General features: G+C 38.7%; 4 protein-coding genes and 1 pseudogene across 4 annotated transcripts; 4 read left to right on the top strand and 1 right to left on the bottom strand.

Annotated features, from left to right (window-relative positions):
- The first annotated feature begins 7,007 nt into the window (after positions 1-7,007).
- Positions 7,008-9,928, top strand: LOC134317988 (macrophage-expressed gene 1 protein-like). Its single transcript, XM_062998734.1, has 2 exons — positions 7,008-7,457; positions 7,964-9,928. The coding sequence occupies exons 1-2, from the start codon at positions 7,008-7,010 to the stop codon at positions 9,653-9,655; spliced, it is 2,142 nt and encodes a 713-aa protein (XP_062854804.1). The 3' UTR covers positions 9,656-9,928.
- A 9,262-nt stretch (positions 9,929-19,190) lies between these two features.
- Positions 19,191-23,616, top strand: LOC134317611 (macrophage-expressed gene 1 protein-like). The gene is made up of 3 exons (XM_062998323.1): positions 19,191-19,607; positions 20,707-20,748; positions 21,779-23,616. The coding sequence occupies exons 1-3, from the start codon at positions 19,191-19,193 to the stop codon at positions 23,465-23,467; spliced, it is 2,148 nt and encodes a 715-aa protein (XP_062854393.1). The 3' UTR covers positions 23,468-23,616.
- A 12,195-nt stretch (positions 23,617-35,811) lies between these two features.
- LOC134317987 (macrophage-expressed gene 1 protein-like) lies at positions 35,812-38,419 on the top strand (annotated as a pseudogene).
- A 2,771-nt stretch (positions 38,420-41,190) lies between these two features.
- On the top strand, positions 41,191-45,724 carry LOC134317986 (perforin-1-like). Its single transcript, XM_062998733.1, has 2 exons — positions 41,191-41,726; positions 44,701-45,724. The coding sequence occupies exons 1-2, from the start codon at positions 41,191-41,193 to the stop codon at positions 45,722-45,724; spliced, it is 1,560 nt and encodes a 519-aa protein (XP_062854803.1).
- A 3,369-nt stretch (positions 45,725-49,093) lies between these two features.
- smarcad1a (SWI/SNF-related, matrix-associated actin-dependent regulator of chromatin, subfamily a, containing DEAD/H box 1 a) lies at positions 49,094-69,080 on the bottom strand. Its single transcript, XM_062998322.1, has 23 exons — positions 68,945-69,080; positions 67,296-67,398; positions 66,940-67,066; positions 66,193-66,259; positions 65,787-65,908; positions 65,245-65,355; positions 65,074-65,155; positions 61,878-62,347; positions 61,255-61,451; positions 59,419-59,509; positions 58,240-58,339; positions 58,101-58,160; positions 57,390-57,465; positions 57,152-57,287; positions 56,886-57,017; positions 55,874-55,969; positions 55,670-55,787; positions 55,419-55,534; positions 54,453-54,641; positions 53,640-53,758; positions 53,340-53,522; positions 49,622-49,728; positions 49,094-49,541 (listed from the first exon to the last, which is right to left on the bottom strand). Exons 1-23 carry the CDS (start codon positions 69,078-69,080, stop codon positions 49,480-49,482), a joined length of 3,000 nt encoding a protein of 999 aa, XP_062854392.1. The 3' UTR covers positions 49,094-49,479.
- Between the last annotated feature and the right edge of the window lie 3,009 nt (positions 69,081-72,089).

The following is a 72,089-nucleotide window of genomic DNA, read 5'->3' as shown; positions in this document are numbered from 1 at the left end:
TAGGTGAAATTATTCATAAACATGGCATAAAATTTCACTGCTATGCAGATGACACACAGCTGTATATATCAGCCAAACCAAATGATACTGACACAATCAGTAAGATAGAAGATTGTGTAAACGACATAAAAAACTGGATGTCGTGTAATTTTATTTTACTTAATTCAGATAAAACTGAGGTTTTACTTGTTGGCTCTAAAGCTGCAAGAGACAAGTTGTCTAACCTGGTGCTAAACCTAAACACTTTCTCTGTTACTCCCAGCCCAGATGTAAAAAACTTGGGTGTCACACTAGATTCAGATCTTTCCTTTGATACACACGTCAATAATATTACTAGAGTTGCTTTCTATCATTTGCGTAATATTTCTAAAATAAGAAATATACTATCTGTTATTGGCGCTGAAAAACTGATCCATGCGTTTATAACTTCTCGTTTAGATTATTGTAATGCTCTTCTAACTGGATGCTCTGGTAGATCCATACACAAACTCCAGTTAGTTCAAAATGCAGCAGCTCGAGTGCTAACTAGAACTAAAAAATTTGATCATATCAGTCCTGTTCTATCCTCTCTTCACTGGCTGCCAGTTAAATTCCGCATTGATTACAAAATACTTTTACTAACCTATAAAGCGCTACATGGTCTGGCTCCACAGTATCTGAGTGAACTTATTAATCACTACAACCCAGCGCGTCCACTTCGCTCACAAGATGCAGGGTTACTCATAGTTCCTAGAATTAAAAAGATCATGGCTGGTGGAAGAGCATTTTCTTACAAAGCTCCACAACTTTGGAATAATCTTCCTGCCTCTGTTCGGGATTCGGACACAGTCTCAATGTTTAAGTCTAGACTGAAAACATATTTATTTTCTCAGGCTTTTGATTAGTATAGACAAAGGCGCAGAGCTGGGGGGTTCTTGGTCATAGAAACTTGTGGTGATCAGGGATGTTGGGTTGCTGTCGTTCTGCCTCTCCTGTCCGATCATTCAGGTTTGGGAAGGGGAGGTGGACGCTGATGTCCTGTGAAAGCCTTCATGACCTTGTTACCTGCTCGCTCTCCATTTTAGTTATGCTGTAATAATTAGGGCTGCCGGAGTCTAAAACTCTCTGTAAAACTGTTTTACTCAACTAGCATTGTACATTATTAACTACATTCTCTATTGTTTTATCTCGAGGGCATTCTGATGGAAACCTGTTTACCCGCCGAAGTTAAGGATTGAAGTCGAGACTGCAGACTTTATTGAAGACTAGACCGAATAACAACTCTATTATTATTATTTATTTATTTATTTATTTATTGCCAGTTATAAGTTTTAGTTCTGCATGCTTTGTTAGCCCCCTTTCATGCTGTTCTTCAATGGTCAGGACTCTCCCAGGACCACTACAGAGTAGGTATTACTTGGGTGGTGGGTCATTCTCAGCACTGCAGTGACACTGACATGGTGGTGGTGGTGTTAGTGTGTGTTGTGCTGGTATGAGTGGATAAGACACAGCAATGCTGATGGAGTTTTTAAACACCTCACTGTCACTGCTGGACTGAGAATATTCCACCAACCAAAAACATCCAGCCAACAGCGCCCCATGGGCAGCGTCCTGTGACCACTGATGAAGGTCTAGAAGATGACCAACTCAAACAGCAGCAATAGATGAGCGATCATCTCTGACTTTACATCTACAAGGTGGACCAACTAGGTAAGAGTGTCTAATAGAGTGGACAGTGAGTGGAAACTGTATTTAAAAACTCCAGCAGCGCTGCTGTGTCTGATCCACTCATACCAGCACAACACACTCTAACACACCACCACCATGTCAGTGTCACTGCAGTGCTGAGAATCATCCACCACCTAAATAATACCTGCTCTGTGGTGGTCCTGTGGGGGTCCTGACCATTAAAGAACAGGGTGAAAGCAGGCTTAAAAGGTATGTAGAAAAACAGATGGACTACAGTCAGTAATTGTAGAACTACAAAGTGCTTCTATATGGTAAGTGGTTAACAAGGTTTCTTCCTGTAATTTTCAGGGAGTTTTTCCTTGCCACAGTCGCCCTCGGCTTGCTCAACAGGGGGTTTTGTATCTGTTGGTCCTGGATTTTGTAAAGTTGCTTTGAGACAATGTCTATTGTAAAAAGCGCTATATAAATAAAGTTGACGACTTGACAAAGGTTTTATAAAGACATGGTTGGGTGAGTTTTGTGTGGAAGAAATTAGTAGGTGTAATGTGTAGGTGTTCAGATACTTTTTAGATTAAAAATATATATTAAAATGGTTAAATAATTGGCTGTCCTATTAACTGCGCCCCAACGAAACAGGTATAAAAAAGATTTAAAAAGTTGGTAGGTAAAATGTATTTATTTGAAACCTCAGTTTGCTATTAAGATGGTTGTCAAATTGTGCATCCTTTACAACATTTGCCTGGCCACAGTTAACATACTGGAGGAAGAAAATCATCCACCGCATGACGAGAAAGCAGAAGATGATCACACAGTTTGTAATTGCTTTATATGCATTAATTTTAGTTTATAACTTTCTATGCGGTTTCTATACTTTGTAAAGCTAAATCATATTGTTAATCTTTAAAATCCTTTGTAACAGTTAAATAAATAGTAAATCCATTATTTAAACAAAAAAAAAGTTCCACTGGCGGGCCCATGTTGGCCAGCAGTAGGATTAACTAAAAGTGCAGTTCTCCTTAAACTCAGTGTTGGGTTCTTTGCTTGTTGGCTGCTTGTTTTTCTGCATGTCTCTGTGTTGCTTTGTTATGCTGCTATTCCTGTTATTAACAGGTTCTGGGAACTTTTTTGATCTAAGATAAGAAAAAAACTGGTGAAGCCAGACAGCATGAGGATAACTGGACTAAATGGTAAATACAATTAAAAAATAAACTAATTAAATTAAAAAAAGGTAAAAATAGAAGAACCAGATAGCAAGATTGTGTAGAAGCAGACGGTAAAAAAAAGTTCTTATGGTGAATCTTAATGCTTCACCATACCAAGACATTGCAGACAACTGTGAGCTTTTAGCATGAGGGGAACAGTATAGGGAAGTCCTTTACTCTTCTAGCATGACTGTATCACAGTGCACAAAGGTTTTATAAAGACATGGTTAGGTGAGTTTGATGTGAAAGAATTTGACTGTAGGTGTTCAGATACTTTTGTCCAAATAGTGTACATAAAATTTTATATAATTACATATAATTCATTATATGCTTATATGATTTCATATGATTTGAACAAATAAAGCTATTTTGGATTTAAATCTTGGTATACTACTCTTTTTATAATCCGATAATCAAACTTCCTAAGTGAACTGGAAAGTGCACGTCACATATATCACCAGTACTTGACGAGAGGAACTGTGTAATAGCACATGCTTTGTTTTAGACTTGCCTTTCTTAGCAATAAAATAACCTGTTTACCAGTAACAGTTCCTCATTTGATAACCTTAAAAAATCTATATAACTGATGCTGTGTTTAAACAAACTCACATGTAGTTTTATCATTCAGGTTAGGAATGTGATGATTTAGTGCTTTAAAATGCCTTTTTAATCCTCCAACTTTAATCTTTTAATTAGATATTAATCAGAAAACTGTATGCAAGTAAAAACAATATTAGTAATACCAGTAATAACAATGATGACAGAAATAACAACTAAAACTGAACTGTTAACAATTAATATGCATTTACACCACTTACAGCTCCACTTACCATATAGAAGCACTTTGTAGTTCTACAATTACTGACTGTAGTCCATCTGTTTTTCTACATACCTTTTAAGCCTGCTTTCACCCTGTTCTTTAATGGTCAGGACCCCCACAGGACCACCACAGAGCAGGTATTATTTAGGTGGTGGATGATTCTCAGCACTGCAGTGACACTGACATGGTGGTGGTGTGTTAGAGTGTGTTGTGCTGGTATGAGTGGATCAGACACAGCAGCGCTGCTGGAGTTTTTAAATACAGTTTCCACTCACTGTCCACTCTATTAGACACTCTTACCTAGTTGGTCCACCTTGTAGATGTAAAGTCAGAGATGATCGCTCATCTATTGCTGCTGTTTGAGTTGGTCATCTTCTAGACCTTCATCAGTGGTCACAGGACGCTGCCCATGGGGCGCTGTTGGCTGGATGTTTTTGGTTGGTGGAATATTCTCAGTCCAGCAGTGACAGTGAGGTGTTTAAAAACTCCATCAGCATTGCTGTGTCTTATCCACTCATACCAGCACAACACACACTAACACCACCACCACCATGTCAGTGTCACTGCAGTGCTGAGAATGACCCACCACCCAAGTAATACCTACTCTGTAGTGGTCCTGGGAGAGTCCTGACCATTGAAGAACAGCATGAAAGGGGGCTAACAAAGCATGCAGAGAAACAGATAGACTACAGTCAGTAATTGTAGAACTACAAAGTGTGCAACATGACAATGATCCAAAACACCCACTTCTCAAATTCTTGACTTGAACCCCATTAAGATGTTGTTGCAGGACCTTAATCTGGCAGTAAATGACCCTGAATAAATCTAAAAGCTGATGCTTCTTGAATAAATTTTACAGTGCAGTGTACATTTTGTAAGTTGTTTCAGGGCCGGAGTGGGCCCCTTTTTCAGCCCGGGAGTTTCATTCCCAAACCCGGCCCACTTTTTCCATGGAGGAGGAATTTGAATAAATAAAACAGCAGCTAGCTCTTACAATGCCTTTTTATTGGGTATAAGTTCAGGTATATGTTGGTAAGTTAACAGAAAACACTTGACTTAAACATGTTTAATTTAAATCAGATAAAGATTTAAAAGGTAAAAAATGTTATAAAGATGAAAACGTATTTACATTTGTACAAATTTGTAAAAATTATTTGAAATTAAAATTGCATGTCTTCCCCACAGAGAGGTTCTCTATTGTTAGGTTTACACCAAACTCTCTTAAGTAGCTTCACTACTCGCATATTTAGTAGGCTACCTACAGCATCAAAAGCCTCCTAAGCAGTGCACTGGTTTCTGCAACTTTATTAATAACGGTGTGATTGTCTATAGACATGAGAATTTCCTTCTCTGTGTACATTAACATGAAGGCCTCCAAGAGTTCCTGTTTATCTATTTCATTTGGGCTGATTTTAATGCATTTTCAGCATTCTGAATATCTGGGTACTGGGTATCATTTAGAATCTATCCATCACATCTGTTCTGTGTGCAACTTGTTACATAAAATAGTTTTTTTAGTTCATTATTATCTACCTGTCTCTGTAGTCCTGGCCTCTCCATGCCTACTCGGTTCACCAGCAGGATCAGACTGGCTTATCTGCTGCTCTGAGGCTAAAAAACATTTCATTAAGGGTTAGCTTATTTTGCTGAATAACATAACATGCTTGAATTTTTTTTTTTTTTTTTTGCCTATACTATGATGGTGTAAAATTGATAGTGATTTAGGCTATTTGTCTCCATTTGTTAAAATAAATTAGGCTATCATGCTGACATCTTTCTGAATGTCTGAACAATTTAACATATATCATGTATATTCTCTACGTTATATTTTACATTACAAATAACTATGTTAGTTTAAATAACTCTGTTAGACTACCTGTCCCTTCAGTAGTCATGGATCATCAGTACAGCAGCGTCGAAACAAAAACATTCCATTAATGAGTTAGGCTATTTAATATATCACACTTCAAATTATGTTTATTATTTTCAGCTTGAAACTGGATATTTGTGATTAATGCTGTGTATTGGGTTCTAAAAAAACCACCGACTGATGATTTGCGAAAATCACCACTGACTGTTGGTTTGCGCTATTCTGTTGTAAGTTTACTTTTACAGGTGTTACGGAGAATTCAGTTCCCCCTGTTTCCCCTTTAACGCGCATGTGCAAAAATCATGACTTTTTTTTCAGTCGTTTCGTTGAGCGTCGGTTTATTTGGAATATGTGTTTAAAGCGGTATGTTCTTTTTAAATTTCATGTTGTATGTTAGGTAGTTTGTGATTAAATACATACTTTAAAGAAGACAGAACAACTAGAATTAACGTGTCAGATTTATTTGTAAATAAATCCTAATACAGGACATGCTCTTATTCACACACTAGTTTGTTTCTTCTCGTTTTGTGGCACAAGATAAAGTTTTGGTGCAGATACAAATAAACTATATCGTACAGGACAATAAGCAGTGTGTTATTATTTAAGGTTACTCATCTCAGCTGCACTACGATTTACTTTCAAAAATAGTTTCATTCATGGTGATCTCTCTTGTTCATTTAAACTTCACAAACTGCATCCATGTGATTTTAAAATTAACAAACAGTATGTAGAACAAGTTTAACCTATAGATCAGTCCATTACACTAACAACACAGGGGGGAACAGATTTACCTGGAGACCATATGTTTCCCCACATGTATATTACTGTGTGATGATTCTTTTTTTTTTTTAATTGCAAACTACAGGCACACACACATTTTAAGAACAAAATATCTGTATTAGAAATTAGTGTTAAACTAAATTATGCATATATTACAATTAGTAGTACCTCTTCATTAAAAATACTCTTGATAAACCTAAAACAAAATACTAGCTATTTATGATAAAGTATTAAAGGTCATAACAACTCTGTGTGGCTGCCTTATATGTTCACTTCCCTGTTCTTATCAGTTACTGGCAACGCCTAATAGCACAAATCAGTGCATGTTTAGACCACACAATGAAGTCAACAGTTTAAAAAATGTGACTATTTTAGGTTTTTTTTATGGTTCAATGGTTAATCTCTACTCCATGATTGATTTTATTCATGGACATTTAGTCTATCACACACTTTAACCATCTTTTCAAAGTTGTGAAACATCTACACGTGAGGGGAATTTTCTAACCCGCTACAAAGAGGAAGTATTTTAAGATTGCCTGCCTAGAGTTACAGTGAAACTAAAAGTGACAAGCAAAAATTTCCAGCCTCCAAGATCCACCCATCACATGATAACAACAGGTTATAATATCTGTGCAGCTCAGAATCTGATCATTGTGGCCTAGGCATCATGGGCTTGAAAACAATCTGTCTGTGGGCTCTCATTGTTTTTACCAGAACCGCAGACCTACACCTGTTCACTCATCCAAGCAATGGACTCCGCCAGTGTCGCAAAAATCTTAGTATACCAGCGCTGGAGGTTCTTCCAGGTGGAGGTTGGGACAACCTGCGCAATTTGGACATGGGTCGAGTGATGAACCTGAGCTATTCGCAGTGCCAGACCACAGAGGACGGTGTTTACCTCATTCCAGATGAGATATTTGTTGTTCCTCAGAAGGTGAGCAAAGTAGAGATGAACTCTGAGATAATCAGCTCATGGCTTGAACAGAAAAGTTCCACTTCAAACTCTATCAATGTGGAAGCTTCCTTCTTCTCTGTGGTCAATGGCAAGTTTTCCAGTGAAAACCAGCGCATGAAGACCCATCAAGTAACAGAAAAATCTGTCATGGCTCGAGTCCAGGTAAGACTTCTAAATATATTAAACACATAACAATATAGTATATTAATTAAATGCATATAGCACAAAACTGTTTTGTAGTTTTTGAAAGATTCAGTTTTAAATTTTACAAACCTTTTATTAAAACAAAAAAAAATTTCCCCCTTTTTATGTCTTCATGTAACACAGAAAAAAGTGTGAGAGCGCCACAGCTCCAGGGTCTTGGGGACCCGGGTTTTAGGATTTCATCCTCATATCCGTATATCTGTAATTTTAGCTTCCTTCCACCTTCAACATTCTAGTATGAGGACTGGCAACTCAAAAGTGCTTGAAGTATAAATTGTTAAGTGTCAGATACTGGTTCATGCCGAATTCCCTTTTTGTGCAGTGTTTAAGCTTGGCCCCAGACCTGAATCATATTTAGACAGTTACTAATATTCAGTGACATTTAAAATGAATGCTAAGAAAAGTCAACAGTTTGTATTATAAGGTTTGTATTATTATAATAACTGTGATGATTGTTTTTGCAGGTGCGCAACCACTTGTACACAGTAAAGGCTTTTCCTGATTTCACCCTGGATGCACGTTTTGCCCGTCAAGCAGAGGAAATCGCAGATGCTATTGAGAACAATCAAACTCGCCAGGCAGACTTCCTGTCTGAGAAGATGGTGCTTGATTATGGCACACATGTTATCACTAGTGTGGATGCTGGTGCTGTTTTGGTAGAGGAGGACTATCTAAAATCGTCATACATTTCTGACGCACAATCCTCCTCGTCTTCTGTTTCAACATCAGCTGGAATCAATTTTTTTAACAAAGTTAAATTTGATTTTGGCAGTAAAGATTCACAACAATCATCAGAAACAGCTGCCTACCAGAATAGCATTACATACTCCCTCACAATGAGTCATGGTGGAGCTTTGTTTTATCATGGCATCACTTTACAGAAATGGCAGGAAAGCACACTCAACAATCTAATAGCTATTGACCGTAGTGGACTACCCCTGCACTATTTCCTCAATTCAGCTACGTTTCCAGACCTTCCACTTCCAACAGTAAATAAAGTAGCAAAGTCTGTGAGCCAGGCTATAGAGCGATACTACAATATTAACACCATTCCAGGGTGTGTTAATCAAGACTCTAAAAATTTCAACTTCCAAGCCAATGTAGATGATGCTTCTTGTGAAGGTCCTAACACCAACCTTAGCTTTGGTGGTGTTTACCAAATGTGCACCCCACTGTCTTCTGATGGAGGTCCAATCTGCCAGGAACTTTCTGAGAAAAATCCAGCAACTGGTTTATATTCTTGTCAGCAGCCATACACGCCTACTCTGTTGCGCACTGAAGTGATAGAAAGGCCATACAACAACTATGAATGCCAACCGAAATGTCATTCATGCGGGTTTTTATGGTTGGACAATTGTTGTGATCAAGTGTGTAATAATGTGTATCGTGTTAGAAGTGCACAAGTCAAGACATATTGGTGTTCCACTAATACAGTTGCCCCAGAATTTTCTGGGTATCTCTTTGGGGGTCTGTTTGGCCCTAATTTACAAAATCCTCTGACCAGATCTAGATCTTGTCCTGCAAATTTCTTTGCTCTAAAATTTTTGTCTAGTGGCACTATGATCTGTTTGAGCAGTGACTATGAGGCAGGAACAAAGTTCGCTGTACCTTTTGGAGGCTTTTTTAGCTGTGAGGCTACAAACCCACTTGCAAAAAGCCAATTGCGCTGCCCACCCAAGTTTAGTCAACATCTTTTTGCCATAAGCGATGGATGCCAGGTACTGTACTGTGTTCAGTCAGGTATTTTTACTGGTGGTGAGTTACTCCCTGTCAAATTACCACCATTCACAAGACCTCCAGTGATTAGCATGTTAGCCACCAACACTGTAGCTGTGATGACGCAAGGAGACAAAGCTTGGGTAAGAATCAAAGATACAAAAATGTGGAAGGTGGCAAAGCCTGAGGACATTGCCAGAGTGTCCCAGATGTTTGATGATGACTCCGCTCATGCAAAAGGTGTTACAGTTGGCATAGTCATTGGTGTTCTAGGGTTGATTGTTGTTGTGGTGCCAATCATAGTGATAGTGTTGCGAAAAAGGAAGAGAACCAGGGGCTATGAGAGGATTCAAAGTGCTGGACAGTGTGAGACTAGTGTGGAGATAGAACAACAACCTGACAATCAGACTAACAATCCTAGTCAGAGTCTCTTAGCTTAATGTTCCTCTGTTTTATTTCAATTGTTGATTTCCAGTTTATTTTTTTATTAAACTGTTTTATTTCAGAGTATTTACCTATAAATTACTTCAGTATTTTATAAAGAATCTGAATCCATTTATATGTTGTGGTTACTGATTCGAATCAATTGTCAATGTAGCATATTTGTATTACTTTTTATTTTTAATAAATTAATTCGCTAGATTGTCAGTGTAGCATATTTGCATTACATTTTTCTTTTAATAAATTAATTCACTAGATTGTCTAGATTCACTAGATTTGTATGACGTTTTGCTTTTATTAAACATGTTCACAGTATAATATAAAGCTTTGTGTCTTTCTTTATGTATTACAGAAAATGTATGGATCATTTCAACATTGATAGAAAACATTTTGCATTGTAATTTTTTCCACTAGACATGAAGCCCCCTGGTTACAATTAGCAAGGGTCAGATACTGCCTTTCAGTAAATATTTTCTACCCTTTTAATTGGTTACCATCTAATTATAAGTCTCATCTTAAATTAATACTTAAGATGTTTTCTTTAAGTATTAAAAATCCAAATACCCCTTACTCCAATGCTATATTAGCAGTGTTGGGGGTAATGCGGTACAATGTAATGCATTCCAGTCAAATATTTTGTAATGACATTACAGTTACTAACTTAAAAAAAATTACTTTACTTGCGTTACTCACTTTTTTATATAAAATATTGTGGCGACCGGCTGCTGTGGACGAGAAGGGGGCGGAGCTTTACCCAGAAAGACTTGCGGCCGCGGTGTCAAGATCTACCGTGACCGTGTTATTCAGCACTGGGAATGGGTTGGCTGTGCTGAATCAGTTGTGGCTAATTGGCTTAAGGCTGTACGGCTCTATGGGCTATACGGTTAAAGTCTGTGTGGCCGTGTGATTGTGGTATGAAAGTCTATGTGTGTGATTGGATGATTGTCCACATATTCACAGAAAGAGCAAATTCCCATCCCACTTAGTCTACCACCCTGAGGAAACGCCAAAATATTAAATTTTAAAACCCATAGTATAAAACAAAGCTGTTCTCGGCGTCATTTGTGCAGGCACACCTTGCCACAGCTGGTCATGTGACTGAGTGATGAGTCGTTCGTGAACGATCCGATTCTATTGAACGACTCTTTAAAAAGAATGGCGTCAGATTAGTGCCAAAAGTCGAGAGCACATTTTATTTGTGCGCGAGCAGGATTTTCTCTGCTCTCGCACGGATTCATCCCGCTCGTTCACGAATAAGTTGTGCTCGCGCACGAAATTGAATGCGCACGCTCGAAACGCTGCTCTCGTGCTCAAATCGTATGCGCGCACTCAAAGCAAACTGCGCACGCGCTCAAATATTTCTTGCTCACTCTCATAACTTCACTTGCCCTCGCGCTCGGAGTTTGCACGTTAAAACCAGAGCGGTAGAGAGAACAGAGTGGCGACACTCCCATAGGGAACCGTTGGAAAGGGGGCGGGACATATTTTCTGTGCAGCTTCCGGGTTGTGGAGCTCTGTATAGTTCCAAACAACCCATAGAGCCCCATTCATTTCCACTACTTATCAAACATTTTTAGCTGTATGTTGCTTTGTTTTAAAAAAATTATGAATTTAATGTCATTAATATACTTAATACTGTTATTGTTTAGCATTTTCTCAGCACTAAATGTTACATGTTTATCTTAATTAATAGGTATAACCGAATTTAGCTTAGCCAGTTAGCTAGCTATCGAGGTTGTTTCACTGCTGAGTTTCAGTCAAATCACTCTTAGTTGTTGACGTAGGGTAAAGTTACATTTTAAATTGTTCTGGTTATCAACTGGTTTATGTTTACACTTAATGTTAGCTGCACTACTGCCGTTTTAGTGCATGGTTGTGTTAAAATGAATGAAAATTGATTTGGGTAACCTGACATTAGCTGGCTAGCTTGCTGGTTTTAGACAACCTCTTAGGAAAAACGAGTGAGGACACAGTGAGAGAAGCTGCTCCATGTGTATTTTCACAAGTATGTTAAATGAAAATTGTACTCTTCACCTCAAAAGAATATACTTTAAGTGCTCTTAAGTGTACTTCCTTTTCACAAGGGATATTTTTGTATTAACAGTATTAATGATTGACGATGGAACAATATTAGATTAATGATAGAAAACAATTAATAAAACAATTAATAAAAATATTAGAACATTATCATAAAGGCTCAAAAATAAAACACACATGAAACCAAAGGGATGAAGAAGCTGACATAACAATGTTTGTTTGTTTATTAGGATTTTTAACATTTTTTTTTTTCAGATCTCCAAACAGAAAGGACCCGGACCGCCCCACCTGGGGATCGAACCCAGGACCTTTTTGCTGTGAGGCGACAGTGCTACCACTTAGCCACCGTGCCACCCGGCATAACAACGACTAGGCTGGCATGACTTATGAGGTTATATGAGTGTTGATGAGGCTGTTGGAGCAACCAGGCTTCCAGTTCCTCCACAGCTTGAAACTGCAGCTGCAGGTTCACAACTAATGTTTATGGCATTGATCAAGGTACTTGACAGTGATGTAATTGTCATAGTTGTTGGTGCTGAAGAATATTTGGTCTTCTTTGCCCTTCGGCTCTGACTCTTACTTCCAAGATGCCCATCATCAATTTGCTTTTCCCTCCTTGCAGCTCTGATACACCTAGACTCTATTCGTAACCTCAGCCTGATGTACCTGGTGATAATTTTTTTTTTTAGATCATGGCATAAGGGAAGCTTGCTTTCCAGGAGCATGGCCTCTCTTTCCAGCAATGTCACTGCATCATGGAGCTCCATGATGGAAACACTTGTTCTCACCCGGAACAGCTGCTCAGCTCTACAGATGAGATCAAATGCTTCATCTGATGGCTGGTAAAGAGCACCCCTCTTGAACTCTTTCAGTCGTAGTAAAATGCTGCATTCTCCATCAGGACTCTCATTGTTGCCTGTAATTGCAGCTTTGCATTTCTCACAAACTGTAGAGTTAGTGATTACCTTCTTAACAATGTAGCCTGCAAGATGGTATAAAACACATGTGTCTGTTTTTGTTAGTTCAGGTGCTGCTCTTGAATCCAGTAGCTCCTCCACCCTCAGACCAGGACTACAGAAGCTGTCAGTTGTCTCCAGGAAGTCTGCTAAATGGTCACTTTCATCCTCCTGGTAGCTTCCAGTTTTCACTGTTGACAGAAACTGTCCAACTGTAATTGCTCGCAGTGCATAACTAAACTCCACTGGAGTTGGGACAGGATTCCTCTGTCTAATACAGCTGAAGGTGTTTTCCAGGCAGTCTTGTGTGAATCTGCTTGTCAACACAAACTTGTGTCCCTGGCTCAGCATGTCTTGCTGGATTTCCAGTATTGTTGATGTAGCCATCACAACTCCGGTTTGTACTGGTTTCCAGGTTCCCTTACAACCGATCTTCAGACCACGAAATAGATGGATCATGTCCTGTAGGAAGCTAATGGCTTTTTGATACTCATCTGGTTTGAATTGGCTCAAGGCTGTGATGACATGGCGTGAGGACATAAGATCAAACCAGTGGTCAACTTGCTCTAGAAACCAAGATGTTGTGAGATAAAATTTGGGCCGTTGTTCCTCTTCCACCAGGTACTTGAGGCCAGCACTTGTTGCCTTGCTGAAGACATGCATCGCAGAGCTCACCTTCATTTTTTCGAAGTGGCTGGGTTGAAGTGTTTTTCTGGAAAGATTTGGAACAATTTTTAAAGGCATCCCCTCTTGAAATATTACCAGATCTTGTAATGGACCAATGGAAACCTCATTAGATGAAAGTTTTTCCTTTCCAACCACATCTGGTGGAATGATAAACGTCTGTCCACGGACCAGAGCACTTTTCAGGTTCTTTACCAGATGTGGAACATCTGGCATGAAGTAAAGCCTCCTTTGCGACTGGACTGGATGTGGGACCGATGTTTGATTGTGGTGAACTCCAAAGGACTTCCACATTGCTCGGTTAGGGCTGCCCATGTCTGTTGTGACATTCACCACATGAAGCCCTATAGAGGCTGCCATTTCTGTTATGGTAAGGATGATTGGCCGGTATACTGCCCCATCAGTGGAATTACCACTGTAGTGGTATGCCACTATCTGTTTCCATCGTGTGGTGATTCCTGCCAACATAAAAACACAGGCATGTGTTGCAGCTCCTGTGTGATTGGGTAGCGTCACATCCCCATACACCTTGCCTGTCCCCATATGCAGCTCCACACTCGGAGTGATGGCCATCTCGTCCAAAGTAAGCACACACTCCCTCTCAAACTTTGTGAGGCCATCAGCTTTCAGTTTTAGCATCTCAAATACCTCCCCTAATACTCCTGGCTCCAGCTTAATGTGCTGCATCCTTCTTTGTATGGTTCTTATGTCCGGTAGTGGAATTTGCATTTCCTGGAGCATTTTGTAGCCAGTGGTACCTGCAGTGAAGCGGATTTTTATTGCTTTTTTTACAGTTTCATTTCCCCACCGCATCCCTCTTTTGTTCTTTAGTCCAATTGCTGTAATTTGATCTTTTGTTAAAAATGCTGCAAATTTCTTCTGAATCATAATGTTTTTCTGCCTCAGTGCTGCATTTATTTTTTTCTGCTGTTTCAGTGCGCTCTCTGCTCTTCTTCTCATTGCTCTTTCAGTTTTCAGTTCCTCTTTCAGATCTTGCTGACTGAATTCTGGCTGATTGGCTCCTGGTTCACTGCCTGGATGCTCACTGCCTGGATGCTCACTGCCTAGATGCTCACTCACTGGATGCTGACTGCCTAGATGCTCACTCACTGGATGCTCACTCACTGGATGCTGACTGCCTAGATGCTCACTCACTGGATGCTGACTGCCTAGATGCTCACTCACTGGATGCTCACTCACTGGATGCTGACTGCCTAGATGCTCACTCACTGGATGCTGACTGCCTAGATGCTCACTCACTGGATGCATTTGATGTACTGGAATATCCATCTCATTCACCTCACATTTGCCACAATCTGCACCCTCTCTTTCCTCAAATTCTCCCTCAATTTCTTTAAAAACAATAATGTGCTGATTAACAACATGGCAGGAATGTAGGCTAGACATGAACTGATGTGAAACGAGGAATATTATTAGAAACCCAAATCAGAAAAGGTTAGGATGGTATGGTGAATGTAAATGAAGAAATGAATTATTTGTAAAAGTACTTTTAGTTGGATTTAATTTCATTGCAGACAGTATGCATATGGAATATTTCATGTACAATGGTACAACCCAAATGCCTCCACTCCCACAGGTTTTTAACAGTGTTCTTACACATTTGCTGATAAAGTGATTATCTTCCCCCTATCTTTGCTTCCAAAAAACTTTCCTGGATGCATGCCTTTGTACATGCCTTTAGCGAATGAAATAAATGGAATAAAGCTGTAAAAGATAAAATATCCTTTGTTCATACTGTTTGCAATTCAATACAACTACATACATTTCTAAATCACTGCTTTATTTATTTGCATTTTCCATACCATCCCAACTTTTTCAGATTTAGAGTAGTATATATTACTGAGAGTTCACATGTACAATATCATACCACATGTATTTGTAGCATAGTAGTTGTGGTCACTGGTCACTGCAGTAACTGTTAGCAGTTCTTCTGGAAGTCTCAGTGAAGGGGCCTTCCTCCTCTTAGGCCTAGAGCGATGTACAAATACGGTGGGAATGGCATCAGCCCTCAACTTCATTTGGCCTTTTTTTGTGGAAATGAATTGATCCTCCTCAAAATGTGCCTGCAGAAAGGCTTGCAAGTTCAGCTTCCACACATGCTTTAGACATACCCCATAATGGTCAGTTGGATTTCTAATGTGCTCTTTGTTTAAAAACAAATCACTTTGAAATGTTTACCACAGATAATTTTCTATTTCACTTTACATATAACTTACTTGACATAGTTTTCTGTTATTGTAGTTTTGTGTGATTGTCATGTTGCTTCTGCTGACCATTGCTAACCATTTTTTTCTTCTGTCTCTTTCCTTTGGAAAGCCATACATCTGCATTCCTTTCTCTGACCGATTGGTGCATCCAAATGCTGCACAGCCAACCATGGTACGACAGTGAATCTACAAAATGTTACATGTAGTCATTTTTTTTATTTGCACACATACATTTTTGCTCATACTTCACCATTTTGTCTTGTCTTGTTGTTTCCTCTTACATTGAGGAATTCTTAAATAAATCCCTATATTTGAAACCTAAATTTGTCATTCTCTCTTCTCATGCTATGATCTCATCAACCAGGCAAAACATTGCCGTTTGTTGAGATTGTCATGATACATGCTTATGTTGTACTGTATGTCAGTGTCTTAAAATATAAAGGCTGTGTGGTTGAGCAAGGGTTAACTATTTTCTCACTGAACAGATTTTACATTAGACCTAAGTTACATGGAGAAATCCTGCTTTGTGAACACATATCTCAGAAAATACTGAGGAAAAAATAGTGTCAGATTAATTAATGCCACTAGAGTCTTTTCACCTAAAATGAGTTGATTAATCAAGAGTCTTGTTACAGAAATGATAATAAAACATTAGGACCACAATAAATCATGCTACTTTTACTTTCATACTTAAGTACATTTGAAGGTAAATGCTTTAGTACTTTTACACAAGTGGAGGTAAAGAGTATTTTACTTTCACTACTACTTTTACTGGAGTAATATTTTACCTTCGATATCTCTACTTGAACTCAACTACATGGTTTGTGTACCTTGTCCACCACTTACATTAGACAAAATGAACTTGTGCATATTCATAATGAATTCATTAATGTATTACATGTAGGAATCAATTATTAATCACTCATGAAATAAGAGATGAATTAATGCTATTTCCTGTACCTGCACTATAATGTTAAAGGTTACGGTAGTGTGTTTATCAATCTGTTCATTCAGTGCAGGTAAACCTTATGAATCCAGCCACATGGCTTAGTGTTTAACCAAAATTATTATTATTATGAATCCTCAGGAGAGTGAAGGGAGATTAGTTTATGCAAAAAAAAAACCCCAAAAACTTTAATCTCTGTACTGTATATTGTCTCTAATACTTAATGATATGGCATTATGTAATGTATGCTAATATAATGTACTGTGTGCTAACAAGAACGACCTATTACCAAGTCATTATAAACATCAATCTTCCACTTTATATACCTTCCACTTTATATTGACATTAAAGCAGATGCAGTAAATGTAAAGACAGGTGAAAATACCCAGAAACTGTACAATATTTTATTATTTACCGTTTAATATGTCAGTTACTGCTGCCTGTCCCATATGATAACATGACAGCGCCGGGTTTGTTTGGAACTATTGGAGGATACATGAACCACGTGACCGCGTAGCGGCGAGATCAAGGAGTGTCGCAACTCTCTCTATCTACGGCTCTGGTTAAAACGATGCCAAAAGTCGTCGACCAATCAAAATGTGTTTTCGGCTTCGACCAATGAAATCGCTCCAACTTTCTCTGCATTTTCATTGGTCGGACCCGTTGTAAAGAGAGTAATGGACAATCAACGACCTCAGGTAAGATTATTAATTATTTTAATTTTAGACTTTTTTAGAGTACATAAAATCATCATTTTAAAAGGGTAGAATTTGTTAAAGCTTTAACATTCAGGCATATTCTGACTATACTCATCTTTTAACCTGTATGTCTAATTATATGTCTTGTTGTCTAGGCCTTACTATACATTTTAACCGAATTCTGCTACATATGAATAAACATGCACACAAAAAGAAATAAAATACATGAATAACTAAGTAAACATATAAGCTGCCTTATACAATCCCAATTCCAGTGAAGTTGGGACTTTGTGTAAAACATAAATAAAAACAGAATACGATGATTTGCAAATCCTTTTCAACCCATATTCAATTGAATACACTACAAAGACAAGATATTTAATGTTCAAACGGATAAACTTTATTGTTTTTTGCAAATATTCACTCATTTTGAATTTGTTGCCTGCAACACGTTCCAAAGAAGTTGGGACAGGGGCATGTTTACCACTGTGTTACATCACCTTTCTTTTTAACAAAACTCAATAAGCGTTTGGGAACTGAGGACACTAATTGCTGAAGCTTTGTAGGTGGAATTCTTTCCCATTCTTGCTTGATGTACAACTTCAGTTGCTCAACAGTCCGGGGTCTCCGTTGTCGTATTTTGCGCTTCATAATGCGCCACACATTTTCAATGGGAGACAGGTCTGGACTGCAGGCAGGCCAGTCTAGTACCTGCACTCTTGTACTACGAAGCCACGCTGTGGTAACATGTGCAGAATGTGGCTTGGCATTGTCTTGCTGAAATAAGCATGGACATCCCTGAAAAAGATGTTGCTTGAATGGCAGCATATAATGCTCCAAAACCTGTATGTACCTTTCAGCATTAATGGTGCCTTCACAGATGGGCAAGTTACCCATGCCATGGGCACTAACACACCCCCATACCATCAGAGATGCTGGCTTTTGAACTTTGCGCTGCTAACAATCCGGACAGTCCTTTTCCTCTTTGGCCCGGAGGACACGACATCCATGATTTCCAAAAACAATTTGAAATGTGGACTCGTCAGACCACAGGACACTTTTCCACTTTGCGTCAGTCCATCTCAGATGAGCTCGGGCCCAGAGAAGCCGGCGGCGTTTCTGGGTGTTGTTGATATATGGCTTTCGCTTTGCATGGTAGAGTTTTAACTTGCACTTGTAGATGAAGCGACGAACTGTGTTCACTGACAATGGTTTTCTGAAGTGTTCCTGAGCCCATGTGGTAATATCCGTTACAGAATGATGTCGGTTTTTAATGCAGTGCCGCCTGAGGGATCGAAGGTCACGGGCATTCAATGTTGGTTTTCGGCCTTGCCGCTTACTTGCACAGATTTCTCCAGATTCTCTGAATCTTTTGATGATATTATGGACTGTAGATGATGAAATCCCTAAATTCCTTGCAATTGCATGTTGAGAAACGTTGTTCTTAAACTGTTGGACTATTTGCTCACGCAGTTGTTCACAAAGTGGTGAACCTTGCTTGTGAACGACTGAGCCATTCGGGGACGCTCCCTTTATACCCAATCATGACATTTACCTGTTTCCAATTAACCTGTTCACCTGTGGAATGTTCCAAACAGGTGTTTTTTGAGTATTCCTCAACTTTCCCAGTCTTTTGTTGCCCCTGTCCCAGCTTCTTTGGAACGTGTTGCAGGCATCAAATTCAAAATGAGTGAATATTTGCAAAAAAACAATAAAGCTTATCCGTTTGAACATTAAATATCTTGTCTTTGTAGTGTATTCAGCTAAATATGGGTTGAAAAGGATTTGCAAATCATCGTATTCTGTTTTTATTTGTTTTACACAACGTCCCAAGTTCATTGGAATTGGGGTTGTATGTTTACTTTCCTCTCATTGTCAGTTAGTGACAACGCCTATTTGCATTAAACAAGATCCACCCATCATGTGGTAACAACAGGTTATAATATTTGTGCATCTCAAAATTTGATCATTCTGTCCTAGGCATTATGGGCTTGAAAACAATCTGTCTGTGGGCTCTCTTTATCTTTATCAGAACCGCAGACCTACACCCTTTCACTCATCCAAGCAATGGACTCCGCCAGTGCCGCAAAAATCTTAGTATACCAGCGCTGGAGGTTCTTCCAGGTGGAGGTTGGGACAACCTGCGCAATTTGGACATGGGTCGAGTGATTAACCTGAGCTATTCGCAGTGCCAGACCACAGAGGACGGTGTTTACCTCATTCCAGATGAGATATTTGTTGTTCCGCTGAAGATGAGCAAAGTAGAGATGAACTCTGAGATAATCAGCTCATGGCTTAACCAGACAAGTTCCACTTCAAACTCCATCAATGTGGAAGCTTCCTTCCCCTCTGAGGTTAATGGCAAGTTTTCCAGTGAAAACCAGCGCATGAAGACTAGGGATGCACCGATCCGATATTAAGATCGGATATCGGTCCCGATATTACCAAAATGAGATGGATCGGATATCGGATAATCAGGCCGATCCATGGGTCCGATACGTTCACTGTAGTTCGTTTGCGATGCATGCTAAGCCCAAACAGGACGCGCTGCTGACGTATGGCGTATAACACAAACAAAAAGAGCAACATACAGCGAGCCAAAGAGTCAGCTGCATGGAGGTATTTCACGCTTGCTATGCTAACAAGTTCGATGGCAACATGTTTATTACTCATGTTTAGCTGCTATATTTTATTTTGAATTACTGTTTGCACTAAATATTTACGGATAAGTTTATTTGAAAAAGTTATTTAAGCTACTACTGTTTTTCTCATTGTCAGCAGCTACATTTTGGGTGTGTTCGAAAACCTAAGGAGCTGCCTCGCAGTCTGTCTACATAAGCGGCTGCCTCAGTAGAGAGGATTCTAATAAGTCATCAACTTATAAGTCAGGTTATTCGAATGCACTACTTACACAGCGATTCCATCGGGTTTAGCATTTAGCATCTTGCCATTAAAAACAATGAACTGAGGTAGCACAGCGCTAACGCTAACGTCAATATAACATTTCCCTTCATGTACCGATAACCGTTACATTTCCTGACAAGCTTGAACTTGCAAATAAAAACACTCGGTACAAGTTTATACAAGTTAAAAATCAGTAATATTTTATTTACGTTTGATAATAACTCCATTCGTTTCTCCGCCCCTTTCAGCTATGTTTATTTTTCTGCAATGAATGCTGGGATTGCTTTGGTCACCAAGGCAGCGTCGGATGCTTACTCGTTGAGTGAAAATAACACTGAAATATTAAGATGCCTGTTTATTATTTTATTGACAAATAAATAGCAGTTCAGTACATTTATATCTGTGTTAATTATACTTTGTTTTGCAAACTTAGTAATGTTTAAGTCAATCCTGATGCCTTAAGTCTTTCCCACATAATAAAGTATACGGTTTATTAATTCAACAATGGTATCGGATCGGTATCGGCCGATATGCAAAGTATATGTATCGGATCGGTATCGGAACTGAAAAAGTTGGATCGGTGCATCCCTAATGAAGACCCATCAAGTAACAGAAAATTCTGTCATGGCTCGAGTCCAGGTAAGACTTTCAAATACAATATATTAAACACATAAAACATATGAATTAAATGTAATTAGCACAAACTGTATTTCAGGAATACAATTATGAACCATTTTAAAATGCATTTAATTATAGTCAAAAGTTTACATGCAGACCTTTCACTCATTTGTAGAGAACAAAAAATGTCAGTGCCTATATGAATAGGGTTTATTTGAGTGCACCCATTAAAAAGAGCATAAAACTGTTCACGTGCCAATTTATGGGAACAATGTTCACAGTAAAGCAAGCCTTACACCATGGGCATCAGTATAGGATCAGTGGCTTTCTTCTTCACCCCCAGTGGAATTACCGAATGCTAAATTTCTAGTATATAGAAGCACAGGAGCACAGAAAATAGTGTGAGGTTGGCACAGCTCCAGGGTCCTGGGGACCCCTGTTTTATCCTCATATCTGGTAACTGTCTGTAACTTCAGCTTACTTCCACCTTCAACATTCTAGTACATGGATTAGCAAGATTAAAATGCTCAAAGTAAAATGGTGTCTGATACTGGTCCATTATGAATTCCCTTTTTATTTAATGTTTCTATTTTATTTATGCATTTTCTCCCAATTTAGCATGATTAATTTGTCCTCCACTGCTGGGGGATCCCTGATTGCAGTCAAGGTGGGTATATTGCTGCTCACGCCTCCTCCGACCCATGCACAGCCCTTTGCGGAACCCTTTTTCACCTGTGCCTCTCTATCTGCCAGTCAGGATTTTTACACAGCGTTTGAAGACCCCACCCACATAGTCATCCTGCTCTAGTAGAACCGTGTCTGCTGCAGGCACTGCCAATTATCCCCGCTAGATGGCGCCCAGCTGACTGGTGGCAACGCCGAGTTTTGAACCAAGGAGTTCAGAATCTCGGCTCTGGTGTGCTAGTGGAATATCCCGCTGGGCCACCTTGGCACCGTTACTAACATTTATTGATATTCAAAGTTAATGCTAACAGCAGTTTTTCATAAGGATTGTCTTCTTATAATATATGTAACGATTTGTATTTTGCAGGTGCGCAACCACTTGTACACAGTAAAGGCTTTTCCTGATTTCACCCTGGATGCACGTTTTGCCCGTCAAGCAGAGGAAATCGCAGATGCTATTGAGAACAATCAAACTCGCCAGGCAGACTACCTGTCTGAGAAGATGGTGCTTGATTATGGCACACATGTCATCACTAGTGTGGATGCTGGTGCTGTTTTGGTAGAGGAGGACTATTTAAAATCATCATACGTTTCTGACTCACAATCCTCCTCGTCTTCTGTTTCAACATCAGCTGGAATCAATTTTTTAAACAAAGTTAAATTTGATTTTGGCAGTAAAGATTCACAACAATCATCAGAAACAGCTGCCTACCAGAATAGCATTACATACTCCCTCACAATGAGTCATGGTGGAGCTTTGTTTTATCATGGCATCACTTTACAGAAATGGCAGGAAAGCACACTCAACAATCTAATAGCTATTGACCGTAGTGGACTACCCCTGCACTATTTCCTCAATTCAGCTACGTTTCCAGACCTTCCACTTCCAACAGTAAATAAAGTAGCAAAGTCTGTGAGCCAGGCCATAGAGCGATACTACAATATTAACACCATTCCAGGGTGTGTTAATCAAGACTCCAAAAATTTCAACTTCCAGGCCAATGTAGATGATGCTTCTTGTGAAGGTCCTAACACCAACCTTAGCTTTGGTGGTGTTTACCAAATGTGCACCCCACTGTCTTCTGATGGAGGTCCAATCTGCCAGGAACTTTCTGAGAAAAATCCAGCAACTGGTTCATATTCTTGTCAGCAGCCATACACGCCTACTCTGTTGCGCACTGAAGTGATAGAAAGGCCATACAACAACTATGAATGCCAAAGGATATGTGAGTCATGTTGGTGGTTTTCCAAATGTTGTGATCAAGTGTGTAATAATGTGTATCGTGTTAGACGTGCACAAGTCAAGACATATTGGTGTTCCACTAGTACGGTTGCCCCAGAATTTTCTGGGTATCTCTTTGGGGGTCTGTTTGGCCCTAATTTACAAAATCCTCTGACCAGATCTAGATCTTGTCCTGCAAATTTCTTTGCTAAAAAATTTTTGTCTAGCGGCACTATGATCTGTTTGAGCAGTGACTATGAGGCAGGAACAAAGTTCTCTGTACCTTTTGGAGGCTTTTTTAGCTGTGAGGCTACAAACCCACTTGCAAAAAGCCAATTGCGCTGCCCACCCAAGTTTAGTCAACATCTTTTTGCCATAAGTGATGGATGCCAGGTACTGTACTGTGTTCAGTCAGGTATTTTTACTGGTGGTGAGTTACTCCCTGTCAAATTACCACCATTCACAAGACCTCCAGTGATTAGCATGTTAGCCACCAACACTGTAGCTGTGATGACGCAAGGAGACAAAGCTTGGGTAAGAATCAAAGATACAAAAATGTGGAAGGTGGCAAAGCCTGAGGACATTGCCAGAGTGTCCCAGATGTTTGATGATGACTCCGCTCATTCAAAAGGTGTTACAGTTGGCATAGTCATTGGTGTTCTAGGCTGGATTGTTGTGGTGCCAATCATAGTGATAGTGTTGCGAAAAAGGAAGAGAACCAGGGGCTACGAGAGGATTCAAAGTGCTGGACAGTGTGAGACTAGTTTGGAATGTGAGATAGAACAACAACCTGATAATCAGACTAACAATCCTACTCAGAGTCTCTTGGCTTAATGTTCCCGTTTTATTTCAATTGTTGATTTCCAGTAAATTTTTGAATAATATGGTTTAAAGCAGAGTATTTACCTATCAATTACTTCAGTATTTTATAAATAATCTGAATTCATTTACATGTTGTGGTTACTTTAATTGGAATTGAGTCAGTGTAGCATATTTGTATTACATTTCCTTTAATAAATGACAAAACATAAAAACTTTGTGGTTCATTTTGTCTGCAATGACATAAAAGTCACAGTACAGTAAGAAACATTGCGTTTTTATTTGCATTTTCCATATTCTCCCATTTTTTTTCTGGTTTGGGGCTGTATTGCAGAATATTAGCATGCATATGTAATGCATATACAGCAGAAATTGTTCAGTATGCAGACACACTCGAATGAAACGCTTTCATGTATTTTTGGCGCTCGATGCATCCAAAATAGAAAAGAGATACAATACCTCCCCCTGCTGTCTAAAACAACACATTACAGCAAATCAGTAAATACGTCAAAGTGAAACTTTAGTTAATCTGACGATTTGACTTCTAGAAGTTTCTTAATAGCAGAAATGTTCACAAGTCACAAAATACGAGTCCGAGTCAAGTCACAAGTCTTTAGGCTGGAGTCCGAGTCAAGTCACTATAAGTCAATATAATCTACACAAAACATATTTTGGAAATGTAGCGTAAAAATAAACAAATAATATGTAAGTTCAGATAAAAAACAACAACAGATCAGCAACTGTATTTTGCAGTTTCACTTAGTGCCTTTACTTTCCTAGTCATTGTGCAAATGAATGTAATTTCTGTAACAAGAAGGTACCAGTTAAAAGCTTAAACTGATACGTTTTGTTTTCACTGCAAATTACGGCACAGCGGCCAAAATCCAAAACACAGCAAAAAATCATACCCACTGCTTACCTTAGCTTATGTTCTTCCAGATGCTATTAAATTTATAACCACATGTCCCATTAGTAATATAATCCGTTATTTTGTAAATGTGTGCTTATAAGTCATTAACTACATGACACACACAAGTCATTTTTTGTGAGTCACGAGTCATTTGAAACGACTAAAACGTCTTTCCCCGTGATAAAATCATAGCAGTAACGCATGGTCTCGAGTGGCTTACGAGTGGCTAACGCACACACAGCGACCAAAAACGGCGGTCAACATAAAATATAATAAAATACAACATTCAATTTATAAATGTGTTTATTTACAAAAACACTTACGAAAAGCATTCTTCCATGAAATCAGATAGTCCGTTAACAGTGTTGCTAGGCAACATGAGGGCGAACATAACATTCACAATAAACATTCCTCCACAAACACTATTACACTATTTCTTGGACGAAACTCCCGCTTAATGATCAGGATTACTGTTTATATTAATCTGGACATTTCCATGTATAGTACATGACTTAAAATAGTGTTCAACCAAGTTTGTACTTTTTCTTTTCAGTGGCGTATTAATATCCTCCTGACTACCAGCAATTCAATTTTGTCCTTTCTAGAGGACATATTTAAACTTGAATATCACCCACACCATGCATACTACTGGGCTAACTCTTTTTGTTCTTTAAAGAGGACATTTAGAACTTTTAAATGATACCAAATTTATGGGGGTGGGGTTTGGGGAACTGCCTCTTGCTCTTTAAAAAATATGGCATCCATCAACACAATCACCTTTTATGGAAAGAAGAAAGGTAAATGCTTAATAATTATAATTGAGCACATTTTGTCTTAAAATGTTGTTTTATTATTTTATATGAATATCTGAAGGACACTTTAAACCATTTCCTAAAGTAATACAACTATATTTTACCATGATAGGAGAGTGTTTAAAAAATGTCCTCCACAGTGGACATTTGTATTTATTACCTCAATTTTGTTCTCAATTTTTTCAACTGAAATGGAAGGGATTCACTGTCAGAGGCAGAGAGAATTTTACTGCAGATTGTTGATGAAAACTCAGATATTGAGTTGTCTGATGAGGAAGAACAAGGTGCAGTGTTTGAGGCAGATGATAAAATTAAGATAGGACAAACAGAGGCAGAAAAGTCAGAGCAAGTAGAACCGTCCACATCCAGTTGCTGTCCACTCTGGGTCAGGACTACAATGGTACACATTGACTTTGTATTCTCAAGGTATTATATTACCATTTACATTTACACATATACATTTTTACTTACATTTTTTAAGTCACAAAAACATTTATTCCGCTAATTCGTTGTAAAGATGACTGTGAAAGAAACTTATATTCTACCTTTATTATTTTCTTAAAATCTAACCCTCAACTGAATAATCCTCCTATTCCTATTCAGAATAATGATGCCATAACACACCAAAACTGGACCCCAATTAATTATTTTGAACAGTACATTGATGATGGTGTGTCAAATGGCTATGTGCACAAACCAACATGAAGTCCTTGTGTCTGAAGCAGCACTAAACACCAATCCTGAAAAATTTTAGATATTCTTTGGCAGTTCTGTTTACATGGCCTGTCTTGGGTATCCAAATATTCAGATGTTTTGGGCCTCTAACACCAGAGTTTAAATAGTGGTAGAATCCATGACCAAAAATTTATTCTATAAACTAAGGAATTCCTAAGGAAGATTGTCAATAATCTTGATATTTCCAGTGAGGACAAAAGCAGACCTCTTGTGGAAAGTCAGGTCTCTTCTGGACAAAGTAAGGCAAGGATGTCTAAAAGAGCCTAGAACAGGAAAATTGTCCATTGATGAGCAAATGATTCCATTTACTGGTTGCTGCCCAATTCGCCAGTATGTACACGCCAAACCATACCCTACTGGATCAAAGGTGTTTGTCTTGGCCACACCAAGTGGCATGGTCTTAGATTTTGTGGTTTATGAGGGTAAGACCACCTTAAGAGTCACAGGGGGATGGGGCATTGGAAAAACAAGCTCTCCTTCATTTGCCAGAGACCGTTCTCGGAGGAACCCACCTGTTTTGGAAAGGTTCTTTACAACTTTCAATCCCCTAGACACCCTGATGGAGAAAAGGTTGGCAGGTACTGGAACTCTCATGAAGAACAAAATTCCAAAGGAGTGCATCACTATAGGGGATCAGGCCATGAAAAAGAAAGAAAGCGGGGCATCTGTGATAGTCGTCAGAAGAGGTTCTGAACATTCTTTCATCAAGTGGTTTGAAAACAAGCCAGTGGTCATGACATCCTCCACCTTATCTTAGGAATTTATGTACAGTAATTATTACAATTATGATTCAGTTTCATATGTACCGTGTTCTGATGTCCACTGCAGTGGACACATTATATTTTTAAAATAAAAACATTTTTAAAAATAATTTTTTTTTAAGTATGCTTACTGACTTCCAGACAATGTGGGAAATAAAAAAAACAAAGAATTGGGAGACATTTTTTTCCCTGGTAGTCAGGAGGATATGGAATGATGTGAGGTGGTCATAGGTGTGCGTATATCGGGGATTTTACAACTGCTTCAAACGTGGCTCAGCCAATCAGATTTTAGGACCGGAACTATACGTTTTATAAATTAAGCAATAGAACACGAGAGGGAGTGTGTTAGATCATCACAGCCGTGATGTTATTCGCGATAACACACAACCTCGAGTGTTCTATTGCTTTTATACAACAGTTTTTACAAAATAAAGAAAGAAAATAAATCAAAAAAGCCCTGAATTTCATAATAAATATGCTTTAATATTGACAATACCTTCCGCCAAAAAGTAGTTCCACAACAGATTAGTTGCTGCTATGCAACGGTTAAAATTCCCTACAGTAGGCTAAAAAAGGCATAAAGTTTAACACTACAAAACAGACATCCCAAGTTGCAAAAGTTCATTTCAGGGAGGTAAGAAGAACAAGAAGTAGAAGGCAAGAACCTCCAAAGGGAAAAAAAAGAAATAAAAAACTTCTCGCACACAAAGGATATGGGTGATAACAGAACTTTTAGGAGCTGCTAACTGGGCTATTAAGCTAACTGTTCGCGTTACAAACACATTAATGTTCCCTACATAGTGCACTAGATTGTGTATCAGATCACGGATTTATGTTTCCTACATAGTGCACTGGATAGTGAATTAGACAATTGGTTATGTTCCCTACACAGTGCACTAGATTGTATATCAGATAACGCATTCATGTTCACTACATAGTGCACTAGACAGACAATTGGGGTGTGTTCGAAAACCTAGTGAGCTGCCTTGCTGTACTACCTAAATAGGCAGCTGCCTCAGTAGAGAGGATTCTAATAAGTCAATGACTTATAAGTCAGGTTATTCAAATGCACTACTTAGACAGCGATTCAATCGGGTTTCGGGTTTCGCGTTTAGCATTTAGCATCTTGCCATTAAAACCAATGAACTGAGGTAGCACAGCACGCTAACGTCAATATAACATCTCCCTTCATGTACCGATAACCGTTACATTTCCTGACAAGCTCGAACTTGCAAATAAAAACACTCGGTACAAGTTCATACAGGTTAAAAATCAGTAATATTTTATTTACGCTTACGTTTTAACTCCATTTGTTTCTCCGCCCCGTCAGCCATGTTTATTTTTCTGTGAGAGAAGAGCACCCGACCCGCACTGAATGCTGGGATTGCCTTGATCACTAAGGCTGCGTCGGATGCTCACTCGTTCTTGAGTCAAAATAACATTGAAATATGAAGATGCCTCAGAAGTGAGGATTTTAAGGCATCTAGGATTTCGAACAGCCTCATTCTCGGGAGCGTGCACAGAATGACGTAAAATGCTGCCTATGTAGACAGCTCCCTAGCTTTTCGAACACACCCTTGATTTATGTTCCCTACACAGTGCGCTAGATTGTATATCAGATAACGGATTTAAAACGCGATCGGGAAAAAGTCTGTGTCGCCTGCGTGCGCGTTTGTGTGCATGAAGCTTGTCGTTACTGGCAACGCGTCAGCAGAGTAATACTGTTGTGGTGTGAAAAGGCCGTGCTGTTATTACATACCCTACACAAATATCAGCGCGGTTAGAACGCTTCTCAACCAATCAGATTGCAAGGTCGGAACTAACTGTTGTAAAATCCCTGATATACGCACACCTATGACCACCTCACATCATTCCATATTAATACGCCACTGAAAAGAAAAAGTACAAACTTGGTTGAACACTATTTTAAGTAATGTACTATACATGGAAATGTCCAGATTAATATAAACATTAATCCTAATCATTAAGCGGGTGTTTCGTCCAAGAAATAGTGTAATAGTGTTTGTGGAGGAATGTTTATTGTGAATGTTATGTTCGCCCTCATGTTGCCTAGCAACACTGTTAACGGACTATCTGATTTCATGGAAGAATGCTTTTCGTAAGTGTTTTTGTAAATAAAAACATTAATAAATTGAACATTGTTGTATTTTATTATACACTGCTCAAAAAAATAAAGGGAACACTAAAATAACACATCCTAGATCTCAATTAATGAAATATTCCAGTTGAAAATCTTTATTCATCACATAGTGGAATGCGTTGAGAACAAAACAACATAAAAATGATCAATGTAAATCAAAATTATTATCCCATGGAGGTCTGGATTTGGAATCATACTCAAAATCAAAGTGGAAAATCCAATTACAGGCTGATCCAACTTCAGTGGAAATTCCTCAAGACAAGTTAAAATGAGGCTCAGTAGTGTGTGTGGCCTCCACATACTTGTATGACCTCCCTACAATGCCTGGGCATGCTCCTGATGAGGCAGCGGATGTTCTTCTGAGGGATCTCCTCCCAGACCTGGATTAAAGCATCAGTCAACTCCTGGACAGTCTGTGGTGCAACGTGGCATTGGTGGATGATGTCCCAGATGTGCTCGATTGGATTCAGGTCTGGGGAACGGGCAGGCCAGTACATAGCTTCAATGCCTTCATCATGCAGGAACTGCTGACACACTTCAGCCACATGAGGCCTAGCATTGTCATGCATCAGAAGAAACCCAGGGCCCACTGCACCAGCATATGGCCTCACAATGGGTCTGAGGATCTTATCCTGGTACCTAATAGCAGTTAGGGTACCCCTGGTTAGCCCATGGAGGGCTGTGCGGCCCTCCAATGAAATGCCTCCCCACACCATTACTGACCCACTGCCAAACCGGTCATGCTGGAGGATGTTGCAGGCAGCAGAACGTTCTCCACGGCGTCTCCAGACTCTGTCAAGTCTGTCACGTGCTCACTGTGAACCTGTTCTCATCCATCAAAAGCACAGGGCACCAATGGCGAATCTGCCAATCTTGGTGTTTTCTGCCAAATGCCAATCGCCCTGCACGGTGTTGGGCTGTAAGCACAAGCCCCACTTGTGGACGTCGGGCCCTCATACCACCTTCATGGAGTCTGTTTTTGACAGTTTGAGCAGAAACATGGATATTAGTGGCCTGCTGGAGGTCATTTTGCAGGGCTCTGACACTGCTCCTCCTGTTCCTCCTGGCACAAAGGAGGAGGTAGCGGTCCTGCTGCTGGATTGTTGCCCTCCTACGGCCCCCTCCATGTCTCCTGGTGTATTGCCTGTCTCCTGGTATCTGCTTCATGCTCTGGACACTGTGCTGACAGACACAGCAAACCTTCTTTGCCACAGCTCGCATTGATGTGCCATCCTGGATGAGCTGCACTACCTGAGCAACTTCTGTGGGTTGTAGACACCGTCTCATGCTACCTCTAGCATGTGGAGGCCACACACACTACTGAGCCTCATTTTAACTTGTCTTGAGGAATTTCCACTGAAGTTGGATCAGCCTGTAATTGGATTTTCCACTTTGATTTTGAGTATGATTCCAAATCCAAACCTCCATGGGATAATAATTTTGATTTTATGTTATTTTGTTCTTAACGCATTCCACTATGTGATGAATAAAGATTTTCAACTGGAATATTTCATTAATTGAGATCTAGGATGTGTTATTTTAGTGTTCCCTTTATTTTTTTGAGCAGTGTATTTTATGTTGACCGCCGTTTTATAAAAGCAATAAGCCACTCGAGACCGTGCGTTACTGCTATGATTTTATCATGGGGAAAGACGTTTTAAAACTCCTTCCCGATGATAAAATCGCAGTAACACACTCGTGGCTGATTGCTTTAATCAACCATAACAATTTGTTGGCTATTTTTAAAACGAACAACAAAGAATAATGACGTATAATTACATAGTGTTCTGTTTTGTTTAATGTTTTGTAGAAAGTGTTTAACAATTATTCGTCAGACGCACATTACTGGGGCAGATAACAAAATGTGTTCTTGTTAAGCAGGGGTGGAACTTGGTCTATAATTTTGAGAAACACCATCCAGACAAACCTGTTGTAAGTAATAAATGTCCCACCCAGCATGAATAGGAAAGTGAATGAGTCTACTAATGAGTAACTGGTACAGCTGTAAAAATATTAAAGCACTCAGATGTGTTGAGAGCAGCACTGCAATGACAGTGACGTGGAAATTACAAATTAGTAGTGTGATTCACTGGAATGAGTGTATCAGGTGCTGCGTCAATGTTGGGGAAGAATTGAAGTTCACATCAAAAAGTGTATGTGTGTGTGTGTGTGTGTGTGTGTCGGGCAAATAATATTCATTGATTATTATCATTATAATCATTATGTTGCACAACGGAAGTACACTGTTGCTTGCCTGGATGTCCCAAACTGTGTAATGTATTAAGGGGGGGCCAACACAATATTAGGAGGGTGGTCAAAATGGGGAGAACATGCAAACTCCACACAGAAAGGACCCGGACCGCCCCACCTGGGGTTCAAACCCAGGACCTTCTTGCTGTGAGGCGACAGTGCTACCCACCAAGCCACCGTGCCGCCCTTAAGTGGTGGTAAAACAGATAATAAATTAATGAAAAAGAACACCAGTGTTAAAACTATAAGGCAGATATCATTACTGGTAAGCTTAGAATGTTTCTTGTTTACAATGGGAGGTAAGTATTTTTTATTCATTTAAAATGTTCAGATTAAACAAAAGCAACAACAAAAATTTTTTAAACTTTAGTTTTTTTCCCCTGTTGATGATTTAGTACTGCACACCTCTACATTTTATTATTTATTTGCCCTGTGATGGATTGGCAACCTGTCTGGGGTGTTTCCTAATGAATGAATGAAATATCATTGTTTAGGCTTAAAGTCCTAACAAAAACTAATATAATAATCAAACCACAATCATCAGAGATAGCATAAGAAGTGACCACATATTTAGCAACAGAGGGGTCAATTTTTAACACAAAGACGAAAATTAAGCTGGGTAATTAAATCACCCCAGAAAATTAGTCCCCAGATTGTATGTTAGACTTCTAAAAGACTGTAGCTGATAAGCTAGAATAGAAAACAAATTAAATGGAACATTGGTGATAAATTTCCTTGATTAGCTGCCAGATTTCTCAAGAAGAGCCATGCCCAGATTTGTGGCACAAATCTTAAAAACTAACGTGTATGAACTATACACATCATAATTTGAGTGCTTGGGAGGGAACTTAGTTTCAGCTTAATTGGAATGTGCACGTACAAACTGTGTTTGATTCATTTTATAAGTCTAGTGACTCACCATATGGAAAAAATGTTGACAGACTTGTTCTAAACAGTTGATTAAAATAATCAGCATTCAGAATTCTGTTAGATGAACAACTGTATGTCTTAATCAGGTATATTTTCTTATAAATCAATAAATGTGTCTGCTGTGTTTGTTTAAATGAATCTATGACCTGATTATAGCATTACATTTTGAAACAGGTTAAAGTTGTTTGTGACACTACAGACTGTAAGGAGGATTTTGTCAGAATAGGGCAGCAGGCTAGCAAATGCCTCCTACGCATCTTTACATCAACCAGCGATGGATACTTGAAGAGAGCCTCAAAATGTACAGAGGATTTCTCTGTTTATTCTGTATGCTTGAGCTGGTATCTCAACCAGACAGTGGGAATTGCTGTTGGAGTGAAAAGGAAGGTGTACCTCATCCGGGCCCTACATCCTGCTGATAGGGCCAATTGTACCTGTTGGGTCTTCTGCCAGGCTGTTTTGCTTAAATGTAATTTTGACTGCTTTTCTCATAATACCCCTGTAGTTGTTTTTTCCTTTTTTTTATGGATCTTCAGTTTGTCAACAACTCATGAGAAAATGATTAAAATGTCTAAAAACTGTGTTCCTCAAAGAAAGATTGGAAGGGACTCCCTCTACTGCATAATAATATTAAATGATTTAAGGCAGTGGTTCTCAAACTTTTTAGACCAAGTACCACCCATTATCAAACCAAAAGTTCCAAGTACCACCTATGTTTCTCATCACAGAACCACATATGGCACACATTAATTAGGTGTGTGTGTGTGTGTGTGTGTGTGTATATACAGTATATTAGTAATGGGAATTATGGCTTCTTGAAGGGAGTCGGATCTTTTTGGCTCGGTTCCTTTTAAAGAGCCGTTAAAAAAATGGCTCTTCGTTCTTCGGGAGGCGCTACTGGGTAAACTATAAGACACCCCCGATATTAATATAAAATGTTGCTACCTTGCCTTAAATGTATTCCTAATTCAAACATCACTTAAATGAGAAAAAAAGATTTATTTCAAAAGGAAAAAAAAACACAGGGAAGAGACATACTGTGGTTGCATTTCATTAAGTTTCAGAAAAATCCTCTTTTGTACAGAGATGCGACAGTTTGTTTCTGCTTTAAAACATAAGCACAATGAAATAACCAGATTTAACACAATTAAACAAGTTTATAGTTTATTTCTCAATTATTTGTCATTATACTACTAGCTCTAGCTTTCTGCGTGTGTGTGCGAGTGTGTGTTTATGTGTGTGGTGTTAGTGTATGTGAATGTAAGTGTGTGTGTGTGTGTGTGTGTGTGTGTGTGTGTGTGTGTGTGTCTCGCTCGCTTTCCGTGATACTGAAAGTGCAGCTCTTATTACCAGTTATGATTAATTCCCTCTACTGATGCGAAGCTGAATGGGTGGATTACAGTCGATAAGAACCGGAATCGGACCGTTCACAAACGACTCATCACTAGTATATCTGCAGTTACCACTGATCATTTCAGTGAGTGCGCCTGTTTAGCGGAGCAGCCTGGTGATGTCAGGAACGAGATCAGTGAGACTCAAACGCAGATCTGCTCTGATAAAAGCGTTTCGGAAATTTCGAGATGGAAACCGCGAACTTGAAGTATAGACGTAATGAAGTACGGTGTCTGCTGCGTAGCCCCGAATATTTTTAAAAACACATTCGTTTAAATTAAACTGATTTTATTAAAACAGAATTATAAGAACTTTGAAACAGATTTTATTAGTAATTTACACATTTTGTTTCATATTTTTTTTATTTATAATTATTAAATGATTTATTTTTTCGGTGCATGTAATTACTTTTCCGAGATTATCTGGCGTACCACCTCGTGCTGCTTCACGTACCACAGTTTGAGAACCACTGATTTAAGGAATCTGGAGGGATTTCAGTGCGTAAAGGGCAAGAGCGCAAGCTGTCAATCAGACAGCACAGCATCAATAACCGTCATTCATCATGAACAAATAGAACCACATGGGCAAAGAAATTTGTCAAGCACTACAATAAAAAGTTGCATTTGTTAAAGAAATTTTTAAAAAGACAAAAAATAATAAATAGGTGTAATTTTATATAAAGATGCACTATTTAAAAAAGCATATGTTTATACAAAATGTTTAATCACCATCTGATCATTTTCCATTCAAAAGATGTATGAATAAAACTGTACAATATAACCATATGTTGTTATGGCCCTGTTTTTACTGCTTGCATTACATTTATAATAATTATACCCCTTAAACATTGTTTTATAGTAATTTTTTTTACTGTACCTTAAGAGTTGAACGATTCAGGAGTTGAATGCATACTATGTAAACTTCTGTGTATTCTGGTCATATGCCCTATAACAAAAAGAAAAAACAGAGCTGAAAGACATTTCTGTTGGGATGGAAGCAATTTTAGGATCAAGGCACTAATGAACATCCTGTTAATTAGAATATTATGGGGGTAAATTATGGGGTTATATCTTTGTGACAAGCACAACATGTACATTTGGTGTACTAAAATTGGCATTATTAATGAATTGATAATTCCAAGAATGGATTTTTGGACAGGGTAAAAACACAGACATATCATTTTTATTTTAAAGGTTTCAAGGGCTTTAAAGGGCTATCAGTAAACAAGCCCTTCTATTAATGTCTATTCAGTTAGAGCTTATGGTAGAGGAAATACATTTAAATTACATTTTACCTTGCTGCTCCTGCCAGATGTGACAGAAACCTGGCGTGTTTGCACCAAGAATGTAAAGAACTCACTACAGACTTTATTACAGACTGGACTGAATAATAACTCCAATTATTTTATTTTATTTTTTTGCTAGTTATAACTTTCAGTTCAATTTAATTTTGTGTTTGTATGATTTGTCTAAATCCTATTTATTTAAAGTATCCTCCAGGCCACCCAAGAAGGATGGGGGTCCATGCTGAGCCTGGTTCCTCTCAAGGTTTCTTCCTGTAATTTTAAGGGAGTTTTTCCCTGCCACTGTCGCCCTCGGCTTGCTCAATAGGGGTTTTTGTATCTGTTGGTCCTGGATTTTGTAAAGTTGCTTTGGGACAATGTCTATTGTAAAAGCGCTATATAAATAAAGTTGACTTGACTAAACTTGATTTTACCTTCACAATCTTTTTTGTTCACTTTCATTTTTATCAACCACTTTATCCTGGTCAGTGTCACAGTGGGTCTGGTTCCACTTGGAAACACTGAGTGTAAGGCAGGATTATAGAGTGCCAATCTTTGGCAGGGCTTCGGCTTTTTATGTGTATTAAACTGAATTACGTTATTTCAAACACAACATGAAACTCTCCCTTGGGTTTTGTAGGCTTTGTTAACCTTTCAACCATTAGCCGTACTGCACCCACTTTAGCTTTTCTAAAATCTCTTCAGAGAATGGCATAGTGTTCCTGTAAAAACCTTAAGCTTGAAGGTTTTTTTTTTTTGGTGGGAGATACAGAGGTGGGTAAAATTAAACCTGGTCATGTTTAACTGGTTAACTTAAGTGGACTGATTAATTAAGTAACCAGTGGGTAAATTTAATATTTAAAAGCGCAAAATGTTGGATAAAAAATAAATACAGTTTATACATGATGATACATGATTATACAATACAAAGACATACAAATGTCTATTTTTACAATATCAATTTGATGACATCAATGAATGTCATTGTTGAAGGTTATACTTACCATGACACATTATTAATGACACTCCTACCACTGAAAGCAAAAGGATCACCAATATCCACCCATTCCATAGGAGTATATAAAGCTGGCACACCTGCAACTCAGAGCAGTCTTTCCCAACCATAATGGAGTCAAAAATACTCTCTCTGTTGGTTACCTTTGCATTTATCAGCTCTGCTTACCTTGAAACACTTACTCAACCAAGCAATGGACTCACTGAATGCCGCAAAATCCTAAATATACCCGCAATGCAGGTTCTTCCAGGTGGAGGCTGGGACAATCTGCGCAATCTGGACATGGGTCGAGTGATGAACCTGAGCTACTTGCAGTGCCAGACCACAGAGGACGGTACTTATTTCATCCCAGACGAGATTATTTTCATTCCACAAAAAATCAGCAATGTGGTGAAGAACTCTGAGATCATCAGCTCATGGACTGAGTACAAAAGCTTTACTTCAGAATCTATCAATGCAGAGGATTCCTTCTTCTCCTTTATTAATGGCAAGTTTTCCAAAGAGTTTCAGCGCATCAAGACACATCAGTTGGAAAGCAATTCCTTCATAACTCGGGTGCAGGTAAGAGCACAACCAAGTGGCTAATACCTTATTGTGGAATTAAAACAAAATTACATTTATATAAATTATTTTGAATTTCACCAACTAAAAATGTTTAAAATGTTTTAAAATTTATAGAAGAAATTCCAGAATTTTAAAATCTTAAATCTGAAGGCAATGAAAATCATAAAAAAGAAAGTATCCCTTTCAACAACTAGATTTTACTCACTCACTTTCTTAACCGCTTATCCAATTAGGGTCGTGGGGAGGGGGGGGACCCTGGAGGCTATCCCAGCTTTCAATGGGCGCAAGGCACACAGTAACACCCTTTGTGTGTTTTTGCTTTATGTTAAATGAAATGTGCTTGAAATAATACAGTAATACGTCTTAATCAATAGAAAAAATAAAAGAATCACTGCAAAGTTGCCACTGCAAGTTGGATACCCACTAAATTAAGTAAAGTAAATTAAGGGAGGAAGGATTTGACTTGAAGACAAAAAATTTTAAAACTCTTAACTGCACACTCATGCGTCTTTAACTCTTCTTTAATTTGCTTTTTTTTTTAGGTGCGCAACCATCTGTACACATTAAAGGCTTATCCTGGATTTACCCTGGACAAAGGTTTTGTACAGCATGTGAAGGAAATTGCAGATGCTATTGAAAACAATCAAACTCGCCAGGCAGTCTATCTTGCAGAGACGATGGTGCTTGATTATGGCACGCATGTCATTACAAGTGTGGATGCTGGTGCTATTTTGCTGGATGAGAATTACCTAAAAAGGTCTTTTTTTCTGGACAGTCAGTCCTCCAAGTCTAGCATTTCAGCATCGGCTGGTGTCAACTTTTTTAAAAAGTTTGACATTAAACTTGATGATGAAGAAAATTTAACGGATTCATTGGAAAACTATAAAAACTACAGAAGTAACATTACTTACTCAATAACAATGAGTCACGGTGGGGCGTTGTATTATCCTGGCATCACTTTACAGAAATGGGAGGAAAGCACACTCACCAATCTGATTGCAACTGATCGTAGTGGACAACCCCTGCATTCTTTCTTTACTCCATCAAAGCTTCCAGATCTTTCACCTGTAACAGTAAATAAAGTAGCTCACTTTGTGTACCAGGCCATAGAGCGATACTATAAAGTTAACACCATTCCAGGGTGCATTAATCCAGACTCCGAATATTTTAACTTCCAGGCCAATGTAGATGATGCTTCTTGTGAGGGTCCTAAGACTAACTTTAGCTTTGGTGGAGTTTTCCAAAACTGCACCCCACTGTCTTCTGATGGAGATGAAATCTGTCAGAAACTCTCTGAGAAAAATCCAGCAACTGGTTCATATTCTTGTCAGGAGCCTTACACGGCCACTCTTCTGCACACTGAAGTCCAGGAATGGCCTAACAACAACTTTAAATGTAAGACAGAATGTTCCAAGTGCTGGATACTTTTTGACTGTTGTAAAGAAGTGTGTGGACAAGTATACCGTGTTAGTAGTGCACAAATCCAGACCTATTGGTGTTCCACTGATAAGCCTGCACCAGATTCTGGGTCTCCCTTTGGGGGTCTATTTGGGCCCACTTTGCAAAACCCGGTAACTTCATCCACCTCCTGTCCTCCCAATTTTGTTGCTCTGAATTTTTTATCCGGTGACACTTTTATCTGTCTAAGCAAAGACTATGGGGCAGCAACAAAGTCCGCTGTAGCTTTTGGAGGTTTTTTCAGTTGTACAGCCACCAACCCTTTTGCAGATAGTCAAATGCGTTGCCCATCAACATTCAGTCAATACCTCTTGTCCATAAGTGATGGATGTGAGATATTTTACTGTGTTCAGTCAGATATTTTCAAAAATCCTGAGTTACTACCTATCCACCTACCACCCTTCTCGAGACCCCCAGTAATAAGCACGAATGTCACAACCATTGTAATTGTGATGTCTGATTTAAACCAAACCTGGATAAAAACCAAAATTACACAAAGGTGGAAGACTGCAAGTTCAGAAGACATGTTTAAACTGTCACAGGAGGCTGACGAAGATTACGATCAGTCAGATGGGAAAAGCTTGACATAGCTTTTGGCACTGTAGGCTTGATTGCTTTAGGGGTGGTTGTAACAGTGTTGGTGGTAGAAAAGACAAAAAGAAGAAATGTCCTCGAAAGTGCAAGAGCTATGAAGTGAAATAAAAAACAACACAATGAGCAACAGTCTGAGAAACAGTCTGAGAAAGATTTGTAGCAACTGTTATCTTTATGACCTGTTATTAGGTAACATTAGCTCAAATATATTTTTGTACAGAATAATATTTTGTGATTTACATGTATAGACAAAATAATGCTTAATTGTTTTGTTTTGTCATGATGTTTGATAATTTAATGGAAATATGCTTGTTAATTTAAAATGTATTTTGCACACTGATGCTATTATGCTTATACTGACTTTGTACTGTATATCTGTAATTAATATCTTGCAATAAATTATTTATTCATCTACAATCACACTGTTATTTAATCTCCAATAAGCAAGTGAATTGGTAACAGGTGAGGAAATCATGATTGCATATAAAAGGAAGATCCACCAAAGGATCAGCCTTTACAAGCAATGATTGGTCACGGCTCACCACTTTGTACCAAACTTTATAGCATTATATCAGCTCAGTAAGAGCATTCTCAGTGTAAGATTTTTTTTAACTGATCACATAATATTTGTAATACTGTAAAAGACTCCTGATTGGAAGAGATCTCAGCCCATGTAGGGTAAAGCCAGAAATGTGTGTGACATTTGAGCTCTCAGACAGCATTGCATGAGAAACTGTCATGCTACTGTGATAAATAGTCAAGTTAAATCAAGTCAATTTTATTTGTAAAGCGCTTTTTACAATAGACATTGTCTCAAAGCAACTTTACAGACTCCAGGACCAACAGACCAAAAACCCCTGTTGAGCAAGCCAAGGGCAACAGTGGCAAGGAAAAACTCCAAAAAATACAGGAAGAAACCCTAAGAGGAACTAGAATTAGCAGGGACCCCATCCTCCTTGAGCAGCCTGGAGGCCAAATTAAATGAGCAGGATCCACACGAATCATACATACACTAAATTAAATTTAAATAATAGTTATAACTAGAGTTTAGAGTTCTTCATTATTCAGTCCAGTTTGTGATCAGCAGTCAGCAGTGAGCTCTTGACATTTTTTAATGCAAATACACCAGGTATCCATCAAATCTAGCAGAAGCAGCATTGTTGGCACGGCAGTCTTGACAACCTCGGGTGGATACACATGTTTCCGTCAGAACCACCTCGGGGTAAAACGACAGAAAATGAACTTAAAATGTGAAATCGTTAGGAGTAAAATATCAGTTCTGCAAAGGGTAGCATACAGTCATATGGGCTCAGAGTACTTCAGAAAACCATTGTAACTTAACAGAGACTACCGCTGCTTCTAGATACCATAAAGCTACTGTAATAAATATAGCCACATGGGCCCAGAGACTTATCACAGTCCTCTGCTGCATATAGAAATGCAACCTGAAACTCTATTAAACAAAGGGAAAGCCGTACATCAATTCTATGCAGAAATACCTCCAAGTTCTTTGGGCCAGAGTTCATCTCAGATGGTCCGAAAGTCAGAGGAAACGTGTGCTGTGGTCAGACGAGTCCATGCGATAAAGTTGTGTATTAAACCATTGTGCCATATGGGTATTTAAAGGTTGTCAAGGCATACAATGACTAACACACCAAATCTATATGAACATATAAACAAACTACCTGAGAGGATTTTACATTAGTTTTGGATAAGAACAGGTTTGATCACTACGAGGATTAAATTGGTTGTAGTATTGGTTAGTAAATGTTAAGCAACTATTTTTTTTAATTTTTTTTTTTTTTAATATGGGCACTTAGAGAATATTTATAACTCACTCACTCTCACTCACTTTCTTAACCGCTTATCTAATTAGTGTCGCGGTTGCTGGAGCCTATCCCAGCTTTTCAATGCACACAGTAACACCCTGGACGGGCGCCAGTCCATTGCAGGGCAGACACACACATACATACACACACCCATTCACCTATAGGGCAATTCAGTGTCTCTAATTAATGACTGCATGTTTTGGACTGTGGGAGGAAACCGGAGCTGACACAGGGAGAACATGCAAACTCCACACAGAAAGAACCTGGACCGCCCCGCCTGGGGATCAAACCCATGACCTTCTTGCTGTGAGGCAACAGTGCAACCCACCGATTTTTATAACTAAAAATATTAAATAATTTTACTTACTTAAAAACAGAAACATTAGAATGTTAAAAGTTTGAGCCTAATGGCATAATATATTTTAAAAACCAGTCATTCAACAGCAAATAACTTTACACCAATGCCATTTAAACTTCAGGGATACACTAAATATGCTGCAATCAATGTGGAAATACAGTACATCATGCCTCTGTCCATACACACACTCACAGCCCACAGTCTTGCAAGCTCCCTCCCCTATAATCCAGCTGGGAAGCAACAAAAACATTAAAACCACTCAGCAGATGAAAGAAAGACACTCCCTTAACCAGATGCTTCCGACTTCAACAAGAAGAGACCCTGTGACGGTAAGTTTGTACGCAAGGCAGCAATAGACAGAATTAATATTTTGAAAAGAAATGTTTTTCAGTACGGCTGAACACAACACAACTGCAACCAGCATGTGGTTATGATTTTAGGATTTTGAGGTTGGTAAGATTTGTAAGTAGTGCAAACGTTGTTTTCAGCTTGCTGGACGGACTTAAACTGTAATAAAAAATAAAGTAGAAGTGAAATTTCAGCAGCCAGTTTTATGAAGTTGACAAACTTGTCTCTCTAATTTGCAGTCTCCTATAATTACTGCTTTAAATAACTTATAGGGCAAAGACACACCGTGGCATGCTTATTATAATGGCAACTGTGTATTATCTTTCTTCAGAGGCAATCATGGGGCAGCAGAAATGTACCAGCCTTTACATATTATTCTGCATCACATTAATTCTGTCCCTGTGGCATAGAAGCTCAGCATGCCGCAAAGGAACAAAGACGGAATGTGAGAAAGCCCCCTTCGTGCCAGGCTACAACCTGGCAGGAGAGGGCTTTGATGTGGTCAGGATGCGGCGCAAGGGTGCCTATTTGATAGACATCAAATCCCACATGGCCGATAATAACACCTGCACTGTATGTGAGAACCGCTTCCAAGGTGGACAGTTGCAGAAGCTGCCTTCAGCCATCTTGGACTGGAGGTCCCTCAGCCGCTGCAGCAAACAGCTGTCGAGTGCACTTCACCATTCCATCGACTCACTGATCAAGAGCTCCACATCACTCATCAACAATAACTGGAGCATGGACCTTAGACTAGATGACTATGGTAAGGCCAATTTAGGAGGAAGCAACTCAGATATAGCCAAGTTTGCTCAATCACAACACATGATGGACAAGGCAACCTTTGCTCTCCATGAGATCAGCTGCACATATTACAGGTAAGCACAATGTACTTGGTTTTGTTTTTGTGTGGTATTTGCCCAAGACTCCTTGACTAAGCAAAAACAAGTCCTTTTTGCAAAGCAAAGCATAGTGGGGAGTCAAAAATACACATCAGGGTTATCTGAATGAAGGGTTTGTTGCATAAACATAATGCTGAGAGCAATCTAATAAAGAAATAGGTAATAATATACACCGATCAGCCATAACATTAAAACCACCTTCCTGTTTCTACACACATTGTCCATTTTATCGGCTTCACTTACTATATAGGAGCACTCTGTAGTTCTTCAATTACTGACTGTAGTCCATCTGTTTCTCTACATGCTTTGTTAGCCCCCTTTCGTGCTGTTCTTCAATGGTCAGAACTCTCCCATGACCACTACAGAGCAGGTATTATTTGGGTGGTGGGTCACAGGACCCACAGGACCACCACAGAGTAGGTATTATTTAGGTGGTGGATCATTCTCAGCACTGCATTGACAATGACATGGTGGTGGTGTGTTAGTGTGTGTTGTGCTGGTATGAGTGGATCAGACAAAGCAGCGCTGATGAAGTTTTTAAACACCTCACTGTCACTGCTGGACTGAGAATAGTCCACCAACCAAAAATATCCAGCCAACAGAGCCCCGTGGGCAGCATCCTGTGACCACTGATGAAGGTCTAGAAGATGACCAACTCAAACAGCAGCAACAGATGAGTGATTGTCTCTGACTTTACATCTAAAAGGTGGACCAACTAGGTAGAAGTGTCTAATAGAGTGGACAGTGAGTGGACACGGTATTTAAAAACTCCAGCAGCGCTGCTTTGTCTGATCCACTCATACCAGCACAACACACACTAACACACCACCACCATGTCATTGTCAATGCAGTGCTGAAAATGATCCACCACCTAAATAATACCTACTCTGTGGTGGTCCTGTGGGTCCTGTTTTAAAACAAAGTAAAAGCAGGTTAAAAATATATGTAGAGAAACAGATAGACTACAGTCAGTAATTAAAGAACTACAAAGTGCTTCTATATGGTAAGTGGAGCTGATAAAATGGACAGTGAGTGTAGAAACAAGGAGGTGGTTTTAATGTTATGGCTGATCAGTGTAAGTATTGGTGTTAATCTTTCAAATGTAACATAAATGCAGTTACATACAGAAATATCATAAATGACAATCTAAAGAACATTCTTGAGTTGCTTGTGCAACATCTAAGCACATAATATTTTTAAATACACATTTACTAACCTTAAGATTATTGTCATTGATTCATTCATTGTCTGTTTTACCACTGCTTCATCGGATTCATCAAGGGGTGTAGATTCATCAAGGGGTGTAGATTCACTAGGAGAAAAGTAGGAAACACCAGGACAGGGCAAACACACACACGCACGCGCACACGCGCGCGCGCACACACACACACACACACACACACACAGGGCAATTAATAATCTCTAGTTTACCTAACTGCATGTCTTTACACTGTGGGAGGAAATCAGAGCTCATGGATGAAACCTATGGATGAAAAAGATGTGGACCGGTCCACCTGGGCATTGGACCCAGGACCTTCCTGCTTTTTTGCCTACACCCTTGGGTTGGAATAGTTCTTTTTGCTTTTCACGTGTTTAAATAGGTCAGTATGCTGACAACCCTAATAAACACTTTGCGTGCGAACTTTAACTGAATTAGTTTCAATATCGAATAACTTAATTTCTTCCTTCTTGATTTGCTACCAACATTTAATTACCTAGCGTACATTATTTAGTGATAAATGCTCGTTTGCAGGGCGGCACGGTGGCTCGGTGGGTAGCACTGTCACCTCACAGCAAGAAGGTCCTGGGTTCGATCCCCAGACAGAGCGGTCCGGGTCCTTTCTGTGCGGAGTTTGCATGTTCTCTCCATGTCTGTGTGGGTTTCCTCCCACAGTCCAAAAACATGCAGTCAGGTTCAGGTTAATTGTTGACACCGAATTTCCCTATAGATGAATGTGTGTGTGTAGGTGTGTCTGCCATGCAATGGACTGGCGCCCCGTCCAGGGTGTTACTGGGTGCCCCCTCGCCCATTAAAAAGCTGGGTTAGGCTCCAGCACCCCCCCCTCCCCCCGTGACCCTCATTGGATAAGCAGTTAAGAAAGTGAGTGCTCATTTGCACTGCAATAAAGAAGCGCAATAATGCCATTAATTTTAATTGCAACAACATGTATCACGTGCAACCTGTTAAAATAATAAGTTTTCAAGTTATGTGGATGAAATGTAAACATGTTTATTTAATAGCTGCCAACCAAAAATATCCAGCCAACAGCGCTCTGTAGGCAGCATCCGGTGACCACTGATGAAGGTCTAGAAGTTGCCCAACGCAAACAGCTGCAATAGATGAGCGATCGTCTCTGACTTTACATCTACAAGGTGGACCAACTAGGTAGGAGTGTCTAATAGAGTGGACAGTGAGTGGACACTGTATTTAAAAACTCCAGCAGCGCTGCTATGTCTGATCCAGCACAACACACACTAACACACCACCACCATGTCAGTGTCACTGCAATGCTGAAAATGATCCACCACCTAAATAATACCTGCTCTGTGGGGGTCCTGACCATTGAAGAACAGGGTGAAAGCAGGCTAAAAAAGTATGTAGAGAAACAGATGGACCACAGTCAGTAATTGTAGAACTACAAAGTGCTTCTCTATGATAAGTGGAGATGATAAAATGGACAGTGAGTGTAGAAACAAGGAGGTGGTTTAATGTTATGGGTGATCTGACTTTATTTTAGACTAACCAAGAAAACAAAATATGATCACAATTAAAATAATATTACTCAGCCAGACCTGGAACACATTATATTAACACTTATCACTAATAAAAACATTATATAAAAACATCACACATACTTTACTTCATGGTTTTTTTAACTGACCACAGAGCCTGAGTCATAAGCTATATTTAGATATCACTGAAAATGCATTTTTTTTTCCTTTTTTGCAGCTACAGGGTAAAGGATCATCCACAGCTTAGTGCTGAATTCACTAAACATTTAGATCAACTACCTAAACACTTCACTGAGGAAACTAAACCCCTGTTCCGGAGAACTATCGATACCTATGGCACCCACTACATTCGCCATGTCCATTTGGGAGGACGCCTGAGACAAGTCAGTGCTTTTCGGACCTGCCTCGCAACCCTCAAGGGCATCATGGAATCTGATGTAAAAAACTGTCTGAATATTGAGTTGAAGTTGGCTCTAGGATTTCTGCCTGCAAATGCTTCTCTGTCTATTAAATGTTCCACTATTCTCAAGGACAACATGAGCGTGGGCTTCTACCAGGGCTTTATGACACACCAGCTTGAGGTCCTGGGTGGCGAAAGGTATATCCCAGACATCACCTTGCATGAAAATCCAGCTGAGGCATATACAAGCTGGATAAACAGCTTGCATGAAAATCCAGATGTTATTACATACTCCATTTTCCCTCTTCATCATCTGATAAGTGACCCAGAGCTTAAAGCAAGTGTGAGAAGTGCAGTTACAGAGTACATAAAGGAGAACATGCTCCCTTTAGAGCAGATGCACAACCAGGCATGTGCACCAAAGCCAAACCTGGACCACAACTGCTGTCCTCTTCGAGCAGGCCGTGGCACCTTGATTGTAGTAATACAGAAGGCTTCAAATCTGAAAGCAGACCTCTTCACTAAAACAGATGGCTACGTCAAAGTATGGTACAATGACATGTATGAAGAGACAGAAGTAATAATGGACAATAACAACCCAGAATGGAACACAAGCTATAACTTTGGTTCAATAGAATTCGGCCACGAGTTGGTGTTTGAGGTATGGGACAGCGATGTCATGTACAATGACATGGTGGGAAAGTGTGTGGTCTACCCTGAACGAGGCACTCACTCTCACAGCTGTAAATTAAAGAAAGGAATATTTTACTTTACTTACAGTGCACAATGTGATGCTCATCTGACTGGCCATAGGTGTGGACGATACTCACCAAAAGCCTGAGTGCCCTTCAGACAGTCTTAAAAACATTTAGGATTAAAGCATAAAAATTAAACTGTTAAGATTAGTAACCAGAGTACTACTAGATCAGGGTTCTAAATTGCTTTATTTACTAAATTTGCATTATTATAAAGTTGTGACCCAAAAGTAAAAACATTAATGGTTTTATTATTTTGTAAATATAAACAAATTTAGAATTTAAGTCACAGGGGACCATAGGACTGATGCACCTCCATACCATGACAAATGGTGGCTTTTACATTTTTTGCTTTCAACATTCTGAATTAACATTTTCATCTTTGCTGTAAACTCAACATTTATTTTTCCAAAACAAGCAGAAAAGTGGACTCATCAGCACATCAGGTCCACCTAAGATGATTTCAGGCCCAGAGAACTTTCTGCATTGAATTTCTGCTGGTTTTTTGCATATTGTTAGGTTGCTTTTCTTGATGCAGCGACGTTTTGTGTTGCGTCAATGGTTTTCCAAAGTACCCTCAAGTCCATGGCTTGTGTGCAATGTTATCTGAGGGTTCTAATGTGATGCAAATTCAACAGTGATCTCTGGCTTTGCACTATATTGACTTAGATATTGTTAGTTTTCGTTAATATTTTTACAATATTATGTACAAATTATTTGCATTGAATTATTATTGCATTGAAAAATCTTTTTTTGACAAGTTTGTTTGTTTGTTTATTAAGATTTTAACATCATGTTTTACCCTTTGGTTACATTCATGACAGGAACGGTAGTTACTCATTACACAAGATTATATCAAACAGTCATGGACAATTTTGTATCTCCAATTCACCTCACTTGCATGTCTTTGGACTGTGGGAGGAAACCGGAGCACCCGGAGTAAACCCATGCAGACACAGGGAGAACATGCAAACTCCACACAGAAAGGATCGAACCCAGGATCTTCTTGCTGTGAAGCAACAGTGCTACCCACTTGGCCAGCGTGCCGCCCCTGATTGACAAGTCTTTCAAGTTTGGTACAACCTCATCTTGCTTACAAACACCAGCTTTTGGTGGACACTCCCTTCACACCCAATAGTAATTTATAAATAATAAAAATATGTACATTTTTTAACAAGCATTACAGAATATCGTCTGGTTAACTTATGTATTGAATACATATACGGGCATGAAAAGTTTGTCCACACTGGTCAAATTAACCTTCACCTGCACAGCATGTTGGACCATTGTTCTATTTAATAATGCCATTTATGGTATTTTAGCACCTTAAGGTTTTTTTGACTGACTGTGCCACAGTTACTCTTTGAATTACCTGGGAAATGTTTCCTAAACCAAAATAAGTAAATAAATAAATGAATCCACCACCACAACTAATAGTTGCCAATTTGCCCTGTCATATGAAATTGCTGCTTTTTTCAAATAGATATTCCTACAGAACTCGTTCTAAATGCCTCTGGCATATTGTTGCTGTGCATACTTTTGTTATTAGATTGCAGGTATATTCCCCCACAACTATTTAATAAATATCATGCTTGTTTAAGCCTTGCTACCTAGTAACATTGTGTACCAGTATCTGCTAAATCACCCTGAAGGTCATACAGGGCTGTGTGTTGGCTTCTGGCCAGCATGTGTATTTATTTGTTCATTTAAGCCTTTTTGTACCTTGCCCGTATATAAAAAAAATATGCTCACTATTCTGCTATCCCTCCCCATGCTCTTCTAAGCAACAAATTGTGAATTTAACAAAGTTATCTTGGTTTGAACTGATGTTAGCCCTATTAATTTAATTGTGTACACCTGCGTTTCTGTATTTATGATTAGACTACAAATGTATTTAAAAATAAATGTTGGAAAGAGCTGGACATAAGTAAGCACATTTAAGTTGTACTTTAAACTGCTCTTTTTGTATTAAGTCAGTGTCTGAACATTTTCTGAATTTACTGTAGAAGTGGTTTAACACTCACTGTATAAAAGTTAAAATGTGTATACCCCTTTTAAATGTGTATATAAAGAACAGAATGCCTTTGTCACATATACAGGTGTACAGTACAGCAAAATTCATTTTTCACATATCCCAGCTCTTTTAAAAGCTGGGGTCAAAGCACAGGGTCAGTCATTGTACAGCACCCCTGAAGCAAAGATGTAAAACTTACTGATTCAATAACAAACAAAATCATTGAGTGCCCCTTACCTTGACACTGTGCTACTTTAAGTGTTGTACAGATTTACCACTTTGACTCTTGATTTTTACTGCTTGCCTCTGTCCTAATGTTACATTTCAAACTTTGCTTTAAAAAGGTCAACTTCAAACTGGGTCAGTGCCAATAAGGAACTGATTATATGACATAAAAAGTAAGCAAAGACATACTGGGGAAAAACCATGTATGAGGGATTTTATATTTTCACTTTTATATTTTGGTTGGAAACTGTGAGGGTGAGAGGAGTAGTGATTGATCATGTTTGAGAGAATGAGAGAGAGCTTATAGTCCACATTTATCTGATTTCCACCTTTTTAGACTGCTTAAAACAGCTTTAAGGGGAAGAAAATTTTCATGTGATGTGAAAGCAGCGGTTCATCAGTGGCTACACACTCCACCAAAAACATTTTTTGACAATGGCATTTAAAAAAGGTGGTACAACAAAGGGAAAAATGCATCGGAAGGTGACTACATAGGAAAGTGGTGTAATTTTGAAATTCTTAATAAACAGTTTAAAAAAAAGTGCAGAAACATTGTGAAGAACCCTCGTATTATGCTTGTCCAGGCTTGCCCTAAATGGAACACAAAACACTTACGTGAAAGCTGCCTTGGACATTTTTTTGCACTAACGTTATTTAGTATTGGTTTACATCTCTCAAGTTTTTAAATAGTGAAGTCATTAAAGCTGAACCATGATGTGAGCAAGACCTGCAGTTTCTACTTCTCTGGCCTCCTTGATGAGTCATCAAAGTACTCTGTAGAATCCTGTAAGGCAGAAATTTCTGGGAAGATGTACTATCGTTATCATTCTGATTATATGCTCTCACTGTGGTTCGCTTAGGTTTGTGTGTCTAAAATGGCCTTTTAAACACAGCTTTAAAACTAGTATGATTTTTAAATATGCAATAACAAAGCATAGTGTGCTGCTTGTAGAGAGCTTTGTGACAAAGTTACATTAACAACTCAAGTGAAGTTTACTATCAACAGGACAGTTTACATTTAATCAACTTAAATAGGGCCAGTCAGTGACCTGCAGTCTTCTTTTAATAAATTAAATGATTTACTAAAATAATTTACCACTTACCTGGGTTGTCTTTGTTTTAATTGCTTCCAAACTTTAAGTTAAATTTTATTTAAGTGTGGAAAAAATAATTTAAGAAACTTAGACGTTCTTTATAAAGGAGGCAGTTAGCGACATACTATAAACTGCGTTTATTTGACAGGAACACATACAACAATATATATAAAACATGTACACAACCACAGTACATAAAAAAATATGTTAAGAGCCAGTCACCATGTGAACCCAGTATTTGGATTCACTTGGAAGTGCTGTAGTCAGTATATAAAAGGTGAAGTAAACATTGTCATGTTGTACCCATATAAACCCTGATATAAACGTTTGCTTGCTATTTCTTGGATAGCTAAAAACACCATTTATCAAGTGTCCAGGAACAATTTACAAAAATAAAGTAATACATGGATTTCTTGGTCTAGATTGTATGCTTATATGTGTAATAGTTGCTCTGTTTATTTGAGTAAAATATGAAATGTTAAGGCATGAATGTTTTTTTTCACTTTTGTCAAAGACCCAGTGATACCTTTAGCAGCTCAGCCATTTGCTCAGACATGACTCCCTCTTCACCTGAATAGAAAAATAAATATACTTAATTCTTGTGAAACAATTAAATATGATGATTTCGTAAGGTACCTTTTTATGCTCACCTTCATCAGTAGTCATGTCTTGTTCAAGTTTGAGCTTTTCTTGCCCTACACGAAGCATGCAGGCCTCAATGGAATCTTTACTAACCAGTTTGATAACTTGTACAGTCCTGCAAACAGGCAATTAGATCAATAATTCCATCCTGTTTTAAGGCGCAGTGACTAAAAGTCTGTTATGTTGTGTTGACTCATAGCACATTTCAAATACAATTGAACAATTTATTGAAAATTAAATGTGATTGAAAAAAGTATTCACTTTTAATTAAATACCAGCCTTATTTTTAAGTTACACCATCTACAAGTCAAGGTGAAAATTGGCAGGGTAGTCAACACCAATGAAGTAACAAAAGTTTTAATGACTTTAAAAGATTAACAGCATTTCAAAGGTCTATTATTGTGCCATATTTTAAGTCAATATATTAAGTCAAAATGAAGTCATCTTACTCAAGAGAGGCACCAATTTAAAGACAACTTGTCAGCTTTAAAGTCTACAAACTAGAAGAGCTGTGTCACAATCGTATTTGAAGTAACAAGGGTTTGTAACTTAAAGAAATGTTTATGGTTTCTGATTTTGGGGTGAGGACTAGTATTATTTTCAAACATGCAATAACAAAACAGTGTGCTGCTTGTGGGGGGGTTACATGAAAACGGTTTAACCCACACCATCAAACATCTGTGGTAGGACCTTAAACCTACTTTTCTTTTGCAAATAATTACTCATAAATTGTTTTACCAAACTGCTAAATTATTTTCTTATTCCAAATACTAATCTCTGTATTGCTGACAGAAATGGTTTAGCTTTGCCATCTAAAGAATCCTTTTCTAGACAAACTGATACAAAAACAATTGTGATTATTTAGAGTAATAAAATGGGTATAAATCCTTTACAAAAGTGTATAGTTAACTTTGTGTTTCATATATTTTCCCCAAACCAGGGCTTTTGATTCTTTTGAGCAAAAAAGGTGTCAAACAAGTTGATTATTTGTTTCTTAATACCATATATATGGCATATTCATAACAGGACAGGCATTCTAGTCCATTGTTCTTATCTGTAATTGTCTTTGGGAGAAATATTTATATGTACCTTTTTAATTTTATGTTTGAGAGAAATTTGAAAATGCATATTTCTGCTTGGCCTTGAATAAAGATTTCCTATATGGTTCTAGGTATAGCTATTGCCTTTCCTTCTGGTATTTGGGTCATTAGGTTAAGAAGCGTTTTACTGTGTTTCAAACTAATTGATTTAAAAAAATATTTTTCTTTCAAAATTAAACAAGACAACGACTATTACAATGACAACTGTGTGAATATTCAGTCAAATCAACTGAGCAATTTAACTACAGCAAATTAATAGTGTGCCTTCAAGCACCACAGTAACTGCATTTGATCGGTCAAATTCAGACTCTTGTGGTAACCATTTACACAGAGGTCTGTCGAGTTTAAAAAATAGGTACCATTAGCAAATAATAATCCAACGAACTAATCGAAAAAACAATAAGTGAGTCATAAGACCTATATAAACTCTAGCAAAGGAGTGATAAGATATTTAGATCCCAACGTCACTGCATGACTGCATGCGTCATAGGCAGATAGGGTTTCGCTCTCCCAGCAATTAACAGTAATTATACTACTAGTTAAGTAATAAGGATTGTACTGTATATTTACGTCTGCTTTTTTCAGGGCAGAATAACAGAGTGATTTCTTGCTATGTTTTTAATTTGAGAAAAAAGTTGCACAATTTCATCCCTCAAAAGATAATGTTTAGATGAGCTGGCTGGGCTGCACACTGAAGAAAAACACGGAGAAAACCAACCTACAGATATGCCTACTTTTCGAAAGGTCACTTTTTTTGAAAGACTCAGCAAAAGACCGCTGTTTTTTTTTTTTTTTTTTCACAAAAAAGAATCGCAAAGCAAAAATAGCGTTCAGTGTTTGATTTGCAGCAAGCCATTATAGACGCAGTGCGCACCCAAGTGGCAAGATTGTGCTAAGGAAAATAATGTAGTGTTTTTAACATTCCTGCTTTAAATATACTTAATTATGAAGCAAAGAATTACCATTATTTAAACTGGCAAAGTAATTACCCTTAGTTTATATAGGCAAAAATTACCCATAACAACACTACAGTTACTTTAATAGTAAGGTGTGGAGCTACAAAACCATGTCGGAACAGCTTTAATGTGCCTTGACATTCTGTAGAAATCTAAGGAAATAAATACCTTCTTTAAATGTAGTCCATAGTTCCCAAAAATATACATATAATATTTATATTTATGTGAATTACACTGACTGTCCACTTTATTATTATTATTATTATTATTCTTTCGGCTTTTCCCTTTTCAGGGGTCGCCACAGCGAGTCATCCTCCTCCATCTCACTCTGTCCACTGTGTCCTCTTTCCTCACCCCAACTACTTCCATGTCCTCTCTAACTGCATCCATATATCTCCTCTTTGGTCTTCCTCTTTGTCTTTTTCCTGGCAGCTGCATATCTAACATCCTTCTACCAATATACCCGCTGTCCCTCCTCTGGACATGTCCAAACCATCTCAGCCTGGCCTCTCTAACTTTATCTCCTAGTTGTTTAACCTGTGCTGTACCTCTGATTATCTCATTCCTAGCCTTATCCATCCTTGTCACTCCCAAGGAGAACCTCAACATCTTCATTTCTGCCACTTCCAGTTCTTTCTCCTGTCTTTTTGTCAATGCCACTGTCTCCAAACCATACAACATAGCTGGTCTCACCACTGTCTTGTAAACTCTTCCCTTGACCCCTGCGGTCACCCTTTTGTCACAAATCACTCCTTTATTATTATTATTATTATTATTGTGCAGTAAAGTAGATTATGACTGCTGGCAAATCTTGTTTTCTGTTTGGGTCTTCAGGCTTTTTAATGGTTTGTTCCTTGTTCCTCTAATTGTATCCATCCATCATGCTGTTGGCCATCCTCTTCCTCTTTTACCTTCAACACTTTTTCTTGTCTTTTCTAATTATGTATCCGAAATAAGAAGCTGCTGGTGAAGACTTATGAGAGTACCCCTGTATTATTTCTTTTCCCTTCATTCTTGCTCTGCCAAGTGCCAACCTGTGTTATATTTCCTCACTGCTGGATTCTTTGCTGCTAATAATTTATTCAAGTAGGCAAAAGCTTTCCACAACTTCAACGTCCTTTTCATCAATGGTAAAATTTTTATTTTTTCCTGTGGTCATAAATCTTGTCTTGTTTATGTTGAGCTGAAGTTCCAGCTTTGCCACTGTTCTTAAGCTGTACTTACAAGGGCCTTCAGGTCTTCAAAATTTTTTGCTTTCGACATTTTATTTCAAAACCAAGTGCATTCATTTTAAGTCACAGTTTAGATTCACTAGACTGGTGACTCCCTGCAGAGTAAGGGTCTTTGTGGGTGAAGAGCTAACTGAGCAAAAACAGTTCAATTTGCAGCTTATAGACTTACTTAAATCAGCCCTTTAATAAAGATTTAACACTAATAGCGCATTGTTATATTTACATGTCAGTGTTTAATATTTCCACTCAACTGAACAACATTATGTTGCTAAAAAAAAAGCATTATACCATTTTAAGGACATACCAGGTGGCATTTAAAAAACAGTATTACATGTTAATTATGTTATTCTAGTTTCTGCCTAAATCATTTAAAAAGAAAATTGTTAGAGTTGTACCAACCTTTTGTACTACAGGGAGAAATTGCTTATTTTTACTAACCTGGTCTGCCCCATTCGATGACAGCGGTCTTCTGCTTGTTTGTCATTAAAAGGATTGCAGTCGATGTCATGTAGAATTACTACGTTAGCAGAGGCGAGATTGATCCCCTGACCACCGGCACGCGTCGACAGAAGGAAGACAAATATTTCTGGGTCTGTGTTGTATTCGTCAATAAGGCCAATTCTACACAAAAGTAAAAGAGAAAGTACAATGTCCTAGTCATTAGTAGGCCTGACATAATTTGAAAGAGCAGCATGGACTGGCTCAACACAAGTGTATATAATTAACATGCATGCTAACCTTTCTGCCATAGGTGTGGAGCCATCGAGTCGAACATACTGGTGACCGAGGTGTTTTAGCAGAATCTCCACAATGTCCAGCATCATGGTGAACTGACTAAAGAGCACCACCCTGTCACCCTGAGAAGGAAAATATATGCTTACCACAAAATACACACACCAAGAGGGTCAAGAGAATTGGTAATATGGCCAAAATCCTGCATTGTGGTACATTGAGATTTATAAAGAATACAAATCTGATTTTAAATTGACAGGCATTGAAGTGCTTGTGATTCAATATTATCGGTGTACTGCTTGCTTGTGTGCTTTTTTGCTATACAGAGGTATCTGAACTTCATCAAACTCGATATAAGATTTTTCTAGCTGTTTGTGTACGCTGACTTTTTTTTAAATTTTTTATACAGTAAAAGTACATACACTTCTTTACACCATTTACAACATTGCAAGCCATAACCACTAGGCAGTTCTAGGAACTGGACTAGTAATCAAAAGGTTGCTGGTTCAAGCCCCACCACTGCCAGGTTGCTGCTGCTGGGCCCTTGAGCAAGGCCCTTAACCCTCAATTTCTCAGACTGTATACTGCTACAGAAATGTAAGTCACTTTGGATAAAAAGTGTCTGCTAAATGCTGAAAATGAATTTTTATGGGTATAAAAATTCAGTGTGTGAACTCTCAGCATGGTCTAAAGGACGGACACAATAGTAGAATCAGTTGAGCTAAATATTTACTGGTATACAAATTATTGCAGTCAAACAGTACATGCTGTGATACAACCCAAACTTGTATCATGTCGTTACTTAAGGCCTCTTATTACCTTCTTTTTGAGCTTGGCCAATAGCTTAGTAAGCAGGGAGAACTTTCCGGAGTCCATAAGAAGCTGTTTGTCCAGCTGGAAGCTGCTAATGGAGCTGTACTCTTTACACAGGTTATGAAGCTCAAAGTCTGACATCACCTCCATGTCTTCCTGAATCAGTGCAGGGTTTGCGTCAAAATGCGTCGGCTCCTAAAACAGGAATGTAACAGGCGGGGAGAAAGGTGAGACAGAGAATGTAAAACTGTTGTAGTAACAATTGTAAATACTAAACTGTAAGTTCTATATCTCAATATTAATATTTTAGTAACCTTTTAGTTTATGTACCCCTTATCTTGATCATATTCACCTGTCAGAACAGGGTCTCACAGAAAGCAGTATCGCGTATGGAAAATCATGCTGTACTATCTGTGAATCAGCTATCCCTCATGCAGGTGCCTTAACCAGCCCTCAAAGTCACAATTGCAGCAGTAATGAGAAACCCATTCAGCCATAACCTCCAACCTCCTATGTGGGCGCCCATCTGGTCGAAAGCACAGCTGAGATTCAAACTTGAGATCTCAATGGTTGGGGGCTAGCACATTAGACTGGTGCAGCAAGCAAGCACCCATTGTTTTAGTAACTGTATGGCATTAAAGAATGAGAAGCTCTTGAATTAGTTAATCTAGATCAAAGGTGTGCAAACCTTTAGGCTCAAGGGCCACACTGGGTTTTAAAATATGATAGCTGGGCCGGGCCAGGCCATTAGCAGATGCCTAATGGGCTGTTTCTTGCACATGAGCCATAACCTAGACCTCACCTAGATGCTAGACTACACTAAGATGTGTGAATATACTTCCAAACTGATGAAAGCCCCCAGTGATATAAAAAAAAAAAAAAAAAAAAAAAAAAAAAAAAAAAACACACATTTCTTACTACCCTAGTATTTTACTTTGGTGTAAAATACTAGGGTATTTACCTTGTACTGACCTTTAGCATAGCTTTACTCATGGCAGCCAATTTCTCAGTGGTATAGTATTGCCGGTGTAGAAGTGGATGATTAGCCATCTTTCTTAGCTGCATCATCACGTTGCTAAGCTCTCGCTCTAAAAATGCAGATGAGAAAAAGAACAATAAATAAAAGGACAGGCAAACCTCAGCCTGTTTATTCCAGAGTGCTCATTGAGTAGTAATAAACAGCAAATTTCCAGGCTTATGTGCTATAAAACTTTAATACATACTCTCTCCATTTACAGTCTTCTTGAGCCTGCCATAAAGTTTATCATAGAGTTGCTGCTGAGCATCACTCATGGGACACATTTCAATCTTCTCCACCTTGGCTGGTAATTCTTTGAGCACCTAGAATTACACAACACAGATCTTCAAAAAATATGAAGATTTAACACTAGATGGTTCCTTTCATAAGAACTTGTACCAGTCATTACCTCACTCTTGACTCGTCTCAAGATGAAGGGCTTCATGATGAGCTTAGCCTGGGCAATTCTCTCTTTATGGAAACTGCTCTCCTCTTCTGATGATTTCTAACAAAGAAATGATAAATCGGTTATGGATAGGGGACATCAATATGGTGAAACTCATGTGAATGATCTATGATGAGGTCAAGATTGCAATGCACACTTATTGAGGACTAATATGATCAGAAAATAAAAAAGAAAATGACATTCTGTTCTTAGGTCAAGAGATAGTAAGGTTTAAAAACTGGCAACAGTACAAATTAATAAGTAAAGTTCTAAATACAGTTATCAATATTGATAAATTACACAAGTAGATCTAGTGTTTGTTTTACATTGTGTTTGTTTATACATAAGTCAAGGCATAAAACCAGTGTGAAAAAGCTCTCTAAACAGAATATAGCTTTGTGTGAGCCCTCACACGAATATAACTGTGCATGTCAGGGGAAGTGGGGAACAGTCAGAGGATTGCAATATGCACAGGGTATAAAAAATAGATTGGGAGATAAAGGGAAAGAATAATCATTATTATTGTAATGTCTTAAACATACTAACACTCACTAAACATGTTTTAAGCAGTGGTGTAAGTGTAATCTGTAGCCGTGTTCACATTGTGAATAAACTCATTACTGAATGTAATTTCTAATTTTAATTTAGCATAATGAATATTTTATATAAAACTAAATGTGTTATATGTTTGTACTGCACTTTACACTGTATTCCAAATATCATGAAGAAGGGGACTTCACATATGCTTCAAGACATTATGTTAAAACTGTCCATCTTAATAGCCATAATTTTGCATATGTCTAAAAACAGGTTATATCAGGGCAGAGTTGTCAATGCTTTAGTAATAAACATTCGACAGTTAACATCAAGGAGCCAGGTCATCTATTCTGTACACACTTACTTTACCTTTATTCTTAATAAAGAAAACTGTTCCAAAAATACTTTGTTAAATACTGTCACACTTTTCCAGCCTTACCGTAGAAAACATCTTGGAAATCTTTGAAGTGCTGCTTGAGAACATGGAGGGCATGATGAAGTTCAGCAGAGATATCAGTTCCAGCAAATTGTTTTGTAAAGGAGTTCCAGTGAGCAACAACCTCTGGTCAGCCTACAGGCACAAGAAATAATTAACATAACGCTTCTTAGTTGTTCACACTCATTTAGAAATCTCAAAACTTCTATGAAAAAAAGTACCAAAAAAGGTCAAAGACAATTTATTATGCAAAATCAAGGTGCACTAACATTAATAGACATAAGATGACGGTAGCGTAGCGAGTTCATGTTTTTCAGCATGTGACCCTCATCAAACAGTGCATACTGAAGCTTTAACCTGCGGAAAAGACTCCTGTCGCTTTCATTTCCGATTGTTAGGTTATATCTGTAAAGAAAGAATACAAAATAATAATAAAATACATAAAGTAACTACACAATATCACGTTTACACACAGTGACCAGAGTGTCATCCACAATGTAGACTTACGTAGACACTATGACGTTGAACTGTACTTGATTGTTGAGAATATCATGGCGCAGGTATTTACGGTCCTCCACTGAACCTAGGTAAACACAGAAAATATTTGTTCGTTTGAGTACAAACACATGTCTGATTATTAATGTATATATAAAAAAAACATAAAAACCTTATGCTAGTGTGCTGTGTTAATACACATGCTCTCAAATACACTACAGTAAATGTAATGCCCGCACAGTGACTAGGATACAATCGAAATCTGTGGGCTCAGCCTTTAATCCTTTAATAAATACTGATAAAATGTTTTGCAAGTGGGGGGGGGGTTACATCATGGCCAATTATAATGCTCTACCCCCTTCTTAAATTGTAATATGCAATTTATTTACTGCACTTAAGAAAAGGAACCATGCTTATTAAGGTAAGTCATTTAAGATTAGGGAAGCACAGAAAGGAATTTTACATCTGTAAAATCTTCCTGAATTTACCATTGGACACAAAATCAACATATTGCACAGAAGCGATTCATGTTCCCTGTGTAGGGCATGAATGTAGATAGTAAGAGGTTGTTTTGGGTCCAGCTGAAATGCGGCCTTGTGTGGCAAAAACAAATTCAGCATTTGTTATAAGCAGCAAATTTTTGTAAGCGAACCATACATTTTTTTTGCATTTGTCCTACCTTAAACCCAAACAAACCAACAAAAATAAATCCAGCTTACTTACCATAGTAAACAATCACCTTGAGACTGGGGCACCACAACTGTAGCTCTCTTACCCAGTTATCTGCAAAGAGACAAAAATTAGTTGAACAGAAATGTTACAATTAAATACATAACCATAACACATTTTCTGTATACCTTACCCAGAGTGGAAGAGGGTACAGTAATGAGGTGAGGACCTGTAAATCCTTTCTGATAGAGATGAGCCAGAAAAGCAATTGCCTGAATTGTCTTTCCCAAACCCTGGAGGGACAAAAAAAAAAAAAAGAGAGAGAACCCCATTTAAATGATTTATTTATTTATTTTATTTAACAACACCTTAAGAACAGGAAGAGCGAAAAAAAACAAGCAAAGGAGTTATTGAACAATTACAAGTGTCATTAAATATGCTTTTAAATAAATCTTTAAAAACAGCAACGTAAATGTATTTATCGTTTGGAGTTGTTTGCAATTATATCTGACCAAAGGATGTACTGGATTTAGTTGCTATCAGTCTGTAGTGCCCAATGACTGTTGACCTTGTTCTTATATGGATCATCTTTAAAATATTGAGGGAAGCAACCTGATGTTCACTGTATCCCTCTGACAGTAAGGCCAGAATTGAAGCATTCTTTTACTTCTTACACTCACATTCTTTTGTTTCCACTTTTGGTCAATGGTAATGACCTTTACAATGGTACTTTTCCTTGTTAAATAAGATTAGGTTCCAGTGATCAATTAATAAACACCTCATAAAGTACAACAAGGTGTGCCCGTGTTGGAATTCAACAAACACTGGAGTGGGTGCCATACATTAAAAATTACTAAATAAAAAAACTGAATAATATGAGTAAGTTAAAAGTTTCAAGTTAGAAAGATTGGACCAGTATTGGGTTTAACGTTGGACTGAAACGACAAATCCCATTTGAGTCCAATCTTGCATTTATGCTGTGACCTTGTATGAGTGACACTGTAGGCTGCTGTCATGCCTGTTATGTTAAGAATTCCCAGTACACATTCTCAGCAACAGTTTGCTTGGTTGCTTTGCAGATGTCAGTAGTTATTTACCAGTCAGAGTTGATCTATATGAATTACACATAAAAAAAGTGGAAAATGGAATTGGGACATCTATAGACTACAGGCTGTTAATATGGCTGATATTTAAATTAGAGGAAGAGCTAAGGATCTTTTACAACCTCAGCTCAGAAATCTAAAAAAATAAAACTGGTGCTTTGAAATTTGACACTCTCTGAACATGCACATTCAACTACTGTCGATTAATTTTAACACAATTGATGTAAACTTAAAAAGAACTCAAAACTTGAAATAAAAAGCTAACTTGCCATCTCATCAGCCAGGATTCCACTGAGATTGTGCTGGTGTAGAAGCATAAGCCACTTTAAACCTATCAACTGGTATGACTGTAATTTAAACCTAAATGAGAACAAAAAAGTGCACTTCCATTAGTGCATATTAAATTACATTTGTAAACAACTTTCTAATTCCAGTAGGTCTCAAGGTCATCTGGCAGATTTTTTGTATCACTGGACTCATGAGACTGCTAAGGCCATTGAACAAAATTCTGGGCCTTTTCCCACAGCCAGGTAAGTTTGCTTCTGTTCTGCTTCGTCCATTATTCAAATGTATGGAACTTCTGAACACTACCCACAAAGGTGTCTCTAGGAATATTCAAGGTCATGGAATTTCTTATACTCAGTCCTTTTGGTGCATAATGACACAGGGGATAATGGAGATCAGCATGTGACTGTACATTAGGGCTGTCGCGCTAACCGCAATTTTGAAATATCGCGGTATAGACCAGCCAACCGCAGGGCATGCTGGACAACCGCAACACCGCGATATTCACGTTTTTTTTCTTTCTTTCTTCTCCTTTTTTTTATTGTTGCAGGTCCATCTTGTTTTATACGCTTACATTCGTGCGTAATAAATGTTAAATAAATTCATAATGAAAATGAGCTAGGAGCGACATTTTCCCGCAACCTGTTCTCATGCGTTGCTGCTGAGTGTCAGGCTTTGTGTTTTAAAATGTAAACAATCGCAACAGGAATTATAGGCAAGTTTATTAATGATTAAATTGAGTTCACACTCAATAAATACTTGTAATTTAGACTATATTCAAACAGCCTCGGCGTACTAAAACACTTAATGACGGTTAATATGGCATTGCAGCCTGCAGATTCTCTCTTGCTGGCTTGCTGGAATGATTTAAATGCATTTTTTCGTTGAATAAAAATGTATTGAAACGAATAATAACTTGAAATGTAGTATATATTGTTATGTTAATTATATCTACTAAATAGATGGTTAATAGTGGCGCGATAACCAGGCTAGACTTTCTCTGATCTCTAAAGTCGCATGCAGGTTCAGTACATCTACAGTGTATTAATGCAACGAGCACCATCAGAGAGGGTTTTAGTACCGAGGGGAACATCGCTACCCCACTCAGATCCTCTCTAAAACACATCAGGTGAACATGTTGGTTCGTCTAGCGCGCATGATAACGCAGGTTTAAACTCTTACAGACTTTATTCTTTATTCTATTTTTTTACCATATTTTGATTAGATGTGCATTTAAAATATTTAGCCTAAACACTTTTTTTTGTTTCACAGTGTATATCTAACCTAGGCTAGAAGCTAATTTAAACCTTTTTTTAATAGAGAAAAGACACGCATCCCTGCTCTGTTCTGTATTTAACAATAGCCTAAACACGCATTTCATTGGTCTTAAAGCCGTCTCATCTTTGTCATTATAAAGCAATAATATACCGAATCATAGCCTAACAATAAAGCTTGTTTATATAGCTCTAAAATCCAGATCAATTAAGTAATTTTCAAAAACAACAAAAAAAATGGCGATATAACCGCATACCGCGATATTGAGACAGGCTGAATACCGCAAGGGGAAATTCTGTCACCGCGACAGCCCTACTGTACACAATACTGGGAGTCATATGAACACCTTGTGCATGCAGGTGAAATGAAGCAGACTTAACTGCACACATGTTGGATGGGGGATGTGACAGTTTGAGCTTTCCTAGATCAGGAGTAGAGGTCTGCAGCAGTTAAGGGGACAGTACAAATTGAGTAATTGGATACAACTAGATACATCTAGAAAAAGAGGAACAGATGCATAAACAGAAAATGAAAATAATTCTTACTTCTTATTGAGGACTGATGGCTGTTTTATAGAGTCCATGCCATTCTCTATGACCTCAGTGACATCTTTGGTCATTTTCTTAGCTATGCTTTTACATCTGGTCATGAGCTGCTTTAGGACCTGCCTCTCCTTCAGGACATCCTTACAACCATGCACCAAGTCCAGAGACAAACCATTGTCCTTGTGGAAATGCTTATTCTGGAGAACACAGAAATATAAATAAACCATACATTATTTACTGCTAAAGCCTAAAGTTTGGTAGTGTTATACAGTTTCAAGAAGTGTATATTTACCTGTACCCCAGCTCCTAAAATGTATTATTGACTACTTTGATTATGTATGACAGAAGCTAAGACGGAGCTAAACTGAAGCCCATTTTTTCCCAACCCAGTCCTAAGGAAAGTAATTGTCCATATAGTGTTCATAGTTTTGGGCTATTATAACTAGCAAAGCACAACCATGTCGAAAATAATAATTTTTTTATTAAAGAAGCCTTAAAAGAGTGCATAGAAATAAAGAGAGAACTAAAGGATGTGTGTTGCACTATTATTGACACCACTGAAGAGAATAAATATAATGCTTGGAAAAAATCCTCAATGCATTCTAATAAGAGGAGGTTCTCACCACATCCTTCCATGTGTAAAGGGGTCTCAGTGAAATAATCTTTTGGGCTTTTTTCAGCGAACAGCCAGATATTAACGTCAGTTCATCTAATGAGGCCTCCTGTAGAAACCGCAATATCTGGTCCTTGACAGTGGCATTCACGTCATCACCACTTTCCGAGTCACAGTCATCTGAATCACTCTCGACTTCACTGTCAGGCTCTTCTTCATTATCATCATCATCATCCAAGTCACTGTTTTGCTCTGGTTTTGGTTTAGCCACATTTGCTCTCATAGGCTTAGGGTCAGCTATTTTGGTAGCTCTTGAAGTGGAATGCTTTGCTGGGTTGTGTGTTTCTGCTGGAGATTTGCTTACTGACAACCATCTTGACAGACTACTTGGCTTTGGTTTTGCATCTTCATTGTTCTTGATGTTGCTTCTTGCTGGTGTTGAATTATTCAGATTCTTTCGAGATGCTTTCGGCTTGCACTCTGTAGCAATAAAAAATAATTAGGTAAATACATGACATTTTAAGCAAGAATTATGGAAAATGTAATCATTTTAGGCAATCCTAGGATAAGTGGAAGTTGTGCAAATCATATGCATTTGTTGATTTGCATTTGGTGGTACAACCTAGTTATTGAATTTAGAGGACAACTCCTTATTCACATGGGTGATATACACCGATCAGCCATACCATTAAAACCACCTCCTTGTTTCTACACACACTGTCCATTTATCAGCTCCACTTACCATATAGAAGCACTTTGTAGGTCTACAATTACTGACTGTAGTCCATCTGTTTCTCTACATACTTTTTAACCTGCTTCCACCCTGCTCTTCAATGGTCAGGAACCCTACAGGACCACCACAGAGCAGGTATTATTTAGGTGGTGGATCATTCTCAGCCCTGCAGTGACACTGACATGGTGGTGGTGTGTTAGTGTGTGTTGTTCTGGTTTGAGTGGATCAGACACAGCAGCGCTGCTGGAGTTTTTAAATACCGTGTCCACTCACTGTCCACTCTAGAAACTCCTACCTAGTTGGTCCACCTTGTAGATGTCAGAGACAATCGCTCATCTATTGCTGCTGTTCGAGTTGGTCATCTTCTAGACCAGGGGTGTCAAACTCACGGCCCGCGGGCCAGATCCGGCCCGCCACGTCATTTGATCCGGCCCGCGAGAGCTTAAACGACTGTATGATTGTTGTGATGGTTCGAGTCGTTACAGAGACGCGCTTATAATTTAATGCGCTCCTGCGCCTTTAAGTACAACTGGCGACATCGTAGTCATGGCAACTAACTTTGACCTCGCTGAGAAGCCATGTGACTTTTACAGCAAAAGAACGCGGGGTAGCGTAGTCAGTAATGTAAATAATAATAAATAAATACAAATAATTATCTTTCAGTATAATACCAAAGCATCGTCTGTAAGTAGTGACGTTTATATTCTCAGTTGTTTGTAAATGTTTAGTGAGTATATCACAGCGCTTTATTTACAAACTCGTTAGCGTTATTTTACGTTTGGTTAAATCTCATATTGTACCAGATGTAACACTTGACTACAGCTGTGTGCTTTTACTGTATTAAGTTCTTTATTGTTTTTATTGTTTGTATTTTTACTTCATTTTGATGCACACAGCTGGGGAGCAAATAAACCGACTGTATTCTGAAGGGAGCTGTCTGTCTGTCTGTCTGTCTGTCTAGCTGAGAAAGGGGGATAAACTATTAGTGAGGGCAGAATGATTGTCTTAAAAATACACTGTAAAATCCTAAATAAATAAATAAACTGCATCTTTCAAAATGCAGGCTGAGTTTGTGACCTGCAAAGTGACACATCCCACCAGTAGATGATGTTACACATATTTACACATGATCCTAAAATGTACAAGATAATTAAGAAAATTAAGCATAAGGAGGAAATTTAATGAAAGTGAAAACAAGTTTGTGCTTCAGGAAGAGAAACCGGTGCGTCTCTTGTGTTATGAGGCCGTGTCTGTGGTAAAGTAGGACAATATAAATGCAGAATTCAGCCTCCAAGAAAAACAGCAGACTGCAATCACAGCAGGATACGTTACAATCGGCCCTTTGAGGGCCACAATAATGCTGATGTGGCCCTCGGTGAAAATTAGTTTGACACCCCTGTTCTAGACCTTCATCAGTGGTCACAGGACGCAGCGTCACCGAGTTCACCGAGGGCCACATCAGCATTATTGTGGCCCTCAAAGGGCCGATTGTAACAGGGCGCTGTTGGCTGGATATATTTTTGGTTGGTGGACTATTCTCAGTCCAGCAGTGACAGTGAGGTGTTTAAAAACTCCATCAGCATTGCTGTGTCTGAACCACTCATACCAGCACAACACACACTAACGCACCACCACGTCATTGTCACTGCAGTGCTGAGAATGACCCACCACCCAAATAATACCTACACTGTAGTGGTACTGGGAGAATCCTGATCATTGAAGAACAGCATGAAAGGGGTCTAACAAAGCATGCAGAGGAACAGATTAGTTCAGTCAGTAATTGTAGAACTACAAAATAAGATAAGATAATCCTTTATTAGTCCCACAGTGGGGAAATTCACAAAATGCTTCTATATGGTAAGTAAAGCTGATAAAATGGACAGTGAGTGTAGAAACAAGGAGGTGGTTTTAATGTTATGGTTGATCGGTTAAGTGTTACATTGCCCCTTTTCATTCAATAAATAAAACAATCATTTAAAATGGTTGTGGGTTTTTTTGTAAGAAAAATAATAAATTAAGGAAATCATGTGGGGCAATGTTGTAAAAACAAACAAACAAAAACAAACAATAAAGCAATATAGTCACACACAAGTCCAAATAAAACAGTCTGATATTATACTGGGTTAGAAGCATTCAAATCATTGCATTAGTACTGAACAGCTGTAAAAGCAAGGCACAAAATTGTGTGTACATTCTGATTTTCACAAAGTTGCACAAGAAAAAATAAAAGCAGTTAATTTAATTTAAATATGAATATATGCAGAGTGAGCAGGGGCTTGTATTTTTAAAAAATCCCCCAAGTTACTCAAGTGGCACAGTGACTGTCAGCTGCACGAATGTTGAAAAGAATTCAAATTATTTATACATGGTTTAGGCTGGTTCAGTTTGTGGTGTCGCTAAAAATGTTACATGCGTATTGTGAGTAAATCTTAACTCTTTTACATATAACAAATAACACTTCAAACACACCCACCTTGTTCTGATGAAAGTAAGCGTAAAGATTCCCAGGCATTTGTAAAATCCCAGCCATGTTCTCTCAGAACGTCCCTCAGCAGCTGTAAAACACCACGGATGACACACAGCTCATGCAAGAACATCAATCATATGACAGATCAGAGAACTAAGAATAATGAATTTAACATACTGTCTCCTCAATTTCTGGTAGTTTCTTTTTCAATTTGATCAGCAGAGCCTTCTGCTTCTCTCTGCTCGGCTCTTGGCTTTCCTCCTCAGACTCCTCATCAGACTCAGATTCCTAAATAAACAGAGAATCTATGAATATGCATCAGAAGATTTAAAAACCATTTTAAAGAACAAAATTTGTTGCACCTAATGGATAATAGATATAACATGATTTCCATGTCCTTGAACATTCCTAAAACTACTACTTCTATCCAAACTGATTAAAACAGCAGCAAATCTACCTGACCATGGGGGCAAAAAGCTCAAAATTCCAGATCAAAGGCCAGCAATATCACCAGAATATCAGGATAGAACTCTAGTGCTTTAAACATTAATGGATACGCTGGGAAAAAAAGGGGGGCAGCTACCAGGCTGCTTATGCTATTTTAGGGCATTTTGGAAAAGTGAGGCTGTGGCAGATGTGAGCAAGAAAACATTAAGTCACTAAATCACATTTGTGGTGTGTAATGACTGTGCCTTTAAAGCAGTTCATGCAAAACTTACTTTAAACCTTCTACGTTTCATTGGTTGAACCTCACAGCCGTCGTCGTCGTCGTCGTCGTTATCATCGTCATCATCATCATCATCATCACTGTGTGCAGCCTTACCTCTAGTCTTGGATGAACCTGTATCCAAACACAGAAAGTAGTTATAAGCATCTTTAGCATGATTACTTTAAGACTTGAATGCTTGCCAGTTACTGCAATATTGTGTAAGAAAAAGCAAGTTGCCAGATTAATAGGCACACAAAGCTTGATCTGTACAGTAAGTATAAATGATCTGTTATTTTGTACAATTTCTTACCATGATAAAACCACTGATAACCAGATATTCTTAGCATGGTGGACCATTTTAGCATAGTAGTAACACTAATATGTTCGTTAGGTTATGTTAAACAGTGCTGCATTACCTTTATCCCCAAATGTCACCAAACAATATGCGACAGCTCCATCCAGTGTACTCGACTGCTTAAGTACCTGTAGATTCCAAACAGCAGTTTCATACAATTTTGACTTAAATTTGAAATAAATTATAAAAATTAACCAGAGGGTCTAAGGATAACAAACAGGAGTCTGTCCGAAAACCTAGTGAGCACTTTACATGGACAGCATATTATGTCATCCTACACCCGCTCCCGAGCAGTAGGCTGTCCAAATTTTTAGGTGCCTAAAATCTAACTGAATAATGAGGGAGCATCCAATGCTTTCTTAGTGGTGAAGGCAATCCCAGCATACGGTGCAGCACAACTCTTCTCACAAAAAAATTACAAATATGGTGGACAAATGCGTAGCGTCTTTTATTTGCAATTATGGGCTTGTCGGTGACAATTTAACCATTTCCGGTACTTAGAGGGAGATGTTAGCTGGCATGCTAGCACGTTGTGTCGCCTCAGCCCTTCGGTTTGAATGGCCTAAGGTTAACTGTGTAAGCTTAGTAAGCAAAAACTGTGGTGATGTAATCACTGTCTAAGTAGTGCGTCCAAATAACCTGCCTTATGAGTTTGATGTCTTATTAGACTCCTCTCTACTTAGGCCGCTGCCCAGGTAGGTAGCGGGCAGCAAGGCAGCTCACTAGGTTTTCGGACAGACCCTAAAACTAACGCTCATTTAAACTCTTACTTCTTGTTTTACAAGCCAGTAAGCAAAAATGCAGTTACCTCCAACAGCTCACTTTTGCTCCTCTGAGGGAACATTTCTAACAGTTTGGCCACTTTATCCATTTCCATATTTGTCTGCTTCTCACACTCCTTGGTCGTCTTTGCTGACGGCTGTTTCCCTGATTGCCTAAACAAAAAGCTGTATTAACTTACTTTTAAACAACAGTTGACTCTTCAAAACCTGGAAATGATCTATATATCTTATAGAATATTTTTAAACCTTTTATCCAACACTATTACTCTGGGGTGGGGTTGGCCAAAGCCCTGGGTTCTCAGTAAAACCAGACTCGTCATAATACTGACCAAATAATTCCACGTTATGTGCAGCTATAATTTAACATTATTATTATACTTACTTTGACTTCTTAAGGGGCTCATCATCAGAGGACACGTCTTCTAATGCATGCCGGGAGATTTTACCTCTTCCTCCTCGTCTTCCGTCTGGTTTTGCTTTGCTCACTGTTAATACAGAAAAGGGCTACGTGTTATTTTACAATGCCAAGGTCTTATTCTTGCTGGAACATAGGTCACAGCAACAGCAGGCAAGAAAAATAGACTAAAAAGACATTACAATACAAATGTCAACAGAATCTTAACAAAAAAGAAAAAAATGTCAATTTATTGGCAAATTAAAAATCTAACAATGTCACCATTAAACAGTGGCTCTTCCACTGAGTTATTAAGTTTTTCTACAACTTCTGTTCATTTATATAGAATGACAGACAAAACTGTTGTATCTTGAAACTACATGGTTACTTAACAGCACAATTATTCTATTGTCAAGTTACGGAAATCTGCAGTGTTTATTACATCAGGCTTTAGGTCAATTTGTGTTTTGTACTGAGGTGAAGGAAAGCTGGAAATCTCTTTTTTGTGCACATAAAGCAGTTCATGGTTGCTGAAGGTTGCTATCTATCTATATCTATACCAATCAGCCATAACATTAAAACCACCTCCTTGTTTCTACACTCACTGTCCATTTAATCAGCTCCACTTACCATATAGAAGCACTTTGTAGTTCTACAATAACTGACTGTAGTTCATCTATTTCTCTACATACCTGTTTAGCTTGCTTTCACCCTGTTCTTCAATGGTCAGGACTCTCCCAGGACCACTACAGAGCAGGTATTATTTAGGTGGTGGATCATTCTCAGCCCTGCAGTGACACTGACATGGTGGTGGTGTGTTAGTGTGTGTTGTGCTGGTATGAGTGGATGAGACACAGCAGCGCTGCTGGAGTTTTTAAATACCGTGTCCACTCACTGTCCACTCTATTAGACACTCCTATCTAGTTGGTCCACCTTGTAGATGTAAAGTCAGAGACGATCGCTCATCTATTGCTGCTGTTTGAAATGGTCATCTTCTAGACCTTCATCAGTGGTCACAGGACGCTGCCCACGAGGTGCTGTTGGTTGGTGGACTATTCTCAGTCCAGCAGTGACAGTGAGGTGTTTAAAAACTCCAGCAGCGCTGCTGTGTCTGATCCACTCATACCAGCACAACACACACTAACACACCACCACCATGTCAGTGTCACTGCAGTGCTGAGAATGATCCACCACCTAAATAATACCTGCTCTGTGGTGGTCCTGGGAGAATCCTGACCATTAAAGCACAGCATGAAAACTATGGACTACAGTCAGTAATTGTAGAACTACAAAGTGCTTCTATATGGTAGGTGGAGCTGATAAAATCGACAGTGTGTGTAGAAACAAGGAGGTGGTTTTAATGTTATGGCTGATCGGTGTATTATCTATCTGCTGTTGATGTAGGTAGGATGCTCTGATGAGTTTATTTAAACTGGGATATTTATAGATTCATGTTAACAGTAACAGTGTTCCGTACTGCAAACCATGCTTGTAATAAAATCGCTTTTTTTAAATCTGACCGGCCGCAAGAAAACAAATTAGCGCGTAAAATACAGTTTAAACATCATAAATAACCTGAAGATACAGTAAAAGAGGTTTATTTACTGTGGTTAATCATAATAAAGTCTAACACTTACCCAGGATATTCTCTTTATCTGAGCTGGATTTATCCTCCAGTCTGCGCTGCTCTGGTTTAGATGAAGTCAGTGATGTTACACTTGCACTAGTTTTATCTTTTTGAAAGCGGAATCGGTCCAGGTTAAAAAAACTCATGGCGATATTTTATACAAACCGCTAAAACCGACCAACCAGCATCAGCTATAAATGAACTATAAATGAACTATAAATGAACCAGCTCTAAAACACTCTCGGTTCTCAGAAACCGCTTAAAATGCCGCAACTTTCAAGTTTTACTCAAATTTACCGCTGACCAACAATTAGTTTGCAGGTTTATATAATACAAAAGCATTAAAAGATACAGACGAACATTAAAACTAAACAAAACAAACAAAAAATCTCTCGGCTCTTGAGCAGCAGCAGCAGCAGCAGCAGCAGCAGCAGCAGCAGACTCCAGACCTGCAGCTGAAACACTTTCACAAGCCGCTCTGTTACACAAGCTTCACCGATTCCCGCCAGTAACGGTGCTACGTCACTTCCTCAATGTGTTTCATAAGCGTTAACCTTAGAAAAAAACTGCTCCCAGATCAGCCAAAACTAGTCAAATTGTAAACGCCCTATTTCCTTTATTATACAAGATTAGAGGAGGGTTAAAAACAATATTATAAAACGGATAGTTCCGGTTCTAAAATCTGATTGGCTGAGCCGCGTTCGAAGCCGTTGTAAAATCCCCGATAAACGCACACCTATGACCACCTCACATCATTCCAGATTAATACGCCACTGAATAGAAAAAGTTAATGTTATTTTCGCCCTCATGTTGCCTAGCAACACTGTTAATCGAACTATTTTGCGTCGCGGAAGAATGCTTTATTGTAAGTTTATACACGATAAATACATTTATGAATTAAACATTACTGTATTTATTATATTTTTTGTTGACCGCCGTTTTATAAAAGCAATAAGCCACTCGAGACCGTGCATTACTGTTATGATTTTAGCACGGGGAAAGAAGTTTTAGGCAACTCCGCTTCGCGTCGTGCCAAAAACGTCATCCCCATGCTAAAATCACAGTAATGCACGGCCTCTCGTGGCTTATTGCTTTAATAATATGAACAATAACAACACTCACGTTAACATTATTAATATTTATTTATTTATTAGGATTTTAACACACACTTTGGTTACATTTATGACAGGAAAGGTAGTTACTGGTTACACAAGATTCATCAGTTCACAAGTTTAATATCAAACACAGTCATGGACAATTTAGTATCTCCAATTCACCTCACTTGCATATCTTTGGACTGTGGGAGGAAACCGGAACTCCCGGAGGAAACCCTCCGGGAGCAGTGATAGCTCAGTGGTTAAGGTACTGGACTAGTAATCAAAAGGTTGCCGGTTCAAGCCCCACCACCACCAAGTTGCCACTGTTGGGCCCCTGAGCAAGGCCCTTAACCCTCAACTGCTCAAATACAGTGTATCACAAAAGTGAGTACACCCCTCACATTTCTGCAGATATTTAAGTATATCTTTTCATGGGACAACACTGACAAAATGACACTTTGACACAATGAAAAGTAGTCTGTGTGCAGCTTATATAACAGTGTAAATTTATTCTTCCCTCAAAATAACTCAATATACAGCCATTAATGTTTAAACCACCGGCAACAAAAGTGAGTACACCCCTTAGTGAAAGTTCCTGAAGTGTCAATATTTTGTGTGGCCACCATTATTTCCCAGAACTGCCTTAACTCTCCTGGGCATGGAGTTTACCAGAGCTTCACAGGTTGCCACTGGAATGCTTTTCCACTCCTCCATGACGACATCACGGAGCTGGCGGATATTCGAGACTTTGCGCTCCTCCACCTTCCGCTTGAGGATGCCCCAAAGATGTTCTATTGGGTTTAGGTCTGGAGACATGCTTGGCCAGTCCATCACCTTTACCCTCAGCCTCTTCAATACAGCAGTGGTCGTCTTAGAGGTGTGTTTGGGGTCATTATCATGCTGGAACACTGCCCTGCGACCCAGTCTCCGGAGGGAGGGGATCATGCTCTGCTTCAGTATTTCACAGTACATATTGGAGTTCATGTGTCCCTCAATGAAATGTAACTCCCCAACACCTGCTGCACTCATGCAGCCCCAGACCATGGCATTCCCACCACCATGCTTGACTGTAGGCATGACACACTTATCTTTGTACTCCTCACCTGATTGCCGCCACACATGCTTGAGACCATCTGAACCAAACAAATTAATCTTGGTCTCATCAGACCATAGGACATGGTTCCAGTAATCCATGTCCTTTGTTGACAAGTCTTCAGCAAACTGTTTGCGGGCTTTCTTGTGTAGAGACTTCAGAAGAGGCTTCCTTCTGGGGTGACAGCCATGCAGACCAATTTGATGTAGTGTGCGGCGTATGGTCTGAGCACTGACAGGCTGACCCCCCACCTCTCTGCAGCAATGCTGACAGCACTCCTGCGCCTATCTTTCAAAGACAGCAGTTGGATGTGACGCTGAGCACGTGCACTCAGCTTCTTTGGACGACCAACGCGAGGTCTGTTCTGAGTGGACCCTGCTCTTTTAAAACGCTGGATGATCTTGGCCACTGTGCTGCAGCTCAGTTTCAGGGTGTTGGCAATCTTCTTGTAGCCTTGGCCATCTTCATGTAGCGCAACAATTCGTCTTTTAAGATCCTCAGAGAGTTCTTTGCCATGAGGTGCCATGTTGGAACTTTCAGTGACCAGTATGAGAGAGTGTGAGAGCTGTACTACTAAATTGAACACACCTGCTCCCTATGCACACCTGAGACCTAGTAACACTAACGAGTCACATGACATTTTGGAGGGAAAATGACAAGCAGTGCTCAATTTGGACATTTAGGGGTGTAGTCTCTTAGGGGTGTACTCACTTTTGTTGCCGGTGGTTTAGACATTAATGGCTGTATATTGAGTTATTTTGAGGGAAGAATAAATTTACACTGTTATATAAGCTGCACACAGACTACTTTTCATTGTGTCAAAGTGTCATTTTGTCAGTGTTGTCCCATGAAAAGATATACTTAAATATCTGCAGAAATGTGAGGGGTGTACTCACTTTTGTGATACACTGTATGTGTTCAGTCATAACTGTAAGTCACTTTAGGCCGCTCAGGTGGCGCAGCGG

The sequence above is a fragment of the Trichomycterus rosablanca genome, chromosome 7 (assembly GCF_030014385.1).
Source record: "Trichomycterus rosablanca isolate fTriRos1 chromosome 7, fTriRos1.hap1, whole genome shotgun sequence".
Taxonomy (NCBI): Eukaryota; Metazoa; Chordata; class Actinopteri; order Siluriformes; family Trichomycteridae; genus Trichomycterus; species Trichomycterus rosablanca.
The sequence above is the reverse complement of the archived record's forward strand: the minus strand, read 5'-3'. Positions and strand labels throughout refer to the sequence as shown.

What these genes read in the sequence shown, in the direction of transcription:
- LOC134317988 (XM_062998734.1), top strand. Translation starts at nt 7,008, where the DNA reads ATGGGCTTGAAAACAATCTGTCTGTGGGCTCTCATTGTTTTTACCAGA. An exon ending in CTGTCATGGCTCGAGTCCAG is followed by an intron (nt 7,458 to 7,963) that starts GTAAGACTTCTA and finishes TTGTTTTTGCAG; the next exon opens with GTGCGCAACCACTTGTACAC.
- LOC134317611 (XM_062998323.1), top strand. Translation starts at nt 19,191, where the DNA reads ATGGGCTTGAAAACAATCTGTCTGTGGGCTCTCTTTATCTTTATCAGA. An exon ending in AGCGCATGAAGACTAGGGAT is followed by an intron (nt 19,608 to 20,706) that starts GCACCGATCCGA and finishes TCCCTAATGAAG; the next exon opens with ACCCATCAAGTAACAGAAAA. An exon ending in CTGTCATGGCTCGAGTCCAG is followed by an intron (nt 20,749 to 21,778) that starts GTAAGACTTTCA and finishes TGTATTTTGCAG; the next exon opens with GTGCGCAACCACTTGTACAC.
- LOC134317986 (XM_062998733.1), top strand. Translation starts at nt 41,191, where the DNA reads ATGGGGCAGCAGAAATGTACCAGCCTTTACATATTATTCTGCATCACA. An exon ending in ATCAGCTGCACATATTACAG is followed by an intron (nt 41,727 to 44,700) that starts GTAAGCACAATG and finishes CCTTTTTTGCAG; the next exon opens with CTACAGGGTAAAGGATCATC.
- smarcad1a (XM_062998322.1), bottom strand. Translation starts at nt 69,080, where the DNA reads ATGAGTTTTTTTAACCTGGACCGATTCCGCTTTCAAAAAGATAAAACT. An exon ending in TTCAACGTCATAGTGTCTAC is followed by an intron (nt 57,288 to 57,389) that starts GTAAGTCTACAT and finishes CTTTCTTTACAG; the next exon opens with ATATAACCTAACAATCGGAA. An exon ending in TGAGACGAGTCAAGAGTGAG is followed by an intron (nt 55,788 to 55,873) that starts GTAATGACTGGT and finishes GTGTAATTCTAG; the next exon opens with GTGCTCAAAGAATTACCAGC.